Genomic DNA, 72,089 nt, shown 5'->3' on the forward strand with positions numbered 1-72,089 from the left:
GTAAATTGCTTGGCAAATCTGAGAAAGCTGAATTCTAACCCAGCAGTAGGAAAGGCTGAGAAGCAACCTGATATATACAACAGAGTCCCCCAAAGACCCAGGATTTAGTGGACCAGGTATCTCTGGAAGAGTTGGGGGTAAAAGTGATGATAAAAACAGCAGGATTGTTTGAAAGTCCTTTTTGAGAAACAGAACTCCTGAACCCTCATCAACTTTGTGAAGCTGGACAGCTACTCCTCTCTCACTCTGGCGGACTAGACATTTACTCTGCAAACAGAGTTAAAATGAGTGTATCTCTGCTATAGTGCCACTAGGCAGAGTTACAGGTAGAGGTACCATAATAAAAATAGGGGAATTAAATGAAAGTTCCCATACTAAATGTTAAGACCCCCAGCATTCTATTCCCCCCCAACTCCTCCCTCTAACCCTGTCTCTTCACATACTGGCTGTGAGGACTATACCCTCCAGACAGGAAGTCAGAAGCACCTTTTCTGGGCAGTCTTGCAATTCCAAGAGAAGAGCCTTAAAAACATTCTCATAAAGGATTTCCCAAGGAAACATACTGGTCAAATCACTCTACTCTGTAGCCCACAGTCCACACACCCCACACATGCACACAGCTTCCAAACAGGATTTTTTTGGTGCCTTCTTCTTAAATATGAATGGGCAATAAAGATATTTGAGGCAAGCCTCCAAATGACAGACAATGACCAAATACCAAAAAAAGCAACCTGAGGGAAAACAAGACTACACTGGAAGAAGAAAAGTGAATTTTTAAAATAGCATTAATATTTTCAGAGAAATAAAAGAAGATATTATATCAATCAATCAATCAAAAAAAGAATGATACATTAATTAAAGTAATACTAACTGCTACAAAGGAAACACCTTGGCATCTCAATAGCTTGACATCATAGATATTTATTTCTCACCTATATAAAGTTCAATTAGTAATAGGATGGAGGGAGGGGCTCTGTTCCACATAGTTATTCAGGGTCCCAGCCTCCTTCCATTTGTGACTTCTCCATCTCTTTGGTCCTTAGAGTTCTATCTATTCATCTGACCAACAATGAAAGAAATGGCAAAGGAGAAATACCTAGTTCTTAACTCTTTGGCCTAGAAAGACATATGCTATTTTTATTCACTTTCCATTAGCAAGATGCAAGAGGAGCTTGGAAATATGTTCCCTGACTGAGCAGTCACTTTCCATCAGCAACACTATTTTAAGGAAAGAGATACAAATCTATATTGGATAGCTGACTGCACCACACAATTGAAAAAAGAAAGAAAGGAAGAAATCAAAAGACTGTTCAGAAAACAAAAAAATAACTCTTGGAAAATAAAAGTGTAATAGCAGTCATTAAATAATCAGTGTAAAAGTTGGAAGACAGAACTGAGAAAGTATAGCAAAAAGGCAAAGGGGTAGAAAACAGAACAGAAACATTAAAAAAGACCAGAAGTCAATCCATAGAGTCTGACATTGAAATAATAGAAGTTCCAGGAAAAAAATACAGGGGAAAGAGAGGAAGAAAAAATAAATAAACAATTCAGGACAAGTCCACAAAACTGTGAAAAACATGAATCACGAGACTGAAAATTTTCATCAGCATTCTGACATATAGATAAAATAGACTAAGATGTATATTGTATGACGTCTCATGTCACTGAGGACAACAAAAAGAATCACAAAAGCTTTAAGAGCAAAAAAATCACAGTACATAAAATGATCAAGAATTACAATGGAAATGGATTTCTCAATACTAAAATGGCAGTTTCAAGAGAGTGGACCATTGTGATCAGAATTACAAAGGGACATAATTTTCAACCTAGAATCCTAAACCCAGCCAAACTAGCAATTAAGAGGGATGGTATAGGGCTTCCCTGGTGGCGCAGTGGTTGAGAGTGCGCCTGCTGATGCAGGGGACATGGGTTCGTGCCCTGGTCCGGGAAGATCCCACATGCCGCAGAGCGGCTGGGCCCGTGAGCCATAGCCGCTGAGCCTGCGCGTCCGGAGCCTGTGCAACAGGAGAGGCCACAACAGTGAGAGGTCCGCGTACCGCAAAAAAATAAAAAATAAAAAATAAGTAAAATAAAGAGGGATGGTATAAAAAAGACACCTTCAAACATGCAAGGCCTCAAAAAGTTTACCTACCACGCAACCTTTTTCAGGATGCTACCAGAAATATATGCCATCATAACGAGAAAAGAAAGACCAGAGAGCTAGAAAAATAGGATCCAGCATGAAAGAGAAATAAAGAGAATTCTCAGGATAATGGAGAACAGAAATATCTAGACGGTAACTGTGTATCAACCTATCTATATAGTATAGAGATCAACCAATCTATATAGGAGCAGAGAGATGTGTCATTAAAAAGATGAAATTGATAGCATACCCGCAATATTGACATTATGTTCAAAAGATAAATAGCTGGGGGAAAGTTGGAGATAAAGTAGTAGCAATAGTTAGCAGCAGTAGTGGTGGTGTTAGTGGTAGTAATAGTAATGGCAACAACAATAGTAGTGATCCTATTACAAAATTGTGAGAGTAAGTTAACTTAAACCTGGCTGAAAGAAAGAAAAACTGTGAAGGAAAAGAACAAATGGAACATAAGAGCAGGTATGAACATAACAGCATGTATGAAATACTAGTAGCATATAATTAAGTAGTCAGGTAAAATTGCAGATTTTGTAAAAAGTGTAGCTCTGTCTTAAAACATATAGGCTGATTGTTTTAATTTTACACCTGGCACTTTGTTGTACTTTTCAGGAACACATCCCCTGTGAAGCAGAAAATGACCTGGGTTGCCACTAGGGAGATATGTTCTTTCAAGGTGTGGCCTAGGGTTCACTTTCTCATAACTGTTGCCTCTAATAAGTAGCATTGAACTGAAATCATAGCATCTGTAGAGATAGTGGCAATTTTTCAAACTTTCAAAAAAATTTTAATCTTTTAAAGTTTTTAAATTATGTCCTTTGAGGAAAGGTATTGGCAATTCTCTGTGAATGTTCTGCAAAATAAAATTAATCTTGAATAATTAAGAACAGGAAAGGCAACTTGGAACTGGCTGGATCTCTGCAAAAGTAGGAGACTTACCTATCCATCTGGTTCAATTTGTGCCAGCCATACCAATTAGTACTAATACTTACAAGAAATTTTCTATAGTAAGTAAAACTTAAGCTATATTACCCTGACCAACTTACTAAATTTCAGAAATCATCTTTGATATTCACACCACAGCAGGGCTTACATGAGAGGAAAACATAACTCCATATAAATATCTCCCCCCACCTTATTGCAAGTTTGGGTCAGATAACACAGTACAAGGCACTAGTTAGGGGGAAACATTTAGCAGGGTTTCTCAAAGGCAACGTATGTATCATATACCTAAGAACTGCCTGGTGTACTTGTTAAAAATGCAAATTCCTGGACCCTGCCACAGAACAACTGATTCAAAAATCTCTATGGTAGGTCTGAAAATCAGATTTTTTAATTTACAAATATACCATGAGATTCTCATGCAGCTGAAATTTGAAACCGCAATTATTGCAGGAGTCTTAGTGCCACAAAATTCAAGCAAAGGCAAGGACTCTCATTCTCAGAGGCAGAAGCATGAAAAGGTTACTTTGGAAGCCACAGACTGAAATTGGAGAACAAGAAAGCAAGCCTTGGAAATACAAGTTTGCAGGGGCTGAGAATCAAGGAGTTGAGATGTCTCAAGACAAGTAAGATTTTCCTAATCTGCAGAGGTAGAGACTTGTGATTGTGTGTGAACATTCTTCGATGTGCAATATTATTTTATTACTTTTATAACTCTAATTTTATAATTTTTCTTTTAAATAAAGCATTAAGATAAAGCAATGGGGAGGGGGGTAGAATTGTATTCTGGTGTCTAACTGTAAGAATTGTGTATAACTGCCTATATAAGAGAAATAAGATAAGCAAGATGGGAATTTTATTTTCCTCTAACATAAAAGCTGATAAAACAGCTCCATGACTTCTTCAGGGACCCATGCTTCATCAAGGTCTCTGCTGTACCATCCTAATAGTCTGGCTAGGTGCTTATGCTTATATTATGGTTGCTGGAGCTCCAGGTATCATATCCTGTTCCAGCAGGAAGGACCAACTACAAGAATGTATGTACATTAATGTACGTGTTAACCGAGTCAGCCCTCTGTTTAAGGCACTTTCCCAAAGCCCTACAAAACAACTTCCAGCTACATTTCACCAGCCAGTTAGTCTCTATTGACCATGCAAAGGAGCCTGTGAAATGTAGCTTTGGCTAGGCACATTGAAATCTTCAGCAAAATTGGGGTTCCAATGCTCAGAAAGGAGAATGGATATTAAGTAGGCACTTGGATGTCCAGATTCTGTCCTATAGTTAATATCTGGCTGTAAGAAATTCACCTATCTTCCCTAGGCCTGTTTTCTCATGTGTAAAATAGGAACTGACATTTTTCAGAATTGCTATAACATTTAGAGATAACATATGTAAAAGACTTGACACACAGTAGAGATTTAATAATTGAAACAATAACAAAAAAAGATGTAACTTCTAAAATATATTTGTGTACTTATTGAACATTGCTGTAGAAAAGTTAATTGTCTGATGATGTATAATGCCATCAAATACTGGAATCACATCACACCACCTTGCCAATGTAGCTCACTACTTCATTCTATCTCATTCCATTATCTCCATCCTACCCTCTGCAGAAGATTAAGAGTTAACAGACTCTTACAAGGCTAGTCAACTGCTAAAGAAAATTAAGTACCCAGGAATAATGGAAAAGACTAATAATGAAGGGATCCACAGAGCATATGTGATGGATAATCCAAATCCATATAATCCTTTACTCTCCACCAAAACACTGGCCTCTTTAGCCCAAAAGACATTTTGTCTTAAAGACATACCCAATTTTCTTCCTTAAAAATGGCAAGTCCAGTAATTTCTTTTCCTTTGAGTAACAACCATGCTTTATCAGGATTTCCAGCAATGTGCTCTTAACCAGTGTCCCCAGGTCTGTTTGCATACCCTTCTAAAGCACTCTCTATACACCAATCAGACTGCTTTTTTAAAAATGCAAATCCTATCTTGTCACATGTCTGCCTGAAACCTTCTGTGACTTCCTAATGGAATTTAGATTAAAGACAAAATCATTAACATTACCCAGAGGACCATGCATGATCTTGCCTCTACCTACCTCTTCAGTTCCTTTCTAGGTCACCTGGCCCCCTTTAGGAACCTGATGGAGTTAGAAGGGAAGAGGTCTAGTAAACAATGTTCCTCTACACTATACAATTTCTAAACCAACAATTTAGGCAAAGGAGCAAGGTAAACGAGAGACTTTTTTTTTTTTTTTTTTTGGCGGTACACGGGCCTCTCACTGTTGTGGCCTCTCCCATTGCGGAGCACAGGCTCCAGACGCACAGGCTCAGTGGCCATGGCTCACAGGCCTAGCCGCTCCGCGGCATGTGGGATCTTTCTGGACCAGGGCACAAACCCGTGTCCCCTGCATCGGCAAGCGGACTCTCAACCACTGCGCCACCAGGGAAGCCCGAGAGACATTTTTAAAAATCTCTAACACATATTACATTGGTATGGAAGGATATAGCCTTAAAATAAAGTTCTGAATTATTTATTTATTATTTATTTATTTATTTATTTTTGGCTGTGTTGGGTCTTCGTTGCTGTGCGTAGACCTTCTCTAGTTGCAGTGAGCTGGGGCTACTATTCACAGTGTGCAGGCTTCTCATTGTGGTGGTTTCTCTTGTTGCGGTGCACGGACTCCAGGTGCACAGGCTTCAGTACTTGTGGCACGCAGGCTCTAGAGCACAGGCTCAGTAGTTGTGGTGCATGGGCTTAGTTGCTCCGCGGCATGTGGGATCTTCCTGGACAAGGGCTCGAACCTGTGACTCCTGCACTGGCAGGCGGATTCTTAACCACTGTGCTACCAGGGAAGTCCCAAGTTCTGAATTTTTAATAAATGAATTCCTGAAGCCTAAACCTGAGAATTAGGTTTACCCACCCATACAGGCAGCACCGTATGATTCTCTTCATGCCCATGGGCAGAGCCTCAGCTGCTAAGTTTAACTCCTGATCTGCAGATCAGCAGAGCCTGTGTTATCCTGCAACACGAAACGACCCCAAAATGTCAGTGGCTTGAAGCCACAAAGGCATATTTCTTGCTCATTTAACATGTCCATCACAGGTCAGAAGAGACTCTGCTCTATGTTCTGGTCCTCTCTCTGGGGCCCAAACTGAAGAAGCAACTACCATCTCAGATGCTGCTGGTTGCTACTGTAGAAAGATAAGACAGGGTTCTGGAAAGTCTCTCTTTTTCTGGCAATCACATGCTCTGCTCCAAAAGTGAAACACGACTGTCAATCCCAACCCAGTGGCCAAAACTGATAATATGGCCCCATCAGTAAATTTAGCCTTCCATATGTCCAGAGAAGAGTACTGGATGTTGGTGAGCAGAAACAATGAGCACCTCTATGGCTAACTGTGGACAAGAGCTCTGTGTCAGTATGCAGCCTCCTAAGAGACATGAAAATGGAGGTATTAGGCTACATATACCAAAAGTTGTCACTCAGAGTTTCACATAGATAGATAATGCTACTTTAAGAAAAATCCTTCCTCATGGAAACCAGGTGAATGGGGAAGAGGTATTATTCCTGACAAGATCCATTGTGAAAATCTAAAATTTGAGTTCAACTAAGATTAAAAATTAAGCACAGTTTGAAGTTAGGTATTCTGAGAATGTGGGCAGCCCCACATGGAGAAACACATTGTACAGAGATTGCTGAGTATGTAGGAGGCCACCAAAGTGGATCCTAGAAATTATAGGGTAGGATCATCAATCCTTAAGAAATAAAGAGAGAATTCAATTTTTATAGAGCTTTTGCCATAGTTTCCCAAAAGAGAGGCCCTGGACAACTAATAGTACAGCATGTTTATGCAATATGGTGTTTTCTTTGATAAGCTTTTTATTGGAATATTATGTACATAAACAAAGTATACAAACCATAAATGTACAGCCTGATATATTTTCACAAAAATGGACACATCTGGGTGACCAAGTACCAGATTAAGAATCAGAACACAACTATCACTTCAAAGGGTCCCTTGTGTTCCTCTTGGTCACTAACACCACCTCCCAAACTAGCCTATAGACAGCAATTATGCTGTTGGGAAGGAGAGTAGGAGTGGAAGGGTGGGTAAAGAGGAAATTTCACATCTTGCCATGTGTTATTTGAATTTTGCACAAAGAACATAATTATATATAAACTATAAAATTTAAAAAAAATTAAACCCTCCTATCTTGAGCCAGTAATTCCCCTTGATAATCCTGTATTATCAGGTTCCATTCAGGTGCAGTGGTTATGAGCACAGCCTCTGGAGTAACACAGAAATGATTCGAAGTCATGTCTTACCAATCCGGAGCAGCTTCTGGAACTTGGTCAAGTTACTCAAACTCTCAAAGCCTGAGTCCAATCATCTATAAAATTATGATAATAACTAATTCATAAAGGATTAAATGAGGTAGTATTTGTAAAGTACTTAATATATTATCTGAAACATACTAAGGGCTCTATAAATTGTATCTGTTATTTTTATGTACAATAAAAATATCAGGTAACTGGCCTTTGTGAAGAATATACCCTATTTACATCACTGAATTAAAACATAGTTATTGGGCTTCCCTGGTGGCGCAGTGGTTGAGAGTCCGCCTGCTGACGCAGGGGACACAGGTTCATGCCCCTGTCCAGGAAGATCCCACATGTCACGGAGCGGCTGGGCCCGTGAGCCATGGCCACTGAGCCTGTGCATCCGGAAGCCTGTGCTCTGCAACGGGAGAGGCCACAACAGTGAGAGGCCCGCGTATCGCAAAAAAAATAAATAAATAAATAAAACATAGTTATTATCTTTTTACTTTGAATAGTTGAAAATAATGAGTATTATTCATCATTCACAAAGTCTGAGAAACAGAGAACTAGCTAACAGTATCTTAGAAATCCTCATATTCATTCGTTTGTTTGCTTACACAAATAAATAAACTAAAATCAAGATAGTCAGTGATTTATTTATACTCACACCACTGGTTAGCAAAAAAGCCAAGAACCAGATTTCAATTTCTCTGACTTCCAGTCCAGTACTGTCCCCACTATACCATGATCCATTTACTCAGCCATACCCTAATAGAGCTAACAGTTATTGAGTGCCTTATAAGTACATGCCAGCAAAATTCAGACCAAAATGCCTATCCTAGGAAAAAGTGGAAAAACACTTTCCATTAGATCAGGCTGACTTCCATTTATTCTATCAACAGCATCTGTGCTTCCTGGAAGGGAATGCAAGGAGATTACCTATGTATAAGATGACTGCTAATATGCGGTATTAAAATTAATTCCATTTCTGAATATACTGAACAAGAGGAGATCTTATGAGCCATTTGCTGCTGAGTCCTCTGTTGTCCTCGTTGCTTATATTTATGCTAATGAAAAATCAGCCCTCAGGGCTCCAGAAATCTTTCATTCTTCTCCCCTCCTCATACACCCAAGCTAGAGAAAGGGACTGAGACTAAAATTAGAGAGCTGTGAATTCAAGTCAATGGACTAGTGTAAGGAGACAAATTGGGGGCCTGAGGAAGGAAAAAATGGAGCAGGTGCCATAGAAGAATTTCCTGAAGTACTGATGGCTTTGGTGTGGGAGTGGGAACTTGTGATTTAGTAGAAAAGAGCTTTGAACTTGGGTTTGAATCTTGACTTCTTGGTTTTGAATCCTACTCTCAATGCAGTAGCCTTGTGTTAATGTCTTCTTTTGCTTGGCATTCATTTCCTCATCCCTAGAGCATAGCACCTCCTATAAATGATCTGTGAAACTGTAGTATAATTTTCAGCAGGTATAAGATGAAAAGATTTCAAACTATTTAAAACATAAAGAAAGCCCTAATGTTTCAGCCATTCAACATACTACACCACTAAATCAGTCTCATAATTATTACTTCTGTTGTTCTCTTTTAAATCTTATGACAAATTGGAGAAAACTGCTCTTCCTTTAAAAATATTTAAGATTGAAAAGAGTATATTTTCTGTATTTTTTTAATAAACAGAAAGGAATACTGCAACCAGCAAAGGGGATATATTAGAGATGCATACATTGGCAGATCAAAGAAATATTAATATTTCATACATAGCAATGAACATAAGGGAGTTGAAAAACAAAATTTTTCTTAACTACTACATGCATTTTATCAAATGGCCATATATTCTGTATTCTTTCAAAAGCATAACACACAGAGACAGCATCAATAATTCCAAATACTTACTTTGTTAATAGGCCATTTTTTCCTTAAACAGGCAATTACGCTGTACATAAGGGATGTATTCCTTATGTATACATTCACAGTACATACTCTCAAAAGTGAAACACTATAGAAAACACATAAAAATCATTCTCAAAACAAACTCTGATTTCCATCTTAATAGTCTGGCAAATTTATAAGAGTAGCATTTCAAGGAATCTTATTCAACAAAGCATTAAAAACTTGGCAGTTAATGACTGTAAAGGTTTAGTTAATCTTTAATATAAAATTCCCTTTTTTCTTTTCTATTTTTCACAGTGAGCAGTTATGTTGGGTTATCTCATACAAAGAATAATAGATTAAGGAATTCTTTCTAAAGTAATTTTTAACCATTCTTATTGTGAAATACCATTCTCACAAAAAGTACACTAAGCACAAATACACAGTATGGTGAATAAATACAAAGCAAACACCCATGTATCTACTACCTAGGTCAAGATACGGGGTGCTGATGGCCTTGTAGATGTCCCCTGTGAGTTTTTCTTGAAATTACCTCTCTTTATCCATTGTTGATAACCACTACCATGACTTTTATTATACATTTTTTTCTTTTTCTTTATACTACTATTGCCAATGTATTTATCTCTAAAAATATAGTTTACTTGTGTCTGTTTTGATTAGGATGTATTATTTTGTGATATTTGGTTTGTTTCCAGTTTGGGGATATCACAAGCAATTCTGCTCTGAATATTCTTATAATGTACCCTGGTACAAATGTGTACAAGTTTCTCTAGGTATTAAGAACTGTGGAGGGTCTGAGATTATACCCCGCCTGCAAGCTAACAAGTCAACCTACCAAAATTTCATGAATGTTGGTAGAAGACATGAGATTCCTGGGTCAGAAGCAAAGGGCAATGTACCACTCACAGCAACTGTAGTAGCCAGAGAGTCAGTATTTGTACTGGTTCCCTGAACATCAATTCCCACAAAGTGACACAAAGAGGGCCAGATGGATGCTTATAAATACAGTGGGCTGTGTTGCAAAAGCTCAGGGACCCAATTTTTTTATAATGGACAATAAGCCTGACCAACCTTTGCTCCAGTAGCAACACTATATCTATCTTCCAAGTCTATGTTCTGCACAAATATTCTGGAAAACATAGAAAAAAAGGCAGTTAGGGCCTTTGTCTAAAAGATGTACAGAAATGTAAGAAACCCATGGAAAACTGTCTCCAAACATTAGTTAAATACCATTTTTATCAGAAAATTAACCTTCTTATCGATTTTTCTTCTTTTTTAATCAAAAAAAAATTCCTATTGAGGTACTTAAGAGTCTGTGAAGATATTGAGATTTCCATTTACAAGCATAGTTAAAAATGTGAAATGAATTATTAGAGGTGAAATTATTTTAAATTTTATTTTAAAAGGTCTAAATGGCATGGCTTAAAGATACTTCAGAGTGAAATGTTTGGTTTGTTTTCTTACTTTATAGCTGGGAAAAGTAAAATTCTCCACAAACCATTCTTTACTTCCTAAAATTCTTAAGGAAAATTTTAACTCCATTCTTTCATTCTCTAATCTATTTTACGTAATATTTAATCACTATACATGCAACTGTAAATACATTAGTGGTTTGCACAGGGGATAAACATAAGTCATCACACATAGGGAGGAAATACTAAACTTTGATCATTACTGAAATCCATCCCCAACACCAAGGTGAGCCTCTGCTGATTACAGTGGGATGCCATCATGACCCCCTGCATATCACCTTAACTCTAATTTCTCCCTTATCTCAGCCCCACGGCATAGCCATGTCAGAGAATTTGTCCTTAAAATGGATTTTATTAAGTCATAGCCTTGCTCAAGCTCCTATGGAATTCAGCAAGTGCTACAAATTAGGTTGTGTTTTGTTGTTTTTCCAAGAGCCATTTTTTTTTAATATTTACCAGCTGTATTAAGCATGTCTTTTTATTCTTATGCTTTAACATCTTGGTGCTTTGCTGACCCTCGTAGAGACTGCCCCTCCCAGGGTTAGCTAATCCCTAGAGATAGCAGACAATTTACTGGGGAGTGTGCCTTTCAAATGCAAACCAAGGAATCCAAACCAATCCAAACCAATCCATATCCCACAACTACCTCCTCTCTCTAGCTCTTATACTCAGGGCCACTATCCATCTACTCCAGGGCTGAGATAGCCTCTTTGTCCCAGAGCACACCCAAATTACTCAAACTAGCCAATCCTAAACCTGCTTACCCTGCCTCACCATTTCCCTCCCTCAGAAACTACAATAAAGGCTTTTGCCCACATTGCCTTCCTTTCCCTTTGCCTCCTGACCAGCTCTATTATTTTGCCAAGTGGCCCTACATAGAGCACCATGCTTCATATTTCTAGGGGTCTGTGAGTATAAAAACTTCTTCCTTCATGACAGTCATTTCTGTGTCTGTGCATCTTACTATGCCTGATTAAAACAAGTCTCAGGTACATTTTAAAACACCAGCACACTTCTTATGCTCATCAACTCTAAAACTGCACTCCACCCACACTATCATATTTTTATAGTCATCAAGAGGTCCCACTGTTTCTACTTATATTCTCATGTTGGTTTAGAAATAATGAAGGAAAATGGAGAGCATGGCTCTTTCCAAAGCTGAAACTCTCCTATAATTAATTTCTCAGGGATTTTGAAGATGTTGTCTAGGGAAGAGTTCTTGAGAGATGAGTAAGCCAGCAACAGCATGTCTTTTTTGCCATGAGCTCGGTAAGGGTGATTCAGGTTTCATACCAAAATCGAGCAGGACCCTGTGGATCTCTTGGGCACGGAAGCCTTTCTGTGTGCCCCATTCCTTGCTTGTACGGAACAGACTCCAGCCTCCATGATATCTCCTGAGTTCCAAAGGGCAGATTCAAACAGTTGCTAATCAGGGAAGAGAGGGGATACAGAGACAAGGGAGGAGAAGCCAAGAAACAACAGCGCAGCCTTGGGGCAGGGTCCTGGTTCCACCTCAAGGGATACACATATCAATATTTTTTGAGCTCTTTATAGAACTAAACCCCCCCAATAAATGGAAGATATCAGCATTCTTCATTCCAGAGAAGACCACCTAAGGCCAGATTAAGAGGAGCCAGAGAAGCTCATCAAGAGGTTACCTGCAGCCAGATTAAAGAAGTACAGGCCCTGCGCACACCCTAATCTTATCAACAACCCTACCTTTGAACTACTGCTATAAAATTCCTCACCAAATCCTCCTGGTTTGGGACACACAGTTTTCAGGGCAGGAGCCTGCTGTGTCCCCCTTTGCCTGTCAAAGCAATAAAGCTATTCTTTTCTACTTCACCCAGAACTCTGTCTCTGAGATTCAATTCAGCACCAGTGTACAGAGGCCAGTTTTTGGCATCAACACCTAAGAAAATGCATCCCAACATGCATTTTGAGCTAAAACTGGAGAGCCCCACTTGGAACAAAAAGAACCTGCTACATCTAGCATGTAGGTGAAACCCCCATTGTGAAGAATCTTAAGAGAGTGTTACAACTTGAATGGGCTTATCTCCTATTATAAAATTTCTTTAAGGAGATACTGACTCAGATTTATTATAGAGCCAGATTCAGTACTGAGAACTTGGGAGGAAATCCAACCAGAGGCTGATAAACAGTTATCTCCCAAATTAAAAATGAACAAGAAGAAATCTGAGACCTAAGAAAGAGTGCTGGCCATAGCTATGGTTGGGTTACCATATGAATTAAAATGCACCAGGAAAAAAAGGGGAAATACTCCAGAATGAGGAGAAGGAGGACAGAAGATTTTCACTGTACTCTCCTCCCAACCTCTCAGAGTGTTAATAAGAAACGCAACCCACTGATCTGAAAAGCAACCCCTTCCAGATCAGTGAATGTGCTCCTACGTTGGCTCCACAGAAGAACACTTTTACAAAAGTCTGTTACTGTAAATGAAACTAGGACATTTGTTTACCCAACAAGGGTAAGGCAGAGAAAGGACTACATAGGATAGATAGAGAAGCACTTATTACCTTTAACCAAATCTGAGGGTGAACTGGGAATCTGGTCTAGGAGCAAAACAAGACAAACAGGAGAAGAGCAGAAGGGCGGTCAGGCACTTGCTGAATCACAAGGTAAAACGACTTTAAAACATTGTGGAGACAATGACTGTCTTTCTAGTGTGAGATCACAGACTCAAAGGTAATAAACTGAGTTTGGAAAAAAAAAAAAGGACAATAACTTGTTCAAAAACAACAGTCTCAAGCCTGCAGGATAGGTTCCCAGTCAAAGGCTTCAGTGCTTTCTGTCAAAGGCCCCAATGCTTTCAGTTGCCAGACACCATCAAAAGATCAAGGAGCAAGGAGAGGAAAATAAATGCTATGAGTAACTGGGAGCCTACATGCATAACAAAATAAAAATGTAAACACTGCATTTAATTTGACTTTTCTTGTCAGTGAGGCAATTGTTTCTTCTGGATAAAATACATCATGACCTTGAAGTTCTATGATATGTACAAATGATATTGAGAGTTGATGGCATTAAAACTCAGTAGTATTCAGAGATTTCAGAGCCTCAGCAATAAGTCTCCAAATATATCATGTTCATTTTCTGCCTCAGCACATTCACTTGTTTTCCTCTCTTTACTATATCCTCTCATCTGCCCCTCTCCAAAATCAACCTTCACTTTCTTCCACTTTCTCTTTGAAGCTGTTGTATTTTTTGCCTTTATTGATACCTCCTAATTTTTAAATTCTATCAGTTAGTACCATAGAGATTACCACCTGTCTTCTAATTGTTCCATGTGTGCTAACTGCAATTTCTCAAGTAGCTTATCAAGTCTTTGAGGAAAGGTATCATATCTTCCCCTACCCCCTTTTAATTCCCAGACCACCTGGAATAGCACTAAGGCACAAAGTAAGCTCTCCATTAAAAAATTGTTTTTAGAGGCTCCTAAATGATGCCTTAACCAACAATATTTTTTTAACCTTAAAATGGGATAGTAGAGTAGGATGAAAATAAAGCGTCACTAATCAAAAGAAGTATTATTAAGAGACTAGTTCAAAAAATTCAGTTCAATATTCAGAATTTTCCTGATTTGGTATGGGCAAACATTGAAAATATAATACAATTCCACCATTAAAGAGCTGTTCTTATGTGGAATTAAAGTATATAGTGGTTAAGATGAGAATTCTGAAGTCAGAATAACTTGGAGCCACCCCATCATTTAATAAGCTGGTGCTATTTGGTATAGTCACATAACTATACTGGAGCCAGGTTCCTCATTTGTAAAATGAGTGTAGTAATGGTACTCACCTAGAAATATGATGTCGGGGCTAAATGAGAAAATATATGTAAAAAATCTTAGCATAGTGTTTGGCACATAGTAAATGCTCAATACTTGTTAGCTAGTTGGTACCTTTATTCACCTACCAAACATCCCAATTATATCTGTGGGATACTTACAAATTCTAATCAACATCAGAGACACTGGCTCAGTATTAAAATTATAAGATTATTAGATAAAATTACACCTTCAGTTTGGTTTATGTTTGGAATAAAATGTAAAAAAAAAACATCTTAATATGGCTCTTCATTGTCAGGTAAAAGTCAGTATTTATTTAGCATTCACCGTGAGCATACAGAGGTGATGCAAATAAAGTTTTGGATACATATGATAAGTGAGACATCACACTAGGCACTGTATGGATAGAAAGAAAAAAATTAATAAGATATAATTTCTGAATTTATAAAAGGCAATAATCTTCAGAGACAGAGAAGCCAAGAAGAGTTGTATACTAATGCTTCCGTTTTCACTTAGTATCTTTCTTCAGATGACAAAGATATAAAGGAAAACATGGGACTTGCCCAATGAACTTCGGAAGACAACCAGGTGGGAAAGTCAAGCCATAAATTAAACAATTTTTAAAAGTATTTATTTCAGTACATAAAGAAGGGTTCAAATGAGTGATACAAAAAGTAAGTCAGTGGGAACAATCAAAGATTTAGAGGTAGTAGCAGTGATGTGCTGGTTTAAAACTGGTTCTGGTTGGGGAGGGGTACTATTTGCCAATCACTATTGTGTAAATATTCCCACCATGGCTGATTTCAGACCACTAATGAGATGTCACTGAACACAGAGTTGAGAAGAAATGAGAACACTTGATTCAGGCTCCAGCACACCAATGTCGGAATTTGAAAGGAACTTTGAAACACTGACTGAAATGAAAAAAATGTTAGAGAGTAGAAGTTCCAAGGGCAGAGGTATAGCTGGAATAAAGCCTCTGAAGTATTAAGGGAGATGGTGTGAGGTCAGTGTGATTAGAGTATAAATAGTGAGTTTGGAAAAGTGGATTTGGACGTTTGGCAATTTCAAGTAGAGTAGACTAAAGGGTCTAAACTTCATTCAGTAGCAAGTGAGGATTCACCAAAGATTCATGAAGAGACAGCTGACCTCATGATAGTAATTCTGTAAGAGGAGTGATTGGTCTGTTGTATTCTCTATCAGAAACGGGAATGACTGGAGACTTGGAGACCAGGTATAAGATGAGAGCAGCAGGACTACAGTGCAGCACTGAGAGTCAAGACGCAGAGAGAATTGGAAGCAACATTGTACGGGGGAAATCTGATGGCATCTGAAGACTCCTTTGATATGGAGGATAAAGAAGAGTGAAAAGGGAGCAATGACTAAAGCTTTCACTTCTGGGTTTAGAGTGGAATTATCATCTTGTTGAACAACTTAGAGAAACAATGGAGCAGAAGCTAGTGGATGGGGGCAGCCAATAACCTCAGCTTTAGACATACCCACTTTAGATCCCAGTAATGTTTACCCTATCCCCGCCGTTCAGAATTCCATGGGACACAGAGATCGAGGGCCCCCTTGCCCTGTCATTCTCAAAGCCCAAACCCAACACTGCAATTCTCTCCAATTAAATGACACATCAGAGACCTTAAATTCTTTTTCTTGTTGGAATCATCTAATTCCCTTCCTTCCCTGTTATCCTTTTTCATCTCCGCCCTCTCCATCCACTTACTCTCTTTCCATTCAATTCTGAGGATCTTTCTTTTATAGCAAATATTCTCATTTTAAATAAAAATTCTTATTTTTGTAATACATTCCTGTACTAAAAAAGTGTTATAGTGTTATACTTTGTATTTTGAATATCTCACTTTATATATACTGGTATATTTATTATTCCATCCATTCTCCCAAAAAATCCTATGGGATAAGTGAGGGTAGCTATAATTAACCTCGTTCTGTAAATAGAGAACCAAGGCATAAGAGATAATTAATATAATCAAGTAACTGATTCAGAGGCAATCACTGATTTAGAATTTCCTTCTCAATATCCTACCTGATAAATAAAATGTTGCTTCTAACCTTTCAATTTCCTGAAAAGAAAGATGCTAAACAAATTTTTTTTTGCTATGTATAGTAATTCTATCTCAAAACAATATAAGGTAAAACCTAAACTGGAATTAAGAATAAATGCCTCCTGATCAAAATTCCATTGCCTTTTTCCATTGACTTGTTTTCTAGGAGTATCTACAACAACCAGAGATGAAGACTACTAAACAAAATTCTAAAAGAAGATAATACTAATGCTTTTTGATCTTTTGTGGCATAATTTACTATTCAAAGAAGACAAATTAAAAACACTTAGTTTTCATTACCATCTCCAGCCTAGATGTAAAAACCTTACAATTTTTAGTATATCTCTATAAGCAATAGAATGTATTTAAATACAAATAATAGGATATAAAAATGGAAACTATGCAAGGCAGTTTCAGGTCCAAAAGGTGCTTACTCTGTATCTCAAAGTGCAGTCTCCTCACGTCTCAGATCCTTAGCAAAAGGCATGCAATCAAGCCTCCATTCTGAGCTGTATGCTTCTAACTTATTAATTCTAACAGACAAGATAAGGGGAAAGAAAACCTCTGAAGCATGTAAATGCCATTGTTTTAATGTATAAGTAGTTTTAACCCTGAAGGGTAGCTCACCAAGCATGGAGGAGCTCTTGAATGCTGAGTGATGTACTTCAGCTCTTCATTTTAAGTCCAACATAATTATTCTGTGTATGAGCAACTGTTCCTGAAAACACTGGTTTTAAAACTTAGGCCACTTGTTCTCAACATTGGGAGGCAAACCTTTGAGAAGCAATAGGGTTACAAGGTCTGAAGCAAGAGGGATATAAGTACATTAAATGCAGACTGAGTGAATAATATTCTGCATTTACAGAATGAGGTTAATTAGAGCTACCCTCACTTATATAATTTTTAGGATAATGGACAAAATAATAAATATCCCAACAAAATTAATAGTAAATTTCTAATTATGTATTTTACAATCAACAGGCCTAAAAATTGCAAGATCTATCTTTTTGGCATCTTCAAAATATTTTACTACTATACAAAGATTTTTTTAGACTAAAAAAAAGTCAATATCCATTTCTTAAATCTTAGAGTGAGGAGAGTATTGTACTTCTGGTAGGATTGTTATTATTTAATATCTTTTGATATTCTTATTTTATATATTATGGAAAGTAGTTTTTAATCAGCAAACATGAGACCCATGTAAGATAAATAAACATGTAAAATATAGAGGGGCAGGTTTATTATCAGGATCCCTCAAATTTGGCTGTTACTGTAAACTAGACTATGTGCTACCTGAAAAATGGGAATACAGCTACTTTACAGTTTCCTTATTCATAGAAGTATTTTTCAACATTTTTATTCTTTACATTAATAGTGAAGTCATATCTATAAAGTGCTTTGTACTCCTTGCAGAACGGAACTGTGTAAATGCAACGCATCACTATTATTATTCTGCAATAAATCCCAGCTAACATAATAGGTAATTAAGGGAGAGAGCTGGGGAGTAATTAAAAGTAATTGATATCTCACTGTCCTTGCAAGGTGCTGTTTTTGCTGTTCCTCAATACCTTCAAAGTAGTGTCAAGTACAAAAAACAAATAATTCTTACATGAAAGCAGAAATCTGTCAAGTCCCCTTTTTCCATCCAGGACATTCTGAGACACAGTATCACCAACCTCAGAGGGGTTCCCAGTAACTCACAAATCCTGTTGTTAACAAAAAACCAGTAAGAAGCTTCAAGTTGAATGTCCTCTAAGGTCTTTGTGCTTCTCCCATGAGGAGTGACCACTAAAGCATTGACTGGAAATAGTCTGAACACTTAACTGTTTTCTGATTTCTTGGGATGCAGGTATAAGTTGTTTAGTGCTTGAAAACACATATTTTTAAGGGGCTGAAAAGTTTGTAGGCACTGAGGTCTTCTCACAGAGATTTCTCCTGCCTCTTCACTTGAAGCTGAAGCCTCACTACCTGGTCTTTAAACTTTGAATAAGCCAAGATCATCCCCATTGTCATGAGTTTGTTCATTTTTCAACTAAGATTGGCCTGCCCATTTTTCTCTACTCAAATGTGCCCATCCTTCAAGGCTTACTTTCCCATGATTTCATTTCATTATCAGACAGAGTTCAGATATGTCTTCTTAGGATCATATTTAGAATTTCTTGCTCCAAAACCTTAGTGATTCCTAAGGACACCAGCCACACAATAGCAAACAGTACAGATATTTAGGAAATATTTTCTGACCAAGGTTATGGCATACTTCCAAAAGGAGGCTTGAAAACCTTTTGGGATTCTTTCATACTGTTAAGATGTTAAGTCTTGGGGAGGGGGAAGGGTAAGCTGTGACGAAGTGAGAGAGTGGCATAGACATATATACACTACCAAACGTAAAATAGATAGCTAGTGGGAAGCAGCCGCATAGCACAGGAAGATCAGATCGGTGCTTTGTGACCACCTAGAGGGGTGGGATAGGGAGGGTGGGAGGGAGGGAGACGCAAGAAGGAAGAGATATGGGAACATATGTATATGTATAACTGATTCACTGTGTTATAAAGCAGAAACTAACACACCACTGTAAAGCAATTATACTCCAATAAAGATGTTAAAAAAAAAAGATGTTAAGTCTTTAGCAATCCACATGAAATCACGCTGGAGTAAGGCATTATGTGGGGCAAAATTGACCAGTGCCAGTAACCTGTTATGCAGGAGAAGTCTTCTGGTTTGTTTTAGCCTTAGGTAAATTCAGGACCCTAATAAGCAGTACAAAATAGTATTTCTTCTGCCATGACACTAAACCTCCAGGCTGGCTTTAGAACTGTCTCCAGCTACTCTGTCAGCCTACATGTAATGCCTGCATATTAGGATATCAACACAGTTCTTTCTACAATAACCCTTTGGTTTTCTCCCTTCCCTGCAATAGCTCCTTGTGATAGCTACTCCTGAAGATATCATATCAACGAAGCCACCTCCTTCACTAAGACAGCTTCCTGCCCAAGATGCCTCCTGCTGCTGACTATGATGGCTGGCAGAGGCTGCCCTGTCTACAGAGGTGTTTAGACAAGTCAGAATCTTAGGGAGTAGATTTCTGTCCAAATTGAGCTTCTCAAATGGTGGTCAGCTAAGATGGATATAAAGAAAAAAGAAACTTACATTTACAGGACTTGCTATGCCAGGTATTAATGCTGACACATCCCTTTTTCAATTAGTCCTCACAGTTATCTTGTTGAAGACATAGAGACTTGGAAAAGTTAAGTAATTTTACAAAGATCACATCCAGAATTGCAATCAGGTCTGTGTCACTGCAAAGCCCCTCTTTGCACTGAGCACATCTGCATGGTCTGCCGTCCAAGAGTCACCAAGTCCACTGAGTGTGCAGTTGGGTAGGCTCTGAATATTTGCTCTCTGAACTGTTTTTTTCTGTTGGTTGAGTGTAGGGATTTTGGATTTATATGGTGATTATAATCAGACACCTTTTAGAAACTGCAGGTGTATGAATCTGCCCTTCAGGGAACCTGAGACAAAAAGGATGGAATTTCCTCCCAAATATGAATAGAAAGAATAAAAGATAAGGAAGCCATATACTGTGCTCCAGTCTTTAAAGAACACTTCTAGGTCTGTAATTTTATATCAATGGCTGCTATAGATACAAAGGTCTCTGCCACTGTGAGACAGTCCCCTTGCTCAGTAACAGCACCCCTTAAATTGAAGCACCATGAGAGACTCAGCAAATGCATGTCATCAATCAGGGATTGGCTTGCTATTTTCTATGAACTTGACATATCCCTGTTTCCCCATATGCCTTGCCTCTTCCTGCTGCACACTGCCTTCCCACTCTCCCTCCTCCTCTTCATTTATCACCTTCTGTTCCCTCCCCTGCTTCTTCTGTTTTCAATTTAGTGATGTTAAGTGTTTTAAGTGTGAAATAATATGCATAATACTGGGGCTCTTCAGGAGAACAAAAGAAATATATATACCATCACTTTGTGCGTGTGTGTGTGTGTGTGTGTGTGTGTGCGCGCACGCGTGCATGTGACTATGGTGTATGACCCAAAATAATAATATTCACAATAATTTAGTAGAAGGCCTGAAATAAATGTGGGATAGGTGAGTTAAGGTGTTAATAAAAACATGAAGTATTTCTCAGGGCACTCTAACTGTCCTTCTTTGGACCTTGATATCCACTGCTATCCATGTATCACCACGAAAGCACTGGCAAATGTAAGAAGCTCTGATAATTATTTTGCAGAGTAATGTAAAGGTCTGTATGGCTCTGAATGCTTTGAATATATCAGCATGGCAACGTAGCATCTACTTGGTAGATGTAGAAAGGATGTAGATAAATAAGAGCATTATACATTTTCCATGTTAAAGAAACTCAAAGCACGGTACAGATGACAACCAAATTTATAGACAGAGATCTCAAGCTAAGTAGTGTCATTTGTACAAGTAGTTTTTAAAAACTGGTGATCTCTGAGACAGTATTCATAGCACAGTGATACCTGGATTAACACAAATCTCCCTGAATCAAAGGTTCAAGTATGGACATGCTTGGGATAACTGTTGTGGTCCTTAGCACAAGGTCAATAGAAGTAACAAATGAGGCAAATAAGACAGTGATGATTTTTTCAAGCAGATCAGTATGGATCTGGGTGACACAAAGGCACATTCTTGGGTGCTAAAGAAGGGCCCAGTCACCAAGGAGTTAGGGAGCTGGGGGAAGGTGGGTGCTGCTGGGTTTGATCTTGTTTTGCTTCTGTAGGGAGCAAAATTTGCCACTTCAAAATGTGTATATGTGGTATGAGGATCATTTGGGACTAGGTATTTTTGAGAAACGGAAGATCCAGAAAATTGTTCTTTTTACCTGCCCTTTAACTGCCTAAAAGAATTTATACAGGGAGGCTGTACCAGGAAGAGAGCTATTACCAAAATTAATTTCTTTTTACATCTGAAAGACTTCTCTACATGGTATGGCAAACATTTGTTTAGCAAACCTTTGCTCTTCCCATCTCCCCTTGAGTGAAGTGTCTTCCTCTCATTTGAAGCCCCAGCTCCCCATGTCCTTCTCCTTAGCTCAGAATAGCATAGAGGTGTCAATTGCTTGACTGGTTTTGGGTCTCACATTCTTATGGGGGCCACGAATGTATGTAATTAATTTTTATCCTGCTAATCTGTCTTATGTTAATTTGATTATTAGAACAGCCAAAGAGGGGACTTCCCTGGTGTCCAGGGATAAAGAATCCTCCTTTCAATGCAAGGGATATGGGTTTGAGCCCTGGTCAGGGAACTAAGATCCCACATGCCGCGGGTCAACTAAGCCCACGCAGCACAACTACTGAGCTCGCACCCCTGGAGCCCATGTGCCACAACTAGAGAGAGAAAACCTACACTCCACAACTAGAGAGAAACTCGTGCACCGCAACAAAGAGCCCACACCACAACAAGAGATCCCACATGCCACAACTAAGACCCAACACAGCCAAAAAAAAAGATAAAGAAAATAGAACAGCCAAAGAAACTAGAAGGGTAGGGGGAAATTATTCCTCCTCTACACTTCCAAGAGAAACTGGACCGTCTAACATCTAAGGATTGGGAATACATAAGCAGAAAAGGAGAAATGCACAAGGACAAAAATTCCTTCCCAAGATAAGTACAGGAAGGGATCTATCTGCTGAAAATTTCCCAGTTCTTCCTATATTACCTAGGAGCAGGACTAGTAGTAGAGAGGTATTTAGCAAGAAATGACTGAAAGTCAATGTGGCAAATGCTGTACTGCAGGTGTATAGAAAACTGTTACGGTGGTAAAAGAGAGAATCCGTTCTTTGAGAAGAGAGGATTTTAGTGAAGGTTCCAGAAAAGAGATTATGTTAGAGTAGATGATAAATCATCAGTTGAAGTTTGGGCAGAATGACAGGGTAGAAACTTCAGATGGTGAAAAAAGCATATGCAAAGACAAGCAGGGTATTTAGGAATGATAAGGAAGTCAGCAATGAGTAGGACAGGGTGTATTATGGGGACAGCTTAGGATACAGTTTTGAAATGTATGATAGGGTTAAATACTGAAGTATTTTGTAAGCCAATCTATAGAGTTTGGACTTGGAACTAATGTTAAGCAGAAGTGTGACATGTTGAAATTTTTATTTTAAAAGGTAAGTTGGAAAACAATATAAATCATGATGGTGAGCTTTTGGATAACCAATGAAACTACTGAATAAATACTGAGGAGTCATTCAAGAGACCATAATAATCTAACTTGTATTGGAAGTATAGAAAGAAAAAAATTGATTGAAGAGAAAGTGAGGAGGTGGAGATCCTGGGTGGACAGATTAGATATAGAGTGTCAGGGAGAGAGAAGAGACAAGTAGGACATTAAGATTTCTCTGCTTGAAGGACAACGTAGATAATGATGCTTTTGACCAAGGCAGAAAATACAGCTCAAATGTCAATTGTTTCAATAGCCTTCCATGTGATAGCAACAGATCCTCAGCTTCCTCCTCAAAGTTTTTTCTTGTTTTTTTGTTTTTTTTGTTTTTTTAATGTTCCCAAAGCCAGTAAGTCAGCTAGAGTCATCACAAACCACCACCCATGTTCTTTCTCTCTTGCTTGGGCTCCCACTCAGCCACATCTACTACCTGCAAAGTAACTTGGAACAACTTCCTCATCTGCCACGAGAAAGTGCCTTGTCAATGACCATATCAAAGATACTCTGTCTGAATTACTCTAAGGTTTCCATGTTTACAATCTACAGAATGGCACTGAGTTCCATGCCAAGTCAGAACATTGGGCAAAAGTGGGCTCACCCACTAGAATTTCTCCTCCATTAGAATGTATGCTCTATCAGTGAAGAGATTTTTATGTTTCATTTACTGTAGTATCTTCTGTATCTATAATAGTGCCTGGCACATAACAGGTGCTCAATATTTTTTAATTAAATTTTTATTTTAAGATAATTTTCGCCTCACATGCAGTTGTAAGAAATAATACAGAGAGATCCTGTGTACCCTTTAGCAATCTCCCCTAATGGTAACATCTTGAAAAACTATAGTGCAATATCACAACCAGTACATGGACATTAAAGCAATCACAACACAGAACATTTCCATCACCACCAAGATCCCCCATGCTGCCCTTTCATAGCATACCCACTTCCCTCCAAAGGGAAGTTGCTCCAAATATTGCTATCAAACAAGACCTATGGAAACAACTGTAAAAGACTGGAGATAATCTAGAAGAATTCTATTCTCAGGTTGCTTCACAATTAATTTAACTTTTACTCCACTTTAAAGAAACTTAAATGTGACAAATTGAGGCTGTGATTTAAAGGGAAAAAAGACAAAAAGAAATTCTAATCAGTGCAAATAATTAGATACTGGTCCTAAATCAAAAGACTGACAAATCATTTTTGTGTACAGTATATTTATTTAGGTTAAAATAGAAAGCAAGGCGTTTATACTTTTTCAAGATTTTTATTCTGTATTTTAGAAAACTTTTTGATTAAGCCACTACAGGTCCCAACCATCTTGAACAAAATGTCTTCTACCTAGGTCCAGCACTCTGGTTATGTCTTTCACTCTCAAAATGGGGCTCAAATTCAGTCTAAGGGAACTGGAGGGGGACAAATGCCCTCTACCCTGTTTCATTTTCCTTCTATTCAGTCTTTCCTCTCATCCCAAGTTTTTTTTTCTCCTCTTCCAATTACAAATAAAAACCTCCATGAATATGACTTAAAATATTGATATGAAATGTTGAGGGGGAGGGAGAAGAAAGGTCACCACCTTTAAGCAGCAGCAAGCCACAAATGCTATCTAATTTAAAAAGAAAGAAATTAAAGCAAAAGGAAGTTTAAGGGAACAGGCAATCAGAAAATGGGTTAGAGATTGATGATGCTATGTTCCAAGGCTCATGTCTGTCCTCCACAGTTACAAACTTGGTCATGGGACTCTCCTGCTCAGTTCCCCACTGCCTAAAGACAATGTTAAAGTTGTTCACGTGGCTTACTGAGCTCTTCCATTTTCCGATCCGTGGACATTTCTCCAGTCTTTTATCTGCTGTTCCCTGCCATGTACCTCCCTCTCCAGAAACACCAGCTGACACTTTCCTATACCCGCTCTAAGCTGCGTCTACATTCAGAGTTCTGCTGGTGCCGTTCCCTACCCTGACTGCCTCCTCACACTCACCTTTGTCCCCTCACTTGCTGATTACAGCCTGCTTACTCTTTTAATTCTTACTCACTTCACACATTACTTCTTCCACAAAGCTTTCCTGGAAGCCTTTCTTGTCACCAGTTAACTTGAGTCCATTAATCAGTATTCCTTTTCTCCAAGCCACAGAAACCCAACTCAAAGAGCTTAGAATAAAAACAATCTATGTCACTCAAAAACGAATTATAGGAAGAGCATCCCATGGGAAGAGATGTCCATTTTACTGTGAAAAATCTGCATTGTTACACTTAGTACATGGTATTATAATCAGTTTATGCGTCTATCTTCCTCAGTCTATTTGCCTGAAGTTATTCATCTTACGATTTCCCAATGTCAAAAACAATGCTCAGTGCAGTAGAAGTTAAACATATCCTTTTTTGTGTAAACTATTTTACACTGTGGTTGGCAATTCAGGAAAGTGGATGTCTAGAGAGAATATTCTATATATAGGAGATCTTGTTTATAAAGAACTTGGTGAATAGAGTTTTAGAACAAAAGAAAAATTGATGAAGATGGTCTTTAAGGATATATAATGATTCTAGGCTTACATTTGAAACTTGGGGGAAAACAGAGATGCCTTTCTATTGAGAGAAGAGGGAAGAAGGTAAAGTCAGTGATGATGCAAGTGAGATAGGAAGTCAGGAGATGAGTTGAGAGAGCTCGTACCTGCTAGTCTGTCTTTTCTCTCCAAAATAATAATCAATGTGTTTAGTTCATCTGCTTAGGAGGGAGAGGACAGTAATATCTGGAACTGAGGTAGGAGAATTGAAGAAAGTGGCAACTAGCTGAGAAAAATGGGAAGAGTTTCTTTCAAGGGACAAGGAGAAGTGAAGTTGAGGGATTATTTAACACCTGCTTTCCCACAGGCCCCATCCCTCACAATACAGCCAAAACAACACAGCCAGGAAATTCCATGGATGTTGATGCATCATTTTACCCACTGAGTTGACCCTTCCTAGAAAGAAATTCCTTCTATTTAACTCTATATTCATACCTATAATTTCACCTGTCTTTATCTCTTTTCCCTCTCCTATAAATATGCTCAAGTCTTACTCATCCTAAAAAAGAGATGTGTTACTTACAGTCCATTTACTCCCTCATCCATTGCTCTCTGGCTTTGGCTCCACTGCTACTGAAATAGCTTTTGCAAAGCTTTTAGGTCATTATCACCCAGTTACAAAGAACTATAGCCTTTTTTCCCCCTCACTCTTCCTTCTTTATGACATTTCTGAAAGCTTTTGAGCCCACTGACAATCCCCTGCTTTTGAAACATTCTCATCCTGTGGCTTTGGACATAGCAATCAGAAAACATACTAAACGAGGAGACTGTAGTGGTATAATGCAAAGATTGTGGCCTGAATCCAGGCTATGCAGTTTCCTCACTGAGTGGTGTTAGAGAAGTTATTGGCCTTTCCACACCTCAGTTTATGTAGCTGCAAAGAGATATAATACCCACTTAATAGTATTGCCTTCATAACTCAATCCTTTAACATCTGAGAAATACTGAACACATAATGCCAGGTATGATCTTGGGTGCTTGGAATCCATTAGTGGGGGGGAAAAAAATGGACAAAAATCCCCACATCACTGAACTGGTAAAGGGATAGGGACAATAAACTATAAATATAATAAATAAGTACATGGCGTAGTATGTTAGAGGGTCACAATGATACAGAAAAATATAAACCAGGGAAGGGGACTAGAAGAGTCACAGTAGTAGAACGGTTTGCAAGTTTAAATAGGGAGAGTAGGGTCGATCTTATTGAGATAATGACATTTGAGGGAAAAAAAATGGAGGGGAGGGAATTAATCATGTAGAAATTTGAGTAAAGGGTGTTTCTGGCAGAAGAAACAGACTGCGTAAAGGTTAGTGTGTCTGGAGCCTTATGAAGGAAGAGGTGGACAGTAGGAGATGAGTTCAAAGAGGTAAGGAAGAGTGATGTGTGCTCTTGTGGGCCATTGTGAAGATTTCCACTTTTACTTTGAGTGAAATTGAAAGCCTATGGGGGATTTTGAGCACAGAAGTAACATCATCTCCAATCTGCTTTAACAGGACCACTCTGGCTGATGTGTAGAGAATAGACTACCTGGGGTAAGGACAAAAGCCAGATACCAGGAAGCTACTGCAACAATCCTGGTGAAAGATGACTGTGGTATGTATCAGAAAGGTGGGGGCAAGTTGCGGTGAGAGTGGTGAGAAGTAGTTGGATTGCACACAGATTTTGAAGGAACAAATGAAAGTATTTTCTGATTGAGTTGGCTGTTAAGAGCAACAGAAAAAAAGTACATCATCCCAATGTTGGGTTGGCCTGAGCAGCTGGAAGGATGAACTTGCCATTTTCTGTGATGCAGAAGACTGGTAGAGGGAATGAACTTCACATCATAAAATTTGTACAGTGAAATATTCCACTGTGTTTTGAATTTGCCACTTTGATTCTAAGACTGGAAGTAACCATCCCCTTCCTTGTCACATAGCACTGCAGCATTCTTGAAGTAAATTCATACATAGAATTTCATTTGTTTTGATACTTATAACCATTTTTTAGAAAGAAAAAATGTTATTATTTCCCATGGAACAGATGAGATGACCAGGGCTGAGAAAAGCTATGAGATTAACTTAAAGCCCCAATATGGTTAAAATGGATTGTACACTACAACATTGGGTACTTTGTCTCTTTATCTGGGATACTTTACACTTGATCTTAGCCAAGAGGCCGAGAAGCGATTATCTGGGATACTTTAGACCCTATAATACTTCCCAAGAATCAGGGCAGTGCAAGATATCTTCAAGACCATGCAGTTCAAACCCTTCTACATGTTACCTGAAGAAACTAACTCAGAGAGTCCAAGTAACCTGTTCTGTGTTACTCCATTTTGGGTTTGAAATCTTTTTGAAACTCCCAAAAGACTTTAGATTGAGATCCCATTCTGGTATGTTGAATGACTAATGTATTATATTTTTCAATGAGCAAAATGCCCAGTGAGGTAAGGAGGTAAACCAGAAGAGAGCAACGTACTGAAAGCCAAATGAAAAAAGTGTATGAGGAAGGGAGCAATCTACTGCACCAAATGCTGCTATCTGAGTAAAAAGAATAAGTCCCGAGAATTGAATCGGCCATTGGTTTTAGCAGCATGACAATCATGGGGGACCTAGACAAGAGCAGTTTCAGAGTAGTGGTCGTGGGGGGAAAGTCTGACTGGAGAGGTTAAATGTGAAGAGACGAGAAAACTTGGAGGCAGCAAGGAGCTTATTACAAACTGGAGCAGAAAAATGGAGTCAAGAGCAAATATTTCTTCTTTTAAAAAATATTTATTTATTTATTTATTTATTTATGTGGCTATGTTGGGTCTTAGCTGCGGCACGCGGGCTCTTTTAGTTGCAGTACGTGGGCTCTTGGTTGCGGCATGATCTAGTTCCCTAGCCAAGGATCAAAACCGGGCCCCCTCCATTGGAAGCGCACAGTCTTAACCACTGGACGACCAGGGAAGTCTCAAGAGCAAATATTTCTTTTTCTCCTTTTCTTTTTTTAAGATGTGGGGAAAAGCAGGTTTGCATGTTATTGGGGGCAGCTCAGGAAAGAGAAAAGAATTAGCAATGTAGGAGACACTGGTAATAATCGCAGAGGTAATGCCCTTGAGTGGGCAAGAGGGATGAACTCTAGTGCCCAAGGGGAGGGATTGACGTTAGAATGAGATGTGTGTAGTTCTTCCGTGTAAGAGGTGAGAAAATAAAGTACGCAGATACATAGGCAGGTGGATGAGGGGAAGTGTGTGGAAGTTCCCTCCGAGTGCTTCTGGGTGTGCAGTGAGATAGGAAACAGATCCATATGCAGAAAGAGAAGGTGAGGAAGGAGGAGCTGGAACGTAGAGGTGAGAGAAGACGTTGTAAAACAGTCATGTAAAAGACTGAGAGAATAAATGGACTAGACAAAGAGTGTGATTGTCAGGGTAAATTTAAAGACATACTGGATGTGCCTGGTCAGGACCATGGGAGCATCCTCAGTCCAGGGTGGGTAGCCCAGCTAGTGCACCCAAGGTTCACTGTAACTATTATTATTGTGCTATTTGAAAGCACCCTCTCCCTTAATCGAGGTATTAGAGAACACTGAATTATCTACAGGAAAATTGCTTGACATATTTTAGGCAGAAATTTAAGAGTTTCCTCTTTAATGTCCAATTACTTGGCATTTCCATAATCCTTTATATTTGCAAATTGTTCCACAGTCCTGCTCATTATGTATGCTTCACCATCCCTGACTTACACATAGAATAAAATCAGGTTAAGTAAATCAGAGGAGGCACAATACTTTGTGCCGTCAGTACTTGGCAGCAGGGAACAGATAAGAATTACCTATCCTGGATTCTACAGTTTACAGCAACATTTCATCAAAGTATATTTGAGGAATATATATTTGTGGACCATTCATCCCAACAGGTGCTCCATGAGTCAAGAGTTCTAAGGTCATAAAAGAGTGGGAACTGTACATGGTATATCCCACTCTAAAACTGTCACAATATGCATTAGCATCTTTGAGAAGCTTGGTGTTAAAGAGATCTGCTTAACTTATTTTTAACCTAGCATTTCTGAGGGTTATTTGACCACAGAATTCATTTTTTAAACACAGCCTATTTTATAGGTGTATGTAGCAGTCATTGATAGGGTCCATTCCCATATCCACTCATCCCTTCTTCCTTGATAGAAATTCCAGTTTTATCTGGGCACACTGCTGCTTAGCCAATAGGTTTATTTCCTAGCTCCCCTTGCTGTGGGTCCTGGCCTTATAACTAAGTTCTGATCAATGAGATGTAAGTGGAAATGTTATGTGTGACAACCTAGAAATAGCCTTAGAGGCAAGAAGCACTCCTTTCTTTGTGCCACACCTCTTCCTCCTTTCAGCAGGCCAGAATGTAGATTGATGGCTACAGCCTTAGCAGTTGAAACAGCAGGAGACTCAGTCAAGACCAGAAAGCTGCAAGACAGCAGGAATCTGGCTTCTTGACCATTGTGGAACCACCACAGTGGCTGCACTCTGCCTTACCTCCAGACTCTGTTAAGTGAGAGAGAAATAATCTTCAATCTCATATACAGCACAGAGATTTTAGGGGTTGTTTTCTATTACGCAAAGCTAAATCAAACCCTGACATCATGCCTCTTCCCCCACCCAGGTATATCTTAAGAGTCCAAACACATGGACTCTTCATTGATGTCTGGTATTTACATTTCATTCCAAATATTTTCAAACGAAAGGCATCAGGAAACTGTAAAGAGCAATGGCTTTTGTCAAAAAATAAACATTCATATCCCAACTCTGCTTCTTGACCTTAGACAAGAACTCTAAAATCTCTGCTCCTGTTTCCCTGAAGGCGTAGTAGAGGTAGTATATTCTGTGCTTCACATAGTTGTTATAATGGTTAATGAAATATACACCTCTCAAAAAATAATCCGAAGAATTATGTAGCATACTACACAAAAGATCTTACTGTTATTGTTATTCCAGCATACCAGAGGGAGTTCTGGTCCCAAACCTACTGATGTGTGGGTGTGTGTACGGGAGCTCTCTCACATCATTTCTGTAGGTGTCACTTCTCTGTGGACAGGTAGAATCAGATGGGCTCCTTGGTCCCATTCCGATGTAAATTCTCAGTGCAGATGGCATTCTTAGAATCTTAAGGCTATGATGGGGCCTTTGGGGGACTTGTTAAGTCTATGTCTCTATATTAAGGTGAGATCACACCTAAACTATCCTGGAATTACAAATTTATTAGTTTATAAATACCTTGAGAGAATAAATTCTAAATCCTCACCTTCAAGAGCATACCTGAGGTTTAACATCCCTCACTATTAGAAAATTGCTCCTCAGAATTAAATTTAAATTCCTTTCTCTAATTTAAGTCTCAGGCTCTCTTGTGCATACTTTAACCATCTACAAAAAGTTGGTACAATTTGTCCAGCACTCACCCTTTATGTATTTGAAGACAGTTCCTAAGATGATCTTCATGGGAATATTGAGTCTAAAACTCACACTTGCCATGGCAACTATTGTTTCTATATATAAAAAAAAAAAAATCATGCAAGATATCCAACTCACTGATGAGGACTTTCATGAACATAACAGAAGTACTTTACTTCTAAAGTTATGGATATTTAGAAATCTATTTATAAAGAAAAGAGACTGGGTAACAAATTTGCAAATCAAGACATGCTCTAAAGTTAAAATTATCATTTCTAACCTAAATAGCAGAAAAAATCAGACTATTAGTTAAAATAGGTACATACATTATTCAAATTTTATAGCTAACTTTTTAAGCTTAAAAGAAAAACATGTCTAATTGATATTTATTTATTTTTGTCACTATATAACCAGAAGAGTACAAACTGGTTTTGTATGGCATCATTCACAGAAATAGTGTTCTAACATCCCTTACAAAATTAAAATAATGTATAATATTAATTTTGGGTGTTTTCAGTTTCTAGGACATGTCTGACATATATTACTGAATATATTCAGTCTCAATTTGCTATTTTTTTTGTAAATCCTGATGAAGGGTGTTAGCATTGCACTCGACAAAATCCATCAAATGACTGATTTTCTTAAACCAATATGAAATTAGCCTAGTAAAATGGAGTTAGTTAAATACATTAATTAAATGTCTATGTTTGCTTATCAGCCCTGATCCTTATGCACTGTTTAACTGCATAACTCTACAGAACTGATAGTCTTACTTTATCTCTATTGACAAAATTACCTTTATGAGATCAGAAATGCAAGGAAAGTAGTCAAGTTATAAGTAGGGAATAGGGAGACAAAAGAAGACAGTGCCAGCAAAAATCAATTTTCATATGTAAGGATATTGTGGAAATGAAAGTGAATTTTTTCATTGTTAGAAAAATGAGTTTACAAATAAAGAAAGAAAGAAGGCTAGGATGAAATCTGTGGTGGTGGATTGGAATCAGAGATATACGTATCAGTTTTAACATAGATAAGTAGATACAGAAACAAATACAGAAATGTCTATATGAAGACCATAGTTTAAATATGTATATTTCACAGCTCTGGCCACTGAGAGACCCTAGTAGCAATATTGTTCCAGTAGTAATGAGAACACCTAGTTCCCAGATCTTAGTTTCTAAATACTGTCCTCCATTAAAAGGAACCAGGGTTCCTGGAGGAATGGTGGACTCCAGGGCTGAGGCAGGGAAAATACCAGATAATCCTGGATTATACTGTGGTGGCATAAAGAAAGAAAATGCTGGAAGACAATGGGAGCAAACTGAAGAACAGCTTAGAGAATTTCAATGGTCAAATCTAGGTCAACCTGAACAATGAAATAAATGATATATTGGATTATAATCCATAGTCCATAGTGATATAAATAAATAAATAAGTGAATAAATAAATGAGTGAGAAGGGACAGCTTTTGTTACAGTCAAATTCTAATTAATAAATGTGGAAGTAATTATGAAAATAGAAAATCACCATTAGGCAAACACTACAGTAATAATTACATCAGGCAAGAGTCACAGATGGATGCTAAAATTAGTAGATAAAAATATGATAAGAAACAAGATATTTGCATAGTTTCAAAATATCTCCTTGGGCTTCCCTGGTGGCACAGTGGTTGAGAGTCCGCCTGCCAATGCAAGGGACACGGGTTCATGTCCCGGTCCGGGAAGATACCACATGCCGCGGAGCGGCTGGGCCTGTGAGCCATGGCCGCAGAGCCTGCGCATCCGGAGCCTGTGCTCCACAATGGGAGAGGCCACAACAGTGAGAGGTCCGTGTGCCACAAAAAAAAAATTTTTTTAATCTCCTCACAAGGTACTTATTAATTACAAATGAAAATATAACCTTATAGTGGAGAAACCTGCAGACATCACCTTAACCAAGTGATAAAAGTTAAAACTGCATAATAAGACATCATGAGTTAAGACATGTCTTAGTCCTGTACCTCCTGATATGATACACTGAGACGGTTACAACATTACTTCTGTGGTATTCTTGCTAAAAAATGAATAAATTAAACTTAATCGCTAGGAAATATCAGCTAAACCCAAACTGAGTGACATTCTACAAAATAGCTGGTCCATGCTCTCCAAAATGTCAAGGTCATGAAAGACAAACAAAGAGGCATTATAACAGAATTGAGAAGGCTAACAAAATATAACAACTAAAGGCAAAGTGGGATTCTGCATAGAACCTTGAACTAGAAAAGCAGCATTAGTGGTACAACTGGCAAAATTCAAAGTTTCTAGATTAATTAATAACATCACCGCATAAATGTTCACTACTTGATGTCATTAATTTTATTGTGATTATACAAGGTGTTAACATTACGAGAAGTTGGGTTAATGGCATATAAGAGCTCTCTGCACTATTTTTGCAACTTTCAGTAAGTGTAAGATGATTTCAAATTAAAAGCTAATTTATAATAAATCCATCTTCATCCCTATCTCATGAGCTTCAGTTGACAATACTTTAGTATTATACATTTTGCTGTGGATAAACCATTCTAATCTTAGTGGCATAAAGCAACAATATTTATTATTATGCATCATGGTTCTGGGGATTTAATTTGAAATTACCTTTTACTTACAAAAAGTTGCAAAAATAGCAAAGACAGCTTTTATATACCATTCACTGAACATCTCCTAATGCTGATATCTTATGTAACCATGGTACAATTAATGACCTCAAAAAATAAATATTGATACAATAATACTATTATTATGTCTCAGGCTTCTGGGGATGATTGGACTAGACTAGGTGGTTCTCACACTCAGTCTTTCATGTGGCTAAGGTCAAACAGTTATAGGAGCTAAAGGCATCTGAAGGCTTCAATCACCATTCCTCCTACATTTTAGAAAACACTAATCTACCTGAACTTTCTTCAACATGAGCATTCTTGATTATGTCTGTTCTTTGCTATAATCATTGTTCTCTCTCTAACAGTTACACTCTTTTCATGGGTTTTTAAAACATTCTTCACATGAAATATTTGCTTTTTCCTTATTACTAATAATTAAATCAGAAAACTACACCAAAAACATTAAATAAAATTGAATTTAATTCATGATTTTTAAAAGTTATTCATGATTTTTAAAAAACCTTAGCATACTTAACAAAAAGGCATTTATCTAACAACAACAACAAAACCCTGTAACAAACATAATAATTACAAAACTTTTGATACATTAAAGCCAGGTACAATGCAACTTGTTAACTGTCTAAAAATCTTAATCAGTGTAATAAAATTAAATAAAGAAAATAATAACTAAAAGAGAGAGACCATTTTTTTTTCTTGGATACAACATAACTGTCAGCATACAAAAAGGAAATAGCATAAACAGGTATACCCTTAGAAATAATAAATTCAATCAATTTTCTGGATGTCGGCATAACATATAGAATCAACAGCATTTCATAATTCAGTAATAACAAAATAGATTTTTAAAAATGTTAAACAATCTCATGAAAAACTATAAAGTCTCTAGGACTAAATGTAACAAAAATAGAAAGGATAACCATAAAAATATTATAATATATTGCTATAGGCTTTTTAAAAGACCTAAATAAATGGAAAGATACACCATATTGATAGATAAAGACACTCACTCTTATAATTATGTCACTTATTCTCCAACTGAGCTATAAATTAAAAGCAGTATCGTTAAAAATCAGCCAATACCTTGAAAGATGCAATCTGCCAAAGCACAGAAGTAGAAGTAGACAATCAGAATAGGCCTATTACTATTAAAGAAATTTGAGTTGATAAATAATAACCTTTAAATCAGAACGCATCCAGACTAAATGGGTTCACTGGTGAATTCTATGAAATATTTAAGGAAGGAATTGGTGTAATTTGTCTACAATCTTTTTCAGAAGATAAAAGCAGAGGGAATACTTCTCAACTCATTCTATGAGGCAAGCATTATCCTAATAGCAAAACTAGACAAAGACGTTACAGGAAAAGAGACTATAAATCAATATCTCTCATGAACACAGGTGTAAAGTCCTCAACAAAATATTAACAAATCAAGTGCAACAATGCATAAAAAGAATTATACATTATACCCAAGCGGGATTTATCTGAGGTATGCACGGTTGGTTCAACATTTGAAAGTCTATTCATGTATATCATCACATCAACAGGCTAAAGAAGAGAAATCACACAATTATATCAACAGATGCAGAAAAAGCATTTAACAACTTCTAACACCCATTCATGATTTTTTTAAAAATTCTCAGCAAACTAGGAATAGTGGGGAACTTCCTTGACTTGACAAAAAACATCTACAAAAAAACCTGCAACTAACATCACACTTAACGATGAGAAACTCAAACTTTTCCAGCTAAGATCAGGAACAAGGCAAGAATGTCCCTTCTCACCACTGCCTTTACCATCACACTGGAAATCCTAGCTAATGTGATAAGGCAGTAAAAGAAAATAAACATATTGAGAATGAAGAAATAAAACTGTCCTTACTCACAGATGACATGATCGTCTATGTAGAAAACCTGAAAGAACTGAACAAAAAATTTCCAGAACTAATAAGTGTTTATAGCAAGTTTTCAGGATACAAGGTTAATGTGCAAAAGTCAATCCCTTTCCTATATACTAGCAATGAACAAGTGGAGTTTGAAATCAAAAACACATTATCATTTACATTAGCACCCTCCCCCACAAAAAAGAAATACTTAGGTATGAATCTTATAAAAAATGTGTACAAAATCTTTGAGGAAAACTACAAAACTCCGATGAAAGCTATCAATGGAGAGCTAAATAAATGGAGAGATATCCCATGTTTATTGACAGGAAGACTCAATATTTTCAAGATGTCAGTTCTTCCTAGCTTGATCTACAGATTTAACACACTCCAAATCAAAATCTCAACAAGCTATTTTATGAATATCAACAAAACAATTCTAAAGTTTATATGGAGTAGCAAAAGACCCAGAATAGCCAACTCATTATTGAAAAAAGAGGAACAAAGTTGGAGGATTTACACTACTGGACATCAAGACTTACTATAAAGCTACAGTAATCAAGACACTGTGGTATAGCTGAAAGCATAAACAAATAGATCAATGGAAGAGAATAGAGAGCCCAGAAATAGACGAAAATAAATACAGTCAACTGATCTTTGATAAAGAAGCAGAGGAAGTACAACAGAACAAAGACAGTCTTTTCAACATACAGTGTTGAAACAACTGGACATTTACATGCCAAAAAAAAAAAAAAGAAAGAAACTAGGGACAGACCTTACATCCTTCACAAATATTAGCTCAACTAGATATTATACACTTTAATCATGAAAAATGTTATATATTAGGGAGGTCTTCTACATAAGTAGGTAGATTTATTTTTAATTCCTATGTTTGATATTCTTTGACCGTAACCTATATAATAGACACATTTTTGCAATGAGAAAATAGAGAACATGGCAGAGAGCAAGTTACTAAGTACTTAATGAGATTATGGGCAGTTAATTTTCCCAACAACCCATTTCTTGAGGTTTGTATTACAATCCCAAAACATGCTGGGTGCATCACAAAATTTATAAGAAGTCCTTATATTCAAAACAATGGAGCACTGATAGCATGCTGTCTTATATTGTTGGTTATTTTACAGCTTCCATCGAAAGAGGATAAAAAAAACACTGATGTTTTAAGTACTTGAGTTCTTCCCATTCACAACAACTCTGAGTGATGAACTAAGGAGTTATACTCAGGATCCCCATAACCTCTGCCTAAGGCTGCCTTTTGGCTTAGTTACATTCCTTGAGGATAAAGACTATGGTTGTTGCATTTGCTTTCTTTTCTTACACTTAGTGGAGTGCCTTATCTATAGTAGGAGCTCAATAAATATTATAGCAACAACGTATCCACATTTTACAGACGTGAAAGCCAAGGTTTAGAGAGGTGGAGGAGCAGCAGGTACCAGAATGCCTGAGTGGTTAAGGTGTTGGACTTAAGATCCAATGAATTACATCCTCTTGGGTTCGAACCCCACTTCTGGTACAAGTCAACCCGCTTTTCCAAATAGAGAGGTGGAGAAGCTTGTGCAAGGTGGAAAGGCAAATCCCAAGCTTGGTGACTTCAGCAGTTCCCTTGCCATCTCCCTTATTAAGATATGGAGGGCCCCTAAGACCCCATTCTCCTGTTAGGCAGCTTCCTATGAATACTATAGATTTTTCATACTCCTCAAATGACGGTGGGTCAAAGAGAGTGAGACCTAATTATTAGGATAATGTGGTAAAATACCATTTACTGATAGTGATAGCATCTTGCTCAAAGAAACTAGTGATGAAATTTCTACTATCTTACTTCTCAAAGCTGCTAAAAAGCGTAATTCTCTGTTTCTTCATGATTAAAATCCCTTGAGATCCATTTTTGTAATCTAAGAACAAAAATAAACATTGTTCCCTACCATGTGCACTTTGAAGAATTTGCTCTTCAGGAGGATTATATAACAGACACCTTTCAGATGGTTCTGTGTCAATTAAGAGAAAGCAACTTAATTGTGATTATGGATGTTTAAACCAGGTGTGATTTCCTGGCTGTGTTTAGCCACATCTCCTGCAGACCCTTTCCATATAGCACCACTGAGTTCAGTCTGGTCTAGGTAGATTGGCATACATTTCAGCTTACTGTGGCACAGCAAGCTTCCAATAGAATCTTGTCAGTGCAGTTTCACACAATGGGTGGGCCTGTGTGCTCTGCATATTAGGAAAGGCTCTTGTTTGCCAGTGCAACAGGTTTTTTATTCTGAATTCATTTAAAGCATCAAATGAGGTTACAATGGTAAATATCACAGGAAAAAGTTAACAGTGACAGTCACGGTTCCTCAGAATATCTTGGCTTTGTCCACCAAACCATTTAAGGAGGAAACTTGCTATACTGTGCTCTATTTCTGCTGCTTGCTCTCATGATAGCAATTTAGATTAGTAAGGATCTGATTATTAATGTGAAAATTTTTAGTGTTTTTTACTGCTTATAAATTAAGTATATAGGGGAGGTGGCATTAACTCTCATTTCTTACTTTATATATTTTATAGTTTGAATTTCCAAACAGCATGTGCTACCTTAGTAATTTTATACATTCATGAAAGAATTTTTTAAATGAACATCATTTCAATTAAGTAAACACAAGCCTCACCTGCTAACTGTTTTTAAAATTCAGACAATACCAACAGATACAAAATAGAAACAAATTCCACTATCTAGAGATGTCAGTTGAGAACATTAATATGTACATATTTATTTAAATTGTGAAAATACTTTTAACTTGGCTAATATTGTTTTGTTGTATATTTCTTTTAATAATACATAATGATCATCTTTCCATATAACTTTATGAATGCCGCAACATTATTTTTAATGGCCACAAAATATTTAATTATGGACATGCATTAAATATTTTAAACTAATTCCCTAATAATATACAGTTAGTTTGCTTCCAATTCCTCAATATTATAAACAATGCTACATGAACATTTATTTACTTCTCTGATTAATTCCTTAGGATAAGGAGTTTGAAGAAGATGTAGATTTTAAGTCTCTTACTACATATTGCCAGAGCATAATTCCAAATGTTGAACCAGTATGTTTTCCTACCCACAATATAGTCAAGTTGCCATTCATTTAAAATGGTTCTCTGGTTTCCCCATAAAAACAAAAGAAAAAATTTTTTTAATTTTAATTAAGAAAAATAGAAGCTAGAAAACGCAAGAGTACTGACACCAGCAGCAACCTTGTTCAAATTCTTTTCCTTGGGAGGAAAGAAGGGACTAACTACCATTTGCTGAGTACCTGTAATGGATCAGTCACTATGCAAAGTGCTTAGCCAAAGGCTTTTCATTCAATCTGCAATAACAATCTTAGGAAATAGGGGTAGTATATCATCTCCACATCACAGAAAAAGCCATGTTTCATAAAAGTTGAGTATCTTGACCAAGGTTACTTAGATAATAAGTTTTGACCTTGAAATGTGCAGGCCAATTTGTTTGACATCATTTTTTTTTTCACTCAGGTTTGAGGTTCTCCGCCAGATTTCCACATGTTAGTGACACATGACCTTGTTAGGTTCCCTATAATGCAAGGTACTCCTAGTCTCAGGTCTGGAAGAAATACCTGTTTCAAAATTTACATCTTTCACAGGGAAACACATGAAGCAATCAGGAAAGAAATGAGGATATAGTTTTGTAACATTTTCACATAACTTTCAACTCAGAGGCCATTCATACTCTGTAAAACTTCTCAAAGTTTCAGACATAAAACTTTTCAAATAGGCTTAGGGAAAAGATATTTTCAGGTACACATTCTGCCTTAAATTTAAAAAAAAAAAGAAAAACAACTTTAACTTACTAATGAGTATGTACCTTGAGAAATAAATGGCAGAGAAAAATAAAAGGCAAAATGAGAGCTTAGAAAGCAACGCTGTACATCGGGGAATATGCACGTAAGAACAATAATGACAATTTCTAACACATAACTCGCATCCCACACGCCCATATGAAAGACAAAATCTTAACAAATAGACTTAGCTGTCAGTTACAATATCTGTTCTCACACGTAGTGCTAATGAAACTGGAGCAGCAGGAGGAGAATGCACATATTTTTTGTTAGAAATAAATGGATGGTTTCATTTGTTCCAACTTTCTAGATTCCCTTTGTTGATCACACTTTCAGATTTTTTCATGTTGGAATTTAATCATAAAGTCATCATTTTTATTTTTAATTAATTTATTTTTTTTGCGGTACACAGGCGGGCCTCTCACTGCTGTGGCCTCTCCCGTTGCGGAGCACAGGCTCCGGACGCGCAGGCCCAGCGGCCATGGCTCACGGGCCCAGCCGCTCCGCGGCATGTGGGATCTTCCCAGACCGGGGCACGAACCCGTGTCCCCTGCATTGGCAGGTGGACTCTCAACCACTGCACCACCAGGGAAGCCCAGTCATCATTTTTAAAAGAGAATTATCCCCTTATAATACTCAATGCTGTATCATGCTGAAGTGTACAACTATAGTTGTTTCCTATAAAAATGGTTACTCTTTAACTTGGCATTTGAATGAAGTAGGCAGAGCAACATAAAAATTTTGCAAGTTCTCCCCAGTCTTTTTACCCCCCGCAATAAGGCAGCTGACAAATTCCAAATCTTAAATCAGCTGATTATGAATCCCCTATCTTCCTTTATTTTAATAATATATTTATTATTTATTTCTTACATTTCCTCCAACATCACAACCCTCTCTTAAAATATATGCAATGCCCTTATTCTTATAGGAAATTCTTGAAATTCACAGAATGCTAATCTTTTTCTATATTTCACAAATTCAATTTACAAAATGGCAAAATTAAAGTCAGAAGAGAAAGAAACTAGAAAAATCCTAGCTGATTTACACTTGGGAGACAGTAAGGTTTTTTTCTCTTTCTGTTTGCACATATAAGACTAAAGAGAAAAATTTAAGAGCAGAAGTGATGCTGACATTCTCATCTCAAATGACAGATATTTGAAAAGCAAATCTTCATTCTTATTTATCTATGCTGTGGGAAATCAGTTTTAACCAGGCTCTGACAAAAGGCATCCTCCAGAATCCTGACACTGATATACACAGGGTGGTTATTTTCAATCTGAGACCAAGTTAAAAGTGTCCCCCTTCCTGTTCCTCCCCACCACACACAGAGGGTACCTTCTGTGCCTTTCTCACAGAAAACCTCTGAAATACCCCATGGCACTCATCCTATATTATTATCACAGCACTCATCTCAACTGAAGCACTTCCTGTATAAAATCAATTGTTTCAACCCCCTAAAAGAAATCTCCCCAAATAAACAAATACTTGAATAACATGGCACTATTTTTACTGAGGAGCAGGAGTTTTAGATTTAACATGTGCAGTATGCTGGTTAAAATGAATGACTTCACTACAGATACAAGATAATGGCATTCATTGTGCACTACTAAAGAAAAAAAGGTATGATTATACTATATCTGATGAATCCCAATTTAAAAAGCCACAGATAAACTCCGTTTAATGTAATTAGTATTGATTAGAAAGCACCCTTTAATTCTCTTAGATGTATTGGGAACATAGCCTCACCCAGCTCTCATGTCTGCAAAAGCAGTGTTTCAAAAAGTGAGAATTCTTCAATTAAAAGAACATATAAGAAGAAGGACACCTGTGCTCTCACTGGCAGACAGTGTTCATTAGAACCCTGAGAACTGAGGTCTCTTACCAACTCAATTTAAGCAACTTTTATTTACGTAACACTTAGAAAACCTATACAGAAAATTCCATAAAGGAAGAATAGGTGGCCTTCAGGCTATTCCTAAATTACCCCAGCAGTAACACAACTCTTCATCTCTTCTGTGTAGGGAATCCACTTATTTTTCCACAGAGGGGTTCTACTTTCCCTCTCACTTTTATTGACAGCAGCATGGGTCTTCTCTTACTGAGATGCAGGCCTGGGGGCATTTTCAATTACAGCAGACAGAAAGTTTTCAACATTCTTTCCAATTCTTGATCCAAATGCCCTAAACCCTGGATAGGACAACACACAGATTGGAAGCTGGTGCTCATACACAATCTATATGTGCACCTTTGCTGCATTACGAAAATGTAGGATTGGAACGTTGAAAATCATGGAGAGGGTACACTTCAAATCATTTGGTTGCTTTCCAGACCATGGACATACTTACCTGTGAGCTAGACCTAACATTAACCTTCAGAATCACTATGCTGTACACCTGAAACTAATGCAATATTGTAAGTCAACTATACTTCAAAAACATGCATTTTCAATCTTGCATGGGGCACAGGAGCAGAGGACAAGGCTCAGGGACTTGCTAATCCTGCAAGGGAAGGAGATCCAAGGTTTACCCCACTGTGAATAGTTGTCACCTCTTATAAGAACTATTTGAAATATTTAAAGTTTACAGTCAATGTTTTATATACTTTAGAAAAGATCATTTCAAAATATCTATACTGTATAAATATATATATACACATACATATGTGTATGTGTATATATATATATATAAATGAGCAAATATAAAGAGCAAATACATAGGGCTTACATAGTACTAGGCACTGCTCTAAGTGCTTCACATATGAAACTCCCTTAATCCTCACAACCTTATAAAGTGGGTAGTACTGTTATCATACTATTGACAGACTGAACTGAGAGGTTAGGTAACTGACCCAAGGTCACACAGCTAGTAAACGAGTGGTAAAGCTTGGTCCACACCGAGGCATTCTGGCTTCAGAGTTCATGCTCTTAACCACCATATTATACAACCTCTTTCAGTTTTCAGAAAACAATTAAATTTTATTTTTCTTTTAAATCCACATACAGAGACATTAACTTGATTTATTCTAAGTTACCCAATCCCTCCCTCCCTCCACCTCCAAGTTACCTGACAAGGTTTATCCTAATGGTACATACATTTAAATTTTTATTTTTTCAGAGCTGATTTTGAATATAGCATAAGGTTCTTTGAAATTCCCCAATAAATGCAAATAAATTTTTGAATCAATATTTGATATACTAGCAAGCTGTGCCAAAGCAATTTTTATCACTACAAGAGGCAAGTTTCAATGGCCCGATGATTCTTTTATTTGTTCCGTTATTTATTTATAACACCTAGAGCATATGATCTTTTGAGTTAATCTTACAGATGAAAAGTCTCATGAAGAGTGGAAAAGCGAACAGACAGCATAATTCCAGGAAAGGCCAGGAATCTTAGTACTTTTCTGCCTGGCAATTTAAAGTAAAATGCACATCAAAACTGAAGCAGGCTATCTGTTGTCTGGGTTAGAGTTTACAGGAAAAAGCATTAAGTATCACCAACAAGCATATCATCTCTGACTCCAGGGATGTTCCCACACCCTCTAATTGGTGCCATTCCGTACTAATCAATACATTACAAGCACCTAATAGGCACTCCTGCAAATTCTAGGGAAACAACTCACAGCAGAAAGCACTGTAGCCCTGAATGTTCATACGCGAGTGCAAATGTTAATTCATGCAAGTACTTGCATTAAACTGGACTAATTATCTACTGAAGGAATCTATTAAAGGCATGCTGTCAATCCTACAGATTGGGTTCAGCAAAGTGAAACTGAATTGCTTGCCTTTTCAGCTAATTACAAAACTCTGTCTGACATGCTTTAAGAATGGTCCAAAAAAAGTACACATGGGCGCAGGCGGAAGGGAGGTGGGCAAGATGACACTCGGCGAGCGATTCTCCCCAGATCCCTCCAGCGACCGCTGAGCCACCGGGGCAGGGGGCGCTGCCTGCCCTGCCGCCCTTCCTCCTCTCCCCTGCCCCCAGAGACGCCCCCATTCCCTTCCTCCTTCTACCTCGGGTAGGAGTGGGTGGGAAGGGAGGGGCGGCCTAGCTCCGGTGGGCGGGCCTGGTTCCTGGGACACCATGTCGGACTCTTGAGGAGGAGAGCCAGGACCAGCAACTGAGAATCGTCGTGCTGGGGGGCGGCACCTCAGGGCAGACCTCCTTAGCTACGTGTTTTGCTCAAGGAACTTTTGGGAAACAGTACAAACTATAGGACTGGATTTCTTTTTGAGAAGAATAACGTTGCCAGGAAACTTGAATGTTACTCTTCAAGTTTGGGACATAGGAGAGCAGACAATGGGAGGCAAGCTGTTGGATAAATGTATATATGGAGCACAGGGAATCCCTCTTGGTATATGATATTACAAATTATCAAAGCTTTGAGAATTTAGAAGATTGGTATTCTGTGGTGAGGAATGTGAGGGAGGAATCAGAAACTCGGCCACTGGCTGCCTTGGTGGGCAATAAAATTGATTTGGAGCATATGCAAACGGTAAAACCTGAAAAACACTTAAGGTTTTGCCAGGAAAATGGTTTTAGTAGCCACTGTCTCAGGAAAGACAGGAGACTCTGTCTTCCTGTGTTTTCAGCAAGTTGCTGCTGAAATCCTGGGAATCAAGTTAAAACAAAGCAGAAATAGAACAGTCACAGAGGGTGGTGAAGGCAGGTATTGTAAACTACAACCAGGAACCTATGTCCAGAACTGTTAGCCCTCCTAGAAGCTCCATGTGTGCAGTTCAGTGAGCACATTTTTCTTCTGTATTGATGGTTCCGGCTGCCCTTCGCCTCTGTGTGGGCCCGAGGACCTCTAGGAATTTATCAGTGACCATCTCTGTAGTTCAGTTAACACTTTCCTCTCAGTTCGCTTCATCGTTGCGTGCTGCCTCAGCCGTAGGCAGCTCCTTGAGCTGAAAATAACTCAACTTTGGGACAACACACCTTGAATTCAAAATGGAAAGCCCATTCTCTGGAATTAGACTGCTTCACTGAAAATGAATAATGTTGGTTCTCTTTATGTCCTCACTTCTTTTTTCCCTGATGTAAGATTTTTTAAACAAATATGAAAACTATCCAAGTCTTGATCATCAGCCAGGATTTTGCCACAGCACAGTTTCATACTCTTATCTGAACTCATACCTGGCAAAGTATGCTTCAGAGTACAAACATTTAAACGAGTAATATATTTTATCTACAGATACTTAAGAAGGCATTCTTTTGCTGTCTATTGTGAGTGAAAATATATAAAGCTGTATCTAGCTAAAAATGCTTGAAATAAAGCTATAATAGAAATTTTTTTCATTTTTTAAAAAAGAGCCTAAATTCTTTATATTTTAGCTGTAACTCACAAAGTAGTATTTGATATTATATTTTTATTATTATATCATGGTCATTATGTACTGTGTAATACTCAGGTTAGATTGGCTTTGTGAATTCTGATAAACGTTCAGCTGATGCTCCATGTGGACTTTCTCCTGCAAACTGTGTAAGAGTACTCCCAGAATGAGTTATGACTATTGTTGGATCATTGTGGACTGTACCTGAGGTTCAGATGTTTTTCTCTGGCAAAAAAATTTATTTAAATTACAAAAAAAAAAAGTACATATGACCAGCATACAGCTCCCCAACACACACTGAGTCTCTTTTTGTCAATCAAGAAAATACAGGACATGATGATATAGGAAGAGAAGCACAGCCTGAGGCCATGTGCATTTTCATTACATCTCTTATGGTCCCATAAAGAATGTGGCATGCCACAAATAACCAGATTTTTTAAAAATCTCAAACCTCATATAATTGGTTTTTCACTGCATAGTTTCAAATAATAAACAATAACTTTTAAGCACTTAGAGATATTCCTCAATGGTTATGTTTAATATTCTTATACATTTAAACAAAAAAAATCTGGCTATAGATTTCTTTTTTTCCTTTTGCCTCTTATACTAAGCTAGAAGTCAAGAGGAAAGTAGGATTCTTCCCTCTGTTTTCCCCACTTTCTCTAGCTTCACTGGGTCTCAAGTTTCTACAAACTCATCACACACTCAGATAATGATTCATAGACCTTACAAGGAGGACAGAGGAAGCAGTTTGCAATATAGCACCTAGACAAATTCCAAAATATTTTGTGGGGTGGAGCCAACTTGCTGTCAAAATCAGACATTCTTTTCTTCTACATGGAAATGTTCACTACTGGCAGATTTCCATATCTTTCTGACATACCCACACCTTAAGTTTTATACTATCCACACCTATATAAAAACTCAAGCTCAAAACAATAATCCTGAGCCATCAAATAGGCTGGTTTAGCACCAGCACAATATTATAGAAGGCATGTAGCATTTAAGGGGATTTTACAACTATTACTCTCAATAATGGATAACGGATTCATGATTAAGTTATTCAAAAATTCACTATATAATGATTCATATCCTATTCCTCTTTCTCTCATGTCACATGTCTGTAAATATCAGCAAATCCCATTGGCTTTACCTTAAAAATCTATTCAGTCTATCTACTTGTTACCATCACTACTGCTACAGCCATGTTCAAGGTACAGTCATCTCAAGCCTATAGAACTGCAATAGCCTCAAAATTTGTACCTCTGCCCCTCTCTTAGTCTATATCCCTTTCACACAGAAGCCATAACATAAAAATAATATAATAATTAAGTAAAAATATAAAAATCATCTCAAAGAAATTGAAGATGACAAAAATTGAAAGATATACTGTGTTCTTGGATTGGAAGAATCAATACTGTTAAAATGACTATACTACCCAAGGCAATCTACAGATTCAATGCAATCCCTGTCAAATTATCAATGGCATTTGTCACAGAACTATAACAAAAAAAATTTTAATTTCTATGGAAACACAAAAGACCCTGAATACCCTAAACAATCTTTAGAAAGAAGCACAGAGCTGGAGGAATCATGCTCCCTGACTTCAGACTATACTACAAAGCTACAGTAATGAAAACAGTATGGTACTGGCACAAAACAGACATATAGATCAATGGAACAGGATAGAAAGCCCAGAAATAAACCCATGCATTCATGGTCAATTAATCTACAACAAAGAAGGCAAGAATACACAATAGAGAAAAGAAAGTCTCTTCAATAAAAGGTGCTGGGAAAACTGGACAGCTACATGTAAAAGAATGAAATTAGAACATCCTCTAATACCATATACAAAAATAAATTCAAAATAAATTAAAGACCTAAATGGGATACCGGATACTAAAAAACTCCTAGAGGAAAACATAGGCAGAATACTGTTTTGGATCCATCTCCTAGAGTAATGGAAATAAAAACAAAAATAAATAAATGGAACCTAATTAAATTTAAAAGTTTTTGCACAGCAAAGGAGACCATAAACAAAAGAAAAAGACAACCTTCAGAATGGGAGAAAATATTTGCAAACGATGTGACCAACAAGGGGTTAATTTACAAAATATACAAACAGCTCATATAGCTTAACGTCAAAAAAACATACAACCCAATCAAAAAATGGGCAGAAGACCTAAATAAACACCTCTCTAAAGAAGACATACAGATGGCCAGCAGGCACATGAAAAGATGCTCAAAATTGCTAATTATTAGTGAAATGCAAATCAAAATTAGAATGAGGTATCAATTCACACCAGTCAGAATGGCCATCATTAAAAAGTCTACAAATAATAAATGCTGGAGAGGGTGTGAAGGAAAAGGAACTCTCCTACACTGTTGGTGGTAATGTATACTGGTAGAGTCACTATGGGGAACAGTATGGAGGTTCCTTAAAAAACTAAAAATAGCACTGCCATATGATCTAGCAATCTCAATCCTGGGCCTATATCCAGAGAAAATTCTAATTTGAAAAATACATGCACCCCAATGTTCATAGTGGTACTATTTACAACAGTCAAGACATGGAAGCAATCTAAATGTCCATCGACAAATGAATGGATAAAGAAGATATATACAATGGAATATTCCTCAGTTATAAAAAAAGAATAAAATAATGCCATTTGCAGCAACATGGATGGACCTAGAGATTATCACATTAAGTGAAGTAGAAAGACAAATACCATATGATATCGCTTATATGTGGAATCTTAAAAAATGATGCAAATGAAGTTATTTATAAAACAGAAACAGACTCACAGACACAGAAAACAAACTTATGGTTACCAAAGGGGATGGGGGGGAGTGGATAAATTAGGAGTTTGGGATTAAGAGATACACAATACTATACATAAAATAAGTAAACAACAAGGACCTACGGTATAGCACAGGAAACTATACTCAATATCTTGTAATAACCTACAATGGAAAAGAGTCTGAAAAAGAATATATATGTGAGTATAACAGAATCACTTTGCTGTACACTTGAAACTAATACAACATTGTAAATTATACTTTAAAAAGGAAAGAAAAAATACAAAAACATAAAATATATATATGTGTATATATATATAAATCATCTAAAAGTGAAATAAATATCAGAAAATGGCAAATACTCTATAATTCCACTTAGATGAGGTTCTAAAGTAATCAAACTCATAGAAAAAGAAAGTAGAATAGTGGTTTACACGGGCTGATAGGAAAGGAAAATGGGGAGTTTTTGTTCATTCCATGGGTATACAATTTCAGTTTTGCAAGAAATGTGTTGCACAGCAATGTGAATATAGTTGATACTACTGAAGTTACTAATTACACATTTAGAAGTGGTAAAAAAAAAATTAAAATAAAAAAATCATGGTGGAAATTCCTCTACTCAAAAATTATCCCATGACTTCAAATGTACTCTCTAAAATCCTGAAACTTTTCCATGGCCCAGAGGGCTAAGCATGACTGACCCCCACTACCCTCTACAAGGTCTACACCAACCTCCACACCCACCATCCTACCTCACCTCCCACTCTCCCCTCACTCATTCTCTCTAGCCAAATTGGCATTCTCAACACACCAAGGACGTGGCTTTGTGAAGCACGCTCTTCCCTCCAGAAATCACATTGTTCACTCCTATATTTCATGCAGGTCTCTGATCAAATATCACCTGTCAGGAATGATAGGACCAAACTATCTAAAATCATACCTGTCATTGTGTGCCTCTCTCCTGATTTACTTTCATTTAGCATTTATCAGCATCTGATCAATTTGCTATTTCTTTTCTCCCAACTAAAATTATAAATTGCAAGAGATAAAAAAAAAAAGGTTTTATGTTCACTATTCTATCCCCAGTGCTTAGAACAGTACTTGGAACACTGTGGCTACTCAATAAATATTTATTGAATAAATGAATGAATGAATGGCATGAGTGAATGTGATTGTGGATAACTGAACTATAAAGGGAAATCCATTTCATTACATGTTTTTTAGATCTTTACTCAAATTCCTGACCCTATTGCCTAAGTATGCTCAGCTTAACTGAATATTATTTTACTAAAGTGGAAAAATTATTTATAGGGATTAGGAAATATGTTAATATGTGAAGTACAAAAGTAGTTTTGTCTAGTTCTCGATGTTGTATATTCTTTTTTCATTCTTCTGAGATAATAATACACCCACAGATATCATATGAGCAGTAGTGCTTAGCAAAGCTGTGTGGGCTCATTAATGGTCTCAGTTCTGCCAGGGGGATGACACACTGTGAAGTAGTCATAAATTACAGGCTGATTAAAAAATACATACACACACATGCACACACACACACTAAAGTCTGTGTGTTGTCTAACACTAAACTTACTAACTTTAGCCTGCATCCCTGAATGCTGGTATGAATTGGTGCCAAGAGGCCTGTAAGGATGGAGAAAAAAGAGCAGGAAGGTAAAAACAGAGGAGAAACATAGTTAAGAAAACTGGAGGAAAAAGTGGTAACATAATAACACTAAATCTGTAGCAGGGAAGTATATCAGAGCCTCTTTAAATTGTAATGAAAAAATGCAGAAATGCAATATCAGAAGTTAAATAAGGTCATTCATAAGAGAATATCTGTAGCATATTTCCAACCAACTGTGGGAGTAAAAATTCATGAATAATATTAAAGGTATTTACATGATCCACTGTTCTCCTGAATAGTGTTTGCCTAATGTAATAAGATCTGGATTGCTTGATCAAAATACAAATTTGGAATTGTAAGACCTAAACCTGACTGCCCATGATATTAAAAAAGGAAGATGAACTTCTTTGAATACAATAGTTTACATCAATATTATCATTTTACTCCATTTATGTTAGAGATTATTGTGATTAAATTAATACTCTGTAATAATTATACTATACTACCCATGAAAGAGATTCTAATCTCCTTTTTTAATATACCTAGGTGTTGGTTTCATTTAAAACAAAGTCTTAGGGACTTCCCTGGTGGTGCAGTGGTTAAGAATCCGTCTACCAATGTAGGAGACATGGGTTCGAGCCCTGGTCCGGGAAGATCCCACATGCTGCAGAGCAACTAAGCCCGTGAGCCACAACTACTGAGCCCACGTGCCACAACTACTGAAGTCTGCGCACCTAAAGCCCATGCTCCACAACAAGAGAAGCCACCTCAGTGAGGAGCCCGTGCACCACAATGAAAAGCAGCCTTCACTCGCCATAGCTAGAGAAAGCCCACATGCAGCAAAGACTCAACACAGCCAAAAATAAGTAAATAAGTAAATAAATAAGAATTGCTTTAAAAAAAGTCTTAAAATTCAAACTTAATTTAAACAATCCCAATCTTCCCTTGTAAAGTAATATGAGAAAATATAGCTTATCCTTTAAAAATAGAATATTCTTTAATAAACTAAAATCTAACTAAAAATTATTCATCTCTCCTATTCTTCTAAAGTTATTTTTTTAAAACATACATAACTATCTTATTTCCTTCCCACTCTTCAAAGTTGACAGTTACATTTACAAATGCAAAAAGCAAATACAGCTAAAAAGCTTTCCTCTTTTTTTTTTAATTTTCTCTCAGTGAATATATTTAAATAAAATATCCTTGGAAAAAATGAGAAAAAAAAAACTCCTTTATTAATATCAGAGTTTTCTAGCAGTAACATTCCCTCAAATTCTAATTTATCTGTATTTTATCTTTTAATCTGGACCTTATCTCCAGATAGTTAGGGCCTCCTGAGAGTATTTTATATGCTTTTCCTGAAAGATTTGTTTCACCTTTATTAACATCCTTAGCTTGGTTCACCTACGGCAGGTGTTTGATAAATTTTTTTTTACCACCCCTTCATTCTTCCCCCAAGCACAAGGTTATATGGGTTAGCTCTACCTAGTTCAACTTGACTGTGGCATAGGACAAGACCTCTGGCCTCCCTGCTTCCCTTCTTGGTAGTTTTGGTTTGGTTTTGTTGCTATTCTTTTTTTTTTTTTTTTTTTTTTTTTGTGTACACGGACCTCTCACTGTTGTGGCCTCTCCCGTTGCGGAGCACAGGCTCCGGACGCGCAGGCTCAGCGGCCATGGCTCAGGGGTCCAGCCGCTCCGCGGCATGTGGGATCTTCCCAGACCGGGGCACGAACCCATGTCCCCTGCATCGGCAGGCGGACTCTCAACCACTGTGCCACCAGGGAAGCCCTGTTGCTATTTTTTAGCCAGCATTTTAACTATCTGAAGAAATCAATCCTTATTTCTTCTCAGAATCACCAGATTACTGTTAGTGAGACAAGTTTAATGTATTACAGCTCTTTTCCCCATCAAATAGGGAAGTATATCAGCTATCCAAATAATATGGGGAAAGCACTTTAAGTTACAATGTTTTCATGTTCCTTTTAAGCCAAGTAGATGTGAAAGGACATCTCAACATGACACTCCTCTGCTCTTTATTGCAGATTCATATAAGTGATTCAGTGAATAACTGATTCAACAAATGTTTTTGATAGTCTGTTCTGTACAGTGTGCTGTGCTATGTGCCATGGAGATGAGGAGGCAAATTAGGTATGTTCCTTGTCCTCAAGGCGCTCACAGAAACCTCAAGTTTTACCTTTTAGTTTTATGCATCACAGAAAGTTAGGAAATATATACAGAAATAAGATAATTGTGTAAAATAATTGGCAAGCAAAAACCTCTGTATAAGCATTCATTCTATCAGATGCTGAATCCGCAGAAAAAGAAACAGTGGTAGGTTGATTGCCAAAATGTTCCCAATTCCTCACCACCTACTCGTGCCTTTTGCAATGTGACCAGCTCCTCCCTTCCAATGGTAGAACCAATTTCTCTACCCCTTGAATATGGACTAGCTTTATAATTTGCTTTGGTCAATAGGAAGTGCCCAAAGAGTCCATGTGCCAGATCGAATTGTCCAGGTGACTCAGACTCATGAGCAATAATACTAGTTTATTCTTTTGTGTCACTAAGCTTGAGATGGTTTATTCACCGTTACAGTGTATTGCTGTGGTGATACATAACTGATATAGGATAGTGGACATAACATTTGCAAATGCATGGGGAACCATGGCTTTCTCTACTAGTATCATGCTACTTCATCTATATAACTTGAGCTGTATAGAATAAATGAAATTTCATGAAAAGCAGTGTAATAAAGGAAATGTAAGTTCCACAAGAGCATGAGTTATTGTTTTTTTCTATTTTGTTCACTGATGTGGCCCAAGCATCAAGAAGAGTGACTGGCACAGAGGAGATGCTCAAATTTTTTGTTGTTGTTGACAAAATAAATGTATTTAACCAAACATTTATTTGATTATCTCTGAATCCAGAGTTAAAGCCTCAGAAAAGGCATTTAAATGGATTCCAAGGAAGTGAGTAGAGTCCAGGAGGAAATTAGACCATTGTAGTATTACTCCAGAAATGCTATGACAAGATCTTAAACTGGGGTGGTGACAGAAAGAAGAGGAAGGACAGGCCAATTTGGCCCCATTAAATGGGTTGGGCTTGTCCCCAAAATATATGTAATTACTCATTCTCTAGAATCCTTTCCATTTATCCATTTCAAAATATCAATGAAAATGTGATAGAGTTTCTAACTTCAAGTATTCAGTCTAATGAGAAAATATTTCAGCCATCTCCTCTCTGTATTACAACCCTATCTGACAGCACTCGATAAAGGTAAACACAGACAGGGAATGGGGATGCAGCAGGGAAGTTTTTCTGGAAAAAGGTAATTCATTGCTGAAGCCGCAAGAAATACCCAGATAAAAGAACAGGTGAAAGACGTGTCAAGGGAGAAGCAGCAGCAAACACCAAGACCTGAGGCAAGAGACAGTATGGCAAGTCCTAAGAACTGTAAATAATTCCCTCGGGCTTGAGTAAAGCTTCAAAGAGGAAGTGAGACAAAAGAAGAAGACATAATCAGTCCATAAAGGACATGTAGACCTTGATAAATTTTCAGGTTCATTGTTAAGCTATGAGGAACCTCTGAGAATTTTAAGCAAAGCAGTGACACAGTGAGGTTTAGAGTTTAGAAAGATCCTCCTAAATGTACTGTGGTGATTAAATGGAGAGGAGCAAGAATGATGAAGGAGAACACTCAGGAGACTGCTATAGAGGTCCCAATGAGAAATGGTGAGTGAACAAATGTGAGAGCACTGGAGATGTATGTAAATGGATTTGATATTTTGGAAAGAAAATATGAGGGAGTAAGAAGTAGATAAGTAGCATTCTGACTTTGGCAACTTGTGGGTGGAAGTGACAAATATAAAACTAAAAGATACAGGAGGGGTAGTAGGCTAGAGGTAGGATAGTAAGTTCATTCTTGGACATGCTGTGTGTGAGATCATTTGAATCCTGAGATAAAGATGTGCAAAGAGAAGCGATCAATTTATTTAGCATTTTGTCTAGTCCTGTGTGGTGCCCGACCCACAATAAGTGCTCAATAATTCATTCATGAATGAGTGAACAAAAGCAGCTCAGAAAAGAGATCTGGGGGCTTCCCTGGTGGCACAGTAGTTAAGAACCCACCTGCCAATGCAGGGGACATGGGTTCGAGCCCTGGTCCAGGAAGATCCCACATGCCACAGAGCAACTAAGCCCACGCGTCCCAACTACTGAGCCTGCGCTCTAGAGCCTGCAAGCCACAACTACTGAGTCTGCATGCTACAACTACTGAAGCCCACACGCCTAGAGCCTGTGCTCCACAACAAAAGAAGACCCCGCTATGAGAAGCCCATGCACCGCAGCGAAGAGTAGCCCCCGCTCACCTCAACTAGAGAAAGCCCACGCGCAGCAACAAAGACCCAGTGCAGCCAAAAATAAATTAAATAAAATTTTAAAAAAAACAAAACACTGTCTACCCAGAATTCCATAACCAGAAAAAAAAAGAAAAGAAAAGAGATCTGGACTTAGATCTAGAAAAGGGAATTAATACTATATACCCAGGAGAATATATGCTGTGGGAATACATTACATCAGTTCTGCTCAGAGTGTGTACTGCACACACAGCTGGTCCTCAAACTGTCACCTGTCCTCAATGGAATAAGCACAGATATTAAAAGTAAGTATTTGGAAAGTTTTATAGCAATGCAACAGTAATTTTACAACTGTTTTTATCAAATATAAAGAAATTAGACTCATTTCATATGCCTTTATTTTTTACTTCTTTTCTTTAGTTTTTGGGGTTTTGTTTTGGTTTTTTACTTTTACAAAAGTTTTGGTCTGTAATGGATTGGATGTGTTAAAAGCAAACAAAAAAACATAAATCCTATGGGTAGCTTAAGCACAGAATTAGACCATTTGGAGACAGTGTTTACAGCAGTTCCTCTTTGGCTCATTCTCACTTCCTACTATTCCTTCTTACCTGTTTTTTTAAACACAGTTTTATTCCCTTCCTAGGATCACAACAGTAAACTAAAGCCTCTTTTGTGTATTTCATATGTTTATCCAATTTGGCTCCAAAATTGTTCCTATAGCATGGATAAAAGATATTTCTTTCCCTCCCCTGAGTGCTGTAGAAAGAACAATATGGTGGACAAAATTCTAAGTAGTCTTCTGGTGTTATGCCCTGTATAATTCCTATTCTTTGCATGTGGGCAGGACCTATGACTTGCCTCTAGCCAAAAGAATGTGCTAAGAGTAACTGGATGCTACTTTCTTGATTAAGATAGATAGATAACAGATGTCCTAGCAAATTCACTTTAACACTGACACTGAAGAACTAAGCCACCATAAATTCTAAAACTACCAAAAAAAACTGAATTATAAAAACAACCTGTGGGACCAAGACGTGGATCATTTCCCAGTTGAGTCTTCAGATGAGACCTCACTCTCAGCCAGTATCTTTACTGTAGACTTATGAGACCTCCAAGCAGAGGACCCAGTTAAGTCAGGCCTGAAGTCCTAACCAAGAGAAGATGTGAAATAATAAATGTATGCTGTTTTAAGCTGCTAAATGTGTGGTAATCTGTTATGAGGCATAGAAAACCAGCACAACTAGATAGGTGTTTGATAGTTGCTTACATTCAAATGAAGAGAAACTTGGGTAAATGGGGCACTGGTAGTGCTATTTCTATGACTCAAGACATGAGGAAAATGAAAAATAGTGAAGGAATAAAAATTATTTTTGGATGGAATGAAAAAGTCTTGGAAATGAGGAAAAAATTCATTAAAAAAGAATTAAAAACCAAGTCAAATGCTTAAGAAATTTCAAAAAGAAGAACTATGAAAGGTCATTATATTTCATAAGAAAATGGAAAATAGTCACTGGCTCCTTTTGAGAGAGTAGCTTCACTACAATATGGAACTTCAAAATCAATATTGTTAGGAATTAGAGAGGGGATGAATGGTGCAAATTTGGAGATAACAAATACAGATAAATAGAACAATTTTTTCAAGTTAAAGAAATAAGAGATATTTAATGGAAATTGGGTAATGCAGAGTGCAGGGTTAAGGAATGTATATTTCAACATGGTGGAAGTAAGGATGAAGTAGAGAGAAAAAGACTAATGATGCTCTAGGGATAGGTGCTTAAGGCATGACACCTCGGGCTCAAGTGGAAGCGTCAGTCCTAAAGAAAGGCACTTTTTATTCTCAGACTGTTAAAAAAAAAAAAAAGGATAAAAGGACATGTAATGTGGAGAGGAGATTTTAAGAAGCTCACATAGGATTGTCTCTTAACTTCTTGATTAAAGAAGGGAAGCTGTCCACTTCAGAATGAGAGGGAAGGATTGGACCCTGCATTGGAAGTGAGTGAAGGTTTGGAATAGCTCTTTTGCAGACTGTGTTAGAGGATCAACAAGAGATTAATGAAAGGATTAAGAAGCAATTAAAGTTAGACAGCGTGAACTGGTAGTAGGCCAAGTCTGTAGAGTTTTGCTTGAAATCTGTCACTGATGCTGGGTAACAGCTAGTAGAGAAGCTGAATTGATGGCAGATCGGTGGCTCATAGAAAGCACAGCATACATCACTAAGGATGAGACCTGCATACACTACTTGATTCGAAAAGGACAGCCAGAAGATAGAGATTTTAACAACAGATGGCAAATGTACTTTCAGCCAACTATGATATCAGTTATTTTTTAAAATTCGACCACTAGAAAACAGAAAACACCCTAGAGTGTTTTAATCAAAGTCTATTTTATGTCCTTAACAGTCCAGCTAACTTCCTTAGACCAGTCCTTATTCTCCAGTTCCGTGTATATTTTATTTTAAAATATGTATAAGAAATTGTCATTTTCTTAAAATGTTTTAAACAGAAGCAGCATAGTCTACTAGGAATTTTTATGTAGAGCTTAGCATCCTGATTCTGTAACTTAACTAGTTGTGATGGGAAAGTTATTTCATCTCTCTGTGCCTTAAGTTCCTTATTGTAAGTGGGGATAATAATCTCTAACTCTCAGTGTAGATGTGATAATTAAATGGGATAATTTATGAATTGGTACCATGGCATATATCATGGCATATATAATGATTTTTAAATAATGTTATTTAAATTTTTTCATAGAAGCAATGTAATTCCATAATTATTTTTGCTTTCTAGAACAAGCCAGTAAAAAATACTGAGAAAAATTGGAAAACACAGCAAAGTAGAAAAGTAAAACTGATAAAAAAAAAAAACCATCATCCAAGCATTAAAACTTTTAATATTTTAGTATCAAATATAAAATTTTATAACCAAGAGACAGTTTTAGGCCATAAAGTTCAATCCTTGCATTTTACAGATGAAAAAACTGAGGCCCAGAGAATAGAGCTGGCTTTTCTAAGGGTACAAAGCTTATTAGCTATAGAGCCAAGTATAGAAATGAGGTCTTCCAACTCCAGTGACTTTCCACTCACTGTAATGAGAGGGTTAAAAACATTGCACTGTCAACAACCAACATTTATTGTGTCCACATATACTCAAGGCACTCACTGCTCTGGGTGTATAATCATTATTTGTTATAATTTCACACCTATTAAGAAACCAATTGAAAGCCTACATGTAGATTGGCAAAAAGACAATCTTTCTAAATAAAATGGAAAATAACACCTTATACCTGTGCCTGCAGCATAAACTGTACAAAATTCATTTCCTCCAGTATCACAGTGTGCACAGTCTACTTTTGCAAGAGAAAACATCCATTTTTCAACTACACTTGATATCAAGGAAAGCATGATGGCTGTAAGTCATCCACTTTGTAAGCTCTTAAAACTCAGTCCCAAAGGCTCTTGGGCCTTATCAACAGGCCTAAATGATGTAAATTACTTCACCGAAAGTTCAGAAAAAATATTTTCCCAGATTGTTAAAGACCTCAAGCCTAGCCCACAGACTTGACATTTAGCCTGCAATGTGGTATGGCTCAAATTAGCTTTTTGAGGTGAACAAGGAAAAAGAAACAAGGAAATATGGAGTGACCTCAAAATGATGTTCCCTGGAAGTCCACTGTTGAGTTAATTTGCAGATGATAATTTAACAAAGAAATAACCTCAGCATATCCTCTTATAGTGATTTAGACATTAGTCCCCCAAATTTTGTTTGCACAATTTTAAAAAGGTATTTCTAAAAAGAACACCTCCGTCTGCTTCTTTTTAAACAATAAGAAGTTGAGGGGCTTCCCTGGTGGCGCAGTGGTTGAGAATCTGCCTGCTAATACAGGGGACACGGGTTCGAGCCCTGGTCTGGGAGGATCCCACATGCAGCAGAGCAACTGGGCCCATGAGCCATAACCACTGAGCCTGCGCGTCTGGAGCCTGTGCTCCGCAATGAGAGGCCACAACAGTGAGAGGCCCGCGCACTGCGATGAAGAGTGGCCCCCACTCGCTGCAACTGGAGAAAGCCCTCGCACAGAAACGAAGACCCAACACAGCCAAAAATAAATAAATAAATAAAAGAAGTTGAGGATTACTAACCAGATGGTGTAACAAGTATTGCCCAGGCCTCTAGCCTAGGAATATCCTTCCAGCTCAAAGTATGTTTATGGCGTGTGTGTATTGTGTGTATGGTGAATGCAAAGAGTGAACTTTGACAAGTATAAGAGAATTTTCATTTGGTTTAATAAACACTTATTATCTGCCTACCATGTGCCCATTATTTTAGGCACCTGAGGATACAAAACTAAGCAAGTCCCAGGCCCTGCCATCTAATCTATAATCTTTTGAGGAAAGCAGACACACAAAAAGATAATTTCAATGTGTTAAATTAGAGATATAATGAGGTCTGTATTTGGAACACAGACGTGAAGGAGGAGTTTGCAGCACTTAGCTTCATCTTTGGTTCAAGATGCCTGCAGAAGATGACTAATGTACTGGAGAGGATGACTAAATTAGCAAGGCAGTAAATCATGAAAAAGCATCCAGGTATGAGCATAGACCTAAGGCGTTAGCCAGTATGGTGTGTTCTGAGAACCACAAGCTGCTACATATAGCTAAATAGTAAAGTTCAAAGCAGAGAGTAGGAAAAGATAAGGATTAAGAGTACCTAAGGCCAGATATTGGAGAGACTTATGTACTATGCTGAGTAGCTAAAGAGCTTGGGTTTGATTCTGTAGGTCACAAGGAGCTAATCAAAACAGGAATGTGTGGTAGAAAGTTCACTCTGGGTAATGTGGGGAATGAACTGAAAAGGAACTGGACGAGAAGAATGGGACCAGCTAGAAGGGTCCAGATGAAATATGGTGAGGATATGATGCAGGGCAATGGCAGTGTGCATGAAAGGAGTTAATAGGTGAGCCAATGATTGAAGAGATAAGCTTGGAGGGACCTGTGACATGTCAGACAAGGAGAGGGAAGAGTTCAGGATGATGCCATGGTTTTGGGCATTGCATGCCTTGATATGATTGCCTATGATTATGAAGACAAGAAAGAGCAGGGCAAAGGGGAAGAAAACGAGGTCAGCTGGGGACATGTTGAAAGTAAGGTGCCTATGAAACATCCAAGATAAATGGTTTGGCAGATGGAGGTTATATGAGACTGATGTTCTGGGGTTTCTCTTGACGACCATCTTCCTCCTGTTTTGATAGCTTGTGGCAAGTCTTCCTGGCTACCTGCCCCTGGAAGCACTAACCCAGAGAATCCAAGAAGAAACATATCCCCTTTGCAGTTGATGGGTTTCCTCCTAGGAAGCCTCTGCCACCTTTGATAGAAAGCTGGGCTCTAGATGGGGGACCAAGGGAGGACAATAAGATTGTGTTGTAGATAAAATGTGGTGCCTCCCAGAACCACACCCAATGACTTCTGTCTCCCTGTTTCTACTGCATGAGGGACAGCTTCAGGTATTAAGTCAATGTGGTGGCCAACCATACTCTCAATCTCAGCACATCTTGTGGTCTCTCCTGTTTTCCTGTCTCCCTACCTCATAGCAGAATCCCTTCAAATGGAACTGAAATACTCAAGACCACATTCATGTCAAATCTGCATCTCCGAGAAACCCACCTTTCTTTCTCCCCTCACTTCATGCCATAAACTTCCCTCTCCCAACTCTGCCTGTCCCACTGCCCCAGATCAGTCAGTTTGTTTGGTCCTGCATTTCACTCACAACATGAAGGATTCTAGATATAGGTTTTATTTAGTAGCATATTTAATTTTTCTTCTCCTATTTCCCAGACTTTGCAACCCACTTTAAAAACTCAAAGACTTTTTATTTGTGGCAAAGTGACACAGTGGACCTGGATTTGACTGTCAATGCTATCACCCAGATGGGGAAGTCACATAAGCTTACTGAATCTTAGTTTATCTGTAAAATGGAGGTTAAAATACTTTCAAGATTGCTGTGAAAATTAAATGAGGAAGCATGTTAAAGGGACTGGCATGTGGTAGGTAGACAATAAACATTCTTTCCCTTCCTGCTCTACTTTTTAAAATTGAAGTATAGATGTACAGCAAAGTGATTCAGTTATGTATTTTTTCAGATTATTTTCTATTCTAGGTTACTACAAGATACTGAATGCAGTTGCCTGTGCTATACAGTAAATCTTTGCTGCTTACCTATTTTATGTGTAGTAGCTTGTATCTGTTAATCCCATACTCCTAATTTATCCCTCCCCCTCCCTTTCCCATTTGGTAACCATAAGTTTGTTTTCTATGTCTGTGAGTCTTTATCTGTTTTGTAAATAAGTTCCTTTGTATCATTTTTTAGATTCCACATGTGAGATCATATGTTGTCTTTTTCTCTCTGATTTTACTTCACTTAGTATGATAATCTCTAGGTTGATCCATGTTGCTACAAACAGCAATATTTCATTCTTTTTATGGCTCAGTAATATTCTATTGCGTATATATACCACTTCTTCTAAAGCCAATTATCTGTTAACAGCCACTTGGATTGTTTCCACATCTTTGATATTGTAAACAGTGCTGCTACAGATATTGGGATGCATGTGTCTTTTCAGATTACACTTTTTGTGTTTTCTGGTTACATACCCAGGAGTGGGATTGCTAGATTATATGGTAGTTCTATTTTTTGTTAAGGAACCTTCATACTGTTCTCCATAGTGACTGCATCAATTTATACTCCCATCAACAGTGTAGGAGTGTTCTCTTTTCTCCATACCCTCTCCAGCATTCATTATTTATACTTTTTGATGATAGCCATTCTGACTGTGATTTGCATTTCTCTAATAATTAGCGATATTGAGCATCTTTTCATGTACCTGTTGGCCATCTGTATGTCTTCTCTGGAGAAATGTCTACTTAGGTCCTGTGCCAATTTTTTCACTTTTTATTTTTAATATTAAGCTGTATGAGCTGTTTGTATATTTTGAAAATTAATCCCTTGTCAGTAGCATTGTTGGCAAATATTGTCTTCCAGTTGGTAGGTTGCCTTTTTGTTTTGTTTATGGTTTCCTTTGCTGTGCAAAAGCTTTTAACTTTAATTTGGTTCCATTTGTTTATTTTTGTTTTTATTTCCGTTACTCCAGGAGACAGATCCAAAAAAATATTGCTGTGATTTATGTCAAAGAGTGTTCCTCTATGTTTTCCCCTAGGAGTTTTATAGTATCCAGTCTTCCATTTAGGTCTTTAATACATTTTGAGTTTATTTTTGTATATGGTGTTAGAGAATGTTTTAATTTCATTGACTTACATGTAACTGTCCACCTTTCCCAACACCACTCATTGAAGAGAATGTCTTTTCTCCATTGTATTTTCTTGCCTCCTTTGTGGTGGATTAATTGACCATAAGTGTGTAGGTTTATTACTGGGCTTTCTATGTCTGTCCCCCCCAATACCATGCTGTTTTGATTACTGTAGCTTTGTAGTATAGTCTGAAGTCCAGACAGGTTATGCCTCCAGCTTTTTTTTTCCCCTCAGGATTGCTTTGGCAATCCTGTGTCTTTTGTTCTTCCATATAAATTTTAGGATTATTTGTTTTAGTTCTGTGAAAAAATGTCATGGGTATTTTGATAGGGATTGCTTTAAATCTATAGATTACTTTGGGTAGTATGGTCATTTTAATGATATTAATTCTTCCAATCCAAGAGCATGGGATTTCTTTCCATTTCATTGAATCAGCTTCCATTTCCTTTATCAATGTTTTATAGTTACTAGATTATAGGTCTTTCACTTCCTTGGTTAAGTTTATTCCAATTTTTTTTTTTCGGGGTTTTTTGATGTGATTTTAAATAGGATTTTTACTTTCTATTTCTGATAGTTCATTGTTAGTATAAAGAAATGAAACAGATTTCTGTATGTTAATCTTGTATCCTGCTACCTTGCTGAATTCATTTATTGGTTCTAATAGTATTTGTGTGGTAACTTTTAGGGTTCTCTATATTGTATCATGTCATCTGCAGATAGTGACACTTTTACCTCTTCCCTTCAAATTGGGATACATTTTATTTCTTTTTATTGTCTGATTGCTGTGGCTAGGACTCCCAATACTCTGCTGAATTTAAGTGGTGAGAGTGGGCATCCTTGCCTTGTTCCTGAATTTAGCAGGAAGGCTTTCAGCTTTTTACTGTTGAGTATGTTGGCAGTGGGTTTCTTGTAAATGGCTTTTATTATGTTGAGATATGGTCCCTCTATACCCACTTTGGTGAGAGTTTTTATTATGAATGGATGTTGAATTTTGTTAAATGCTTTTTTTCTGCCACTACTGAGATGATCATGCAGTGTATCACATTGGTTGATTTATGTATGTTGAACCATCCTTGCCACCCTGGAATGAATTTAACATGATCATGGTGTATGATCATTTTTATGTATTGTTGGATTCATTTTGCTAATACTTTGTTGAGGATTTTTGCATCTATATTCATCAAAGATATTAGCCTGTAATTTTCTTTTTTTGCAGTGTCATTGTCTGGTTTTGATATCAGGATGATATTGGATTCATAGAATGACTTTGGGAGTGTTCCCTCCTCTTCAATGTTTTGGAATAGTTGATAAAGATAGGTATAAGTTCTTTGCATATTTGGTAGAATTCCCCAGTGAAGCCATCTGCAGGGACTTTTGCTTGCAGAGAGTTTTAATTATTATTATTACAGATTCTATTTCACTTCTAGTGATCAGTCTGTTCAAATTATCTTTTTTCTCTTGACTCAGTTTTGGCAGCCTGTATGTCTCTAGAAACTTCACCATTTCTTCTAGGTTGTCCAATTTGTTTGCATATAACTGTTAACAGTATTTTGTTATGATTTTGTGTATTTCTGTGGTATTAGTCATTATTTCTCCTCTTTCATTTCTTACTTTGGGTCCTCTCTCTCTTCTTGGTGAGCCTGGCTCACCAAGATTTTGTTCATCTTTTCAAAAAATCAGCTCTTGGTTTTACTGATCTTTTCTATTTTTTTTTGATTTCTATTTTATTTATTTCCTCTCAGATCTTTATTATTTCCTTCCTCTGCTTACTATGGGTTTTATTCTTCTTTTTATAATTCTTTTAGGTGATAGGCTAGGTTGTTTATTTGAGATTTTTCTTCTTTCTTGAGGAAGGTCTTTATCACTAAGAGCTTCCCTCTTATAACTGCTTTTGCTGCATTCCATAGATTTTGTAAGGTTTGTGTTTTCATTTTTATTTGTCTTATTTTCTGACTTATGCTTTGATTTCATTGTTGACCCATTGGTTTTTTAGTACATGCTGTTTAGAGTTTATGTGTTCATTCTTTTCCTGTTTTTCTTTCTGTTCTTTCTAGTTTCATGCCAAGTTTGTGGTCAGAACAGAGACTTGAAATAATTTCCATCCTCTTAAATTTGTTGAGGTTTGTTTTGTGACCTAGTATGTGGTCTATCCTAGAGAATATTCCATGTGCACTTGAAAAGAACGTGTATTGTACATCTTTTGGATGTAGTGTCAATTAAGTCCAACTGGTTTATTGTGTCATTTAGGACCTCTATTGCCTTATTAATTTTCTGTCTGGATGGTTGTTCATTGATGTCAGTGTGGTGTTAAAGCCTCCTACTATTATTGTATTCCTGTCAGTTTCTCCCTTTATGTCTGTTAGTATTTGTTTTATATATTTAGGTGCTCTTGTATTCTGTTAAAGAGTATAATATCCTCTTCTTGTACTGATCCCTTTATCATTATATAATGTCCTTCTTTTTCTTTAGGGCCTTTGTTTTAAAGTCTATTTTGTCTGATATGAGTAGTACTACTCCCACTTTTTTGTCATTGACATTCACATGACATATCATTTTTCCATCCCCTCACTTTCAGTCTGTTTCTTTCACCCTGAAATGAGTCTCTTGTAGGCAGTATATTGTAGGTTCCTGTTTTTTTTAATTCATTTGCCACTCTACGTCCTTTGATTGTATTTAGTCCATTGACATTTAATGTAATTGTCGATAGGTATGTATATTGCCATTTTAAACCTTGTTTTCCAGTTGTTTTTGTAGTTCTTCTTTGTTCATATTTTGTCCTTTTGTAGTTTAATGATTTTCTTTCATAGTACACTGGAGTTCCTTTCTTTTTGATTTTTGTGAATCTATTGTGTTTTTGATTTGTGGTTACCATGGAGTTCCAAGTATGTTGACCCATAACTATATCTACTTGCTATAAACTGATAGTAATACAAGTTCAAACACATTCTAAAAGATCTATATTTTTATACTCCCCTTCCCCACATTTTGTGATTCTGATGTCCTATTTTACATCTTCATGTTTATTCTTTTGCTGTTAATTGTAGCTGTAACCCCTTTTACAAAAATTTTTTCACTGTTTTATAATCTATGTATTGGCTTACTTAAGTGATGTTCAATCCCTGTATATATTTGCCTTTCCTTTTATGAGTTTCTCTTTCCTATAGATTTTTGTGTCTTTTCTATTTAGAAAAGACCTTTCAATATTCCTTTTTGGGTAGGTTTAGTATTGCTAAATTCTTTTAGTTTTTCCTTGTCTAAGAAGTTTTTTATCTCTCCTTCTATTCAAAATGATAATCTTGCTGTGTAGTATCCTAAGTTGCGGGGTTTTCCCTTTCAGGACTTTGAATATATCATGCCATTCTCTTTTGGCCTGCAATTTTCTTTAGAGAAATCAGCTGATAGCCTTATGGGGTTCCCTTGTAACTGACTCTTTGTTTTTCTCTTGCTGCCTTTAGAATCTACTCTTTAACTTTTGCCATTTTAATTATGATATGTATTGGTGTGGGTGTGTTTGGGTTCATCTTGTATGGGACTCTGTGCTTTCTGTACCTGAATATCTGTTTTCTTTTTTAGGTTTGGGAAGTTTTCAGCTATAATTTCTTCAAATACATTTTTGATCCCCTTTTCTCCCTCTTCTGCTTCTGGAACACCTATTATATATAGGTTGGCATGCTTTATATTATCCCATAGATCTCTTATGTTGTTTTTTTTTTTTTTCATTTGTCTTTCTGTCTGCTATTCTGATTGGGTGATTTCCATTATTCTATCTTCCAGATCACGTATTTGTTCTTCTGTGTCATTTAGTCAGTTATTTATTGGTTTTTTCCTCAGTAACTGAGTTGTCTAATTTTGACTGGTTCATCTCTATGGTTTCTAGTTTCTTGTTACAGTGATCGGCATTTCTATCAAAAATCTTTCCAATTTCTTTAGCATTTCTATAACCTCCTTTTTAAACTCGAGGTCTAGCAGAGATCTGTTTTATTATTTGTTCTTTCAGGGCATTTCTTTTGTTCTTTTTAATCGGGAGTAGTTCCTCTGCTTTTCACTTTACTTAACTTTCTCTGTCTCTATGAATTTAGGAGAAATAGTTATCTACTGTGGTCTTAAAGGGGTGTTTTTATGTGGGAGTGTCCCTGTGCAGATTATGTGTGTCCAATATCTTTGGTGCAAGGGCTCTTTTTAGTATGGATGCCAGCTGCATCTTTCCTCAGAGTGTGTTGGCCGTTACACCATGGATAGGGGGTGTAACTGGCATTGTGCTGTCCAGAGCCTGTGCTGGATGTGAGGCAGGGCCTCCTCTTTGCTCTGTGGCTATCAATGACCTGTTGGAAGCAGGGTCTTCTCCCCAGTTGTTGCAGTAGAAGCCCTGAGGATCAGGTTGATCAGGTTCCATTGCCCTTGAGTACATGTCCTGCCCCAAGGGTGGTGATTGTTGAAGCAAGTGAGGCCCGTGAAGTCACAGCAAACCTATGAGCCACCTGTGTATGCATTCATGGTTCTGCTCAGACGCAATCCAAGGTCATGTCCCTTTCTCTTGTGTTTGTCCCAGATCTAGTGCAAAGCTGTGTTGTGGAGTAGGCTGGAGCTCAGAGCATTGTGGCTGCAGGAATCTAGGTGGCTGTGCTGCCACCTGGGCCCTGGACTGCCTCTGTGGAAGATTTCTCCCAGGACCTGTCTGCCCCAGATCTGATGCTAAGCTTAAGTGTGAAGTGGGCAGAGCTAGGGTACTCCTGCAGGGAAACAAATCACTGCACACTCCTGCCCAGGACCTAACTGCCAAGACTCAGCATCTAGGTGCTGCATGTTCCTGTGGCACCACCTGGTGCACAGGCTATGTCTGCCACAGTAAGACCTGCAGCCACAGTGCCCACACTAAAAATGGGCTCCACAGCTCTCCTGGATCACATTCCAGGCACTCAGCTGCCCTGTCTTTTTAATTCTCTCTCATCTCTTCTTCATAATGCATTCTATTTTTGTTCTTCTGCTTTCATAGTTTCTAGAATTTTATTTTCCATATCCAGTTCTCTAGCTTCCCTGCTCTCTCTTCAGTAACTCCTCCCTGATTTCATACTCCCAATGCAGAGATGTGGTCTTCTTATATCTCTGATTTCTTTTAAAAATAAACTCTCCATGAGCAGAACATGTCTCTTCTTGACTTATTTCTTAGCAAAGTGGCCATCAAGTGAGTACTTAGTAAGCTTTTCTAAATCATTGTTGATGTGTATCTCAGTAGATTAAATATAAGTGATGCTCCTTTTTCTCCACCAATTTTCTATGTTGCTCCTCTTGTGCCTATATATAGAACAGAGGTACTCTGCTTATTAGTACCTGTGTTTCTCACCCCAGTGTCCTGAGATACCATCTCTATAACAAAAGATTGCAGGTTCCTTTCTGCATTTATTAATATCAAACCTGTGGCTATGCAGCTCACCTCAAAAATTAAATTACATAGATTCATAAGATCTCAGACCTCACGAGTTGTTTGCTGTCTCTTTAACCATGCTTGAAATGAAAGGAGATATTCTGTATGCTGTTTAATTAAAGCATTAAAGCAGTGGCAGTCTCCCCCACAGGAAAAACTCTCTTTCTGCAAATTCACAGTATTTGGTTGCATCAAATATACTTTCAGCTTCAATTAACAGAAACTTGACTGAAAGTGGCTTAAAAATTTATCTCATATTTTCAAAGTCCAGAGGTATATAGCTCACTTGTGGTTAATAATTCAACAGGTCAGCCTTGCCATTAAGGACTCAGGTGCTTGACATTGCTCTAATCTGCCATCTCTAGCATGTCCACAACCTACTCCTCCTGGTTGCAAATGGTTGTAGCAGGGCTAGGCATCATCTACCAACAAGACTGCGTTTAGCAAAGAACAGAGGCTTTCCTCCTGTGTATTCCTTTTGAATAGGGAGGGTACCTTTCCTGGAGTACCCCAGCATAATTCCTCCAGGATTGGATCACATGCTCATGGGAACCAATCACTGGCAAGAGGCATGGGCAGCATGTTTGCCTTAGACTTACCCTGCCTCAGAAAGATAATGACTCACTCTGAAAAGGAGGGCAAGGACCCATTTGTGAACACAGAGCTCTGTGGAGGCAACTAACAGAACTCAGTGTGTATCAGCATGACCAAAAGGAAAGAAATGGCTGTTTGCGTTGCAACCAACAGCATCTTGCCACAGTCATAGCAAATATCAGTAAGTATTATGGTTTGTATAATGCTGCAAACAAGGGCTGAAATCAGGGTGCCTGGGGCACACAATTTTTTTTTTTCTTAACATCTTTATTGAAGTATAATTGCTTTACGTTGTTGTGTTAGTTGCTGCTGTATGTGAATCAACTATACGTATACATATATCCCCATATCCCTTCACGCTTTCTTCTCCCTCTCACCCTCCCTATCCCACCCCTCTAGGTGGTCACAAAGCACCGAGCTGATCTCCTTGTGCTATGCGGCTGCTTCCCACAGCTATCTGTTTTATATTTGGTAGTGTATATATGTCTATGCCATTCTTTCACTTCGTCCCAGCTTATCCTTCCCCCGCCCCACATCCTCAAATCCATTATTTATGTCTGTGTCTTTATTCCTGTCCTGACCCTAGGTTCTTCAGAACCATTTTTCTTTTTAGATTCCATGTATATGTGTTAGCACATGGTACTTGTTTTACTTTTTCTGACTTACTTCACTCTGTATGACAGACTCTAGGTCCATCCACCTCACTACAGATAACACAATTTTGTTTCTTTTTATGGCTGAGTAATATTCTATTGTATATAGGTGTGGGGCACAAAATTTAAGATGGCTTTCACTCTCGGTACTGGCATGGCCATGAGAGTAGATGCCTTCTTAAATTTTGTGTCCTAGGAACTTTGCTGGTTTCACCCTGGCCTGGCACTGGCTGTGGACATGGTATAAGCTCAATAAATACATTTATTTAATTGTAATGCGTGTCAGAAAACCCATAATACCTCAACTGATTCCTGAAATTCTATCACTAGCAGTTTATTTCTTCGTGTAAAGCCTTGCCTTCCTCTGTGGTATACTTTTCTGTATTCAAATGCCCCTAAAGAGGGAGTTTATTATACTATCACATTCCTAACAGAAGAGATGAGATTTGGAATCAAACCAGTAGGTTTTTTGCAGTCAAGATCTGTGTTAGACTTGGGATGCTTGAGGCAACTTCTCTACATCTCAGTGAGAGAATGTAATACTGAGAGATGCTGGGCAAAGGTTGGGAAGAAATGTTGTAATTCAGCAGAGTGCCTTCAGAGCACCATGGTAATCTCCACATATTTTGAGACAATATCAAAGGGATGAAGTAGGAAAGTAAAGGGAATGGTATTGTAAGCAATTAGTTTTGCTGCAAAACTAACCATCGTACAACACAGAGGCTTAAAACAATAAACATTTATCATTACTCTGGAATCTATGCATCAGTGGGGGAGGTTCTGCTGATTTGGGACAGATTCAATGGATATCCTCTTGGTTCATTCATGTGTGGCTTAGACAGGGACTGCATGGCCTTACCATCATGGGCCATGTGTCTTTCATCATCCAACAGGTGAGCCCTGACTTTCTCATGAGGGTTTTTCCAGGTTTCTAGAAGAACATGGGAGCAAACTCCCAAGTGCAAGAGCTTTTCAAGGCCCTTCTTGTGTCATTTTGCTCATGTCCCATTGGTCAAAGCAATCACACTGTCAAGCTGAGAACCGGTGTTGGGGGAGGTGGGGGACACTAATAGGGCATAACTAGAAGGGTGAGTGCATGGATATTTATGGCCATCTTTGCAGTACAACACAGAAAGCATTCTTGTTTGGAAGCATCTTCAAGGTACCTACTGAAGGATTCCAGGAATTGTTGGGAAGCTTGCTATAGATGTAGATGAACCAGAGGAAAACGCAAGTGTGCCATTAAGAGTAGTTGCTTCAAAAGGAAACAGAAAAGCTGCCATCTTGGCAAATGCCAGCAGTATCCATTTAAGTACTGCCCAGAGGAGGGGTCACCAAGAAAATCCAAGCAGACTCTCTTGTTGCCATATATCTCCACCTGTGGAGGTGGAGGTATCAGGTTATTTGAATCATAACTATCTTTGCTCAACTTTCCTGCTCATAAAGCAAACTCCCTGTGCTTTAACTTCTTATGTATTTGGCCCATAGAGAGAACGAAACAGTAAAGACAATATGAAGACTTGGTCTGCTGAATACTTATATTCCTCTTTGAAAATTACTACATTAGCATTCTGGCTTATATACTTCAGTATCCTGTGAGATTTTAACAGTATCTAAGGCTGGCTTTGTTTCCATAATCAATCACACATCTTTTCATATCACATTGTGACATGAAGTATTGTTTACAAAATAGCATTTATGTTCATCGCTACTTCACTAGACCTTGTTACTTACTGAGGTAACAAAACTCAATATATTGTAACATTTTTTCATTATAAACAATCACTGGAAAGTGTATTTTATTTTATGCCTTTAAACAATTATTCTGAAAAGAGACCCTTAAGCTTCATAAGATTGCAAAGGTAAAAAAGGGCTTTAAAAATGGTAATATCCTGAGTTAACATGAGCCAGCTTCATCTAGTCTAATAAAATCAAAAGCACTGATAAGTGTTACTAGACTTGCAAAGCCTAGAAGCAGATCCTAAGCCAAGTGAAATCACCAAGGATATGCCACTCTTTGTACTGTACTATTACATATATGTCCTACAATACTTAACAGTGAAATAGAAATGCTAGGGATGATTGTTAAAGTGAGAGTGCTGGACTGGACAATCTCTAAAGGCCATTTCAATCTAGCATTCTACAATTTTATAACTCTCTATCCTACCTCAAACCCTGGACACAATCATCCCATAACTAAATGAAGAAACTTATATTCAGCCTTCTAGAGGTGGATCACAAACTACCATCCGTGGGTCCACTGACTTTTTGTCCTGCCTGTGAGCTAAGAATGTTTTCTACATTTTTAGTGGTTGCAAAAGTCAAAAAAGAATAGTATTTTGCTGCACTTCAGAATTATATGAAATTTAATGCCAATATATTATGCTCTGGTGTAGTACAACCACATCCATTCATTTACTTGATGTCTATGGCTGCTTTTGGCGCCACACCGGCAGAGCTGAGTAGGTGCAACAGAGACCATATGGCTTGCAGAGCCTAAAATATTTACTACTTGGCTCTTTACCAAAAAATATTGCCAATCCCTGTTCTGGAGGAAGAAAACTGAGTATCTGATCCTCTGTCTCTCCATTCCCATTAATGTCTCATCCTTTTCCTAAATGTTCCTTCCCAGATTAACCAGACCTAAAAAAAACTTGCTCTCCTCCCTACCTCTACTGCTGTGTGGAGAGGTTTTAGTGTGTGTTCCGCTTCACAAGCAGCATGTCAGGCAAATCATGCATATAATTCACATTTTAAATGAGTTAATTATTTAAGTGCTCAATCTTTTAGTCCGTCTATCTGCCAGCATTAGAAGGAGGAAATGAATAAATATGAGGGTATTTCATACTCCTCCCCCCATCATTCATTAAAAACATTTCGGAGACTCATTAGTCTGGAACTTAAGCAGCCTTTATAGTAGGCTGATAAGATACCAGACATTACTCTCCAAACTACATGAGTATCACCTAAATGGAGGGAGTAAAATTCCTATCAGCTCAGTAGAAATTAACTGTGACTCAGCCTCTCACTGCTTTTCTCTAGGTCTTCAGGAAAATCTAATTCCATCTCTGTGATTTATTTAAATTGCTGGAAAAAATGGTTAAGCAAATAAAACACTTGGATGCATAAAATGATGTGTCACTTGCATACCATGGAGTGCTTTCTGTTCTATCAACAGGAAATGAAAAAGAGTAAGAAAAAATGGGCAGCCTTTAAAAGGATTTTAAATCAGAACACTGCATGCCCCAACTCTCTCATGACTCCTAAAAGCCTGTGGTGTACTTTCTCCCTTTTACGGTGTTAAGATGGCAAAAGTATTCTTGTGCTTTAAATTCACTTTCCAAAACATGCTGTCACTTTCAAACAGCCAAACTGGCAGTGCCTCTTGAGTAACTTGGACTGAAAGGCACACAATTATCTGTGTCTTATTCTCATCTGACTGTGGGTTCTCCCACTCATCACACAATGCACATATTGTAGCAGTATCGTGGGCAGTGACCTTAAGAAAAGTCCCTTGGGTCCAGAAGCTTTTGGTGGCACTTAATGATAATTGGTTTTTATGACCTCTTGCAGTTTTTCTGGTCACATCTGGTTGCTGTGTTCATTTGGGGGCTTATTAAAAAGAACACTGTATTTCAATAAAGGAGAAATTACTTGAGAGGGGTAACAAGCAAGGGGGTTGTCCTTCCGTTTTTTTTTTTTTAACAAAATGCCATGGTCTGGTGAATTAAATAAAATGAGTGCCTTTTGAATGCTTGTAGTTTTCACACTTACTCTTAATGTTGCAAATCCTCTGAGTTCAGCCTGCATGCCCTGCGCCAGCGTGGCACCTGTTAGCAAAAGCGGAACAGGTTAATTTTTAGATTCCTGATAGCTGCTTCAGGTTTCAAGGGTTGAAAATGTATGCCTGGTGGGGATAAATGTTTATTTTGGCAAGGAGGGGAAAGGACAGCGGACTGGGGCCAACATGAACAGAAAAGCATAATGGAGCCTTGTGCTGCCACTTAAATTGAAGTCTGCCTACCTCCTACAAAACCGTAGCATTTGGCAGTGAAGTACTTCCAATGAAAAATAATGAGCTCTCTCATTAAAAAGTAATAGTTTGTAAAGCAAAATTTCAAAACATAGTTAATGAGCTAGTGAACAGTGCCAGGAAAACAGTAGCCTAAATGTCAGTGTTGAGAGCTATACAAGTTTATATGTGGCAAGAGATACTGGCTGGCAAGATTTGAAGGCTTATCCAAAACATCAAGCTATTTTTTCTTTTATCAAAGTATTTTGCTATATTCTTTTTTTTTTAAGATTTATTATGTATTTATTTTATTTATTTATTTTTGGCTGCGCCGGGTCTTAGTTGCCACATGTGGGATCTTCGTTGAGGCATGCAGGATCTTTTATTGCAGAGCAGGGGCTCTTCATTGTGGCACACGGGCTTCTCTCTAGTTGTGGCACACAGGCTCCAGGGCGCCTGGGCTCTGTAGTTGTGGCGCACAGGTTCCAGAGCACATGGCTCTGTAGTTTGTGGCATGCAGGCTCTATAGTTGAGGCATGCGAGCTCAATAGTTGTGGTGTGCAGGCTTAGCTGCCCCACGGCATGTGGGATCTTAGTTTCCTGACCAGGGATCGAACCCGCATCCCCTTCATTGGAAGGCAGATTCTTTGACATTGCACCACCAGGGAAGTCCCTTTGCTATATTCTTTACCACCTATCATTGATCATGTTCCCCTTGAATTTATATTCCAGCACATTTTAATTAAAGCTTTTTAAAAAATACCTAGATTGTCATG

General features: G+C 37.7%; 1 pseudogene; it reads left to right on the forward strand.

The window, feature by feature from the left end:
• Positions 1 to 15,818: 15,818 nt before the first annotated feature.
• Positions 15,819 to 43,967, forward strand: LOC136122066 (ras-related protein Rab-28 pseudogene; annotated as a pseudogene).
• Positions 43,968 to 72,089: the final 28,122 nt, after the last annotated feature.

Source organism: Phocoena phocoena, chromosome 4 (assembly GCF_963924675.1).
Source record: "Phocoena phocoena chromosome 4, mPhoPho1.1, whole genome shotgun sequence".
In the NCBI taxonomy this organism is placed as follows: Eukaryota; Metazoa; Chordata; class Mammalia; order Artiodactyla; family Phocoenidae; genus Phocoena; species Phocoena phocoena.